The sequence below is a fragment of the Jaculus jaculus genome, chromosome 2 (genome assembly GCF_020740685.1).
Source record: "Jaculus jaculus isolate mJacJac1 chromosome 2, mJacJac1.mat.Y.cur, whole genome shotgun sequence".
Taxonomy (NCBI): Eukaryota; Metazoa; Chordata; class Mammalia; order Rodentia; family Dipodidae; genus Jaculus; species Jaculus jaculus.
This window is the reverse complement of record NC_059103.1, coordinates 65,445,700-65,517,788: the sequence shown is the minus strand read 5'-3', so window position 1 is coordinate 65,517,788 and position 72,089 is coordinate 65,445,700. Positions and strand designations below refer to the sequence as shown.

At 41.7% G+C, this 72,089-nt stretch overlaps 1 pseudogene; it reads right to left on the bottom strand.

Annotated features, from left to right (window-relative positions):
* Nucleotides 1-23,054: 23,054 nt before the first annotated feature.
* On the bottom strand, nucleotides 23,055-42,618 carry LOC101609080 (annotated as a pseudogene).
* Nucleotides 42,619-72,089: the final 29,471 nt, after the last annotated feature.

The following is a 72,089-nucleotide window of genomic DNA, read 5'->3' as shown; positions in this document are numbered from 1 at the left end:
CTACCTCTGCCTCCCAAGTGCTGGGATTAAAGGCGTGTGTCACATCTGGCTGTTTTTTCTTTTTAATTTAAAAATTTTTATTAACATTTTCCATGATTATAAAAAAAATCCCATGGTAATTCCCTCCCTCCCAACCCCCACACTTTCCCCTTTGAAATTCCATTCTCCATCATATTACCTCCCCATTACAATCATTGTACTTACATATATACAATATCAACCTATTAAGTATCCTCCTCCCTTCCTTTCTCTACCCTTTATGTCTCCTTTTTAACTTCCTGGCCTCTGCTATCAAGTATTTTCCTTCTCAGGCAGAAGCCCAATCATCTGTAGCTAGGATCCACATATGAGAGAGATGTGGTGCTTGGCTTTCTGGGCCTGGGTTACCTCACTTAGTATAATACTTTCCAGGTCCATCCATTTTTCTGCAAATTTCATAACTTCATTTTTCTTTACTGCTGAGTAGAACTCCATTGTATAAATGTGCCACACCTTCATTATCCACTCACCAGTTGAGGGACATCTAGGCTGGTTCCATTTCCCAGCTATTATAAATTGAGCAGCAATAAACATGGTTGAGCATGTACTTCTAAGGAAATGAGATGAGTCCTTTGGATATATGCCTAGGAGTGCTATAGCTGGGTCATATGGTAGATCAATCTTTAGCTGTTTTAGGAACCTCCACACTGTTTTCCATAATGGCCGGACCAGATTGCATTCCCACCAGCAGTGTAGAAGGGTTCCTCTTTTTCCACATCCCCGCCAACATTTAGGATCATTTGTTTTCATGATGGTGGCCAATCTGACAGGAGTGAGATGGAATCTCAATGTAGTTTTAATCTGCATTTCCCTGATGACTAGTGATGTAGAACATTTTTTTAGATGCTTACATGCCATTCGTATTTCTTCCTTTGAGAATGCTCTATTTAGCTCCATAGCCCATTTTTTGATTGGCTTGCTTGATTCCTTATTATTTAACTTTTTGAGTTCTTTGTATATCCTAGATATTAATCCTCTATCAGATATATAGCTGGTGAAGATTTTTTCCCATTCTGAAGGTTGCCTCTTTGCTTTTTTCACTGTGTCCTTTGCAGTGCAAAATCTTTGTAATTTCATGAGGTCCCAGTGATTAATCTGTGGTTTTATTCCCTGAGCAATTGGGGTTGTATTCAGAAAGTCTTTGCCAACACCAATATGTTGGAGGGTTTCGCCTACTTTTTCCTTTAGCAGTTTCAGAGCTTCAGGTCTGATGTTAAGGCCTTTAATCCATTTGGGAGTGATTCTCTAATTTCATCCTCTGTGTGTTTGTTGTTAGCATATACGAAGGCTACTGATTTATGTGTATTTATTTTGTATCCTGCTACATTGCTATAGGTTTTGATCAGCTCTAACAGTTTGCTAGTAGAGTCTTTAGGGTCCTTTATGTATAGAATCATGTCATCTGCAAAAAATGGTAACTTGATCTCTTCCTTTCCAATTTGTATCCCTTTTATGTGTGTCTCTTGCCTTATTGCTATGGCTAAGACATCCAAAACTATATTAAATAAAAGTGGGGACAGTGGACACCCTTGTCTTGTTCCTGATTTTAGTGGAAAAGCTTCCAGTTTTTCCCCATTTAGTAAAATGTTGGCTGTAGGCTTGTCATAAATAGCCTTTATTATATTGAGATATGTTCCTTCTATTCCCAGTCTCTGTAGGACTTTTATCAAGAAGGGATGTTGGATTTTGTGAAATGCTTTCTCTGCGTCTAAGGAGATGATCATGTGATTTTTGTCCTTCAACCCGTTTCTGTACTGTATTACATTAATAGATTTGTGTATGTTGAACCATCCCTGCCTCTCTGCGATAAAGCCTACTTGGTCAGGGTGAATGATCTTTTTCATATACTCTTGTATTCTGTTTGTCAATATTTTGTTGAACATTTTTGCATCTATGTTCATGAGGGAAATTAGTGTGTAATTTTCTTTTTCTTTTGTTTTATCTTTGCCTGGTTTTGGTGTCAGGGTGATGCTGGCCTCATAGAAGGAGTTTGGTAGAATTCCTTCTTTTTCTATTTCCTGGAAAAGCTTAAGAAGGAATTGCGTTAGCTCTTCCTTAAAGGTCTGATAAAATTCAGCAGTGAATCCATCTGGTCCTGGGCTTTTTTTTAGTTGGGAGATTATTGATAACTGCTCGGATCTCCATGTTTCTTATAGTTCTACTTAAGTGATTAATCTCATTTTGATTTAATTTAGGTAGGTCATATAAATCAAGGAAATCATCCATTTCTTTCAGATTTTCATACTTTGTGGAGTATATGCTTTTATAGTATGTCCTATGATTTTTTGAATTTCTCTGGAATCTGTTATGATGTTACCTTGTTCATCTCTGACTTTATTAATTTGTGTCTCTTCTCTCTTTCTTTTGGTCAGATTTGCTAAGGGTTTATCAATCTTGTTTATCCTTTCAAAGAACCAACTCTTTGTTTCATTAATTCTTTGGCTTGTTTTTTTTGTTTCTATTTTATTAATTTCTGCCCTAATCTTTATTATTTCTTCCCATCTACTGATTTTTGGTTTGCCTTGTTCTTCTGTTACCAAGGCTTTAAGGTGAAGCATTAGGTCGTTTACTTGCGACCTTTCTAATTTCTTAAAATAGGCACTTAGGGCTATAAATTTACCTCTTAGAACTGCCTTCATTGTGTCCCAGAGATTTTGGTATGTTGTGTTCTCATTATCGTTTGACTCAATAAATTTTTTTATTTCCTTCTTGATTTCTTCATTGACCCATTCATCATTTAGTAGTGTATTGTTTAGTTTCCATGATTCTGTGTATGCTCTATAGCCTTTCTTGCTACTGATTTGCAGTTTAATTCCATTGTGGTCAAATAGAATGCAAGGAATTATTTCAATTTTCCTGAATTTGTTAAGATTTGCTTTGTGTCCTAATATATGATCTATTTTAGAGAATGTTCCATGTGCTGCTGAAAAGAATGTATATTCTGCAGCCTTTGGATGAAATGTCCTGTATATATCTGTTAGGTCCATTCCTTCTATGACCTCATTTAGTCTAGATGCCTCTCTTTTTATTTTTCCCAGGATGACCTGTCAATTGATGAGAGTTGGGTGTTAAAGTCACCCACCACCACTGCGTTTCGTGTTATCTGTGACCTTAGTTCTAATAATGTTTGTTTGACAAATTTGGGAGCCCCCATGTTAGGTACATATATGTTTAGGATTGTAATGTCCTCCTGTTGGAGTGTGCCCTTAATCAATATAAAGTGACCTTCCTCATCTTTCTTGACTAACATTGGACTAAAGTCTACCTTGTCCGATATTAGGATAGCAACCCCTGCTTGTTTTCTAGGCCCATTTGCTTGAAACACTATCTTCCAACCTTTTTCCCTAAGATAATGTCTATCTTTTGTAGAAAGGTGAGATTTTTGGAGACAACAAATTGTAGGATCCTGCTTTTTAACCAAGTCTGCAAATCTATGTCTTTTCATTGGGGCATTGAGGCCGTTGATATTAAGAGATATTATTGAAAGGTGTGTATTTATGTTTGCCATTTTTTTTGTGTGTGTGTGTGGTTCCGGTTCTACCTGTGCTCTCTTGTGTTAACTAGTATTTGAGTATTGCTTGTTTTTTCTAGGTTCCTTATATGTATGCTTTTCCTTTTCTTCGCCATGGAGGATTCTATCAAGTATTTTCTGTAGAGCTGGTTTTGTCTTCAAATACTCCTTTAACCTGCTTTTGTCATGGAATGTCCTTATTTCTCCGTCTATTTGAATGGATAACTTTGCAGGATAAAGTAACCTTGGTTGACAGTTGTTATCTTTCAGAACTTGGAATATATCACTCCAAGCCCTTCTGGCTTTAAAAGTTTGTGTTGAATAATCTGCTGTAATCCTGATGGGCTTGCATTTGTAGGTAACTTGATTTTTCTCTCTAACTGCTTTCAATATTTTTTCTTTGGTGTGTGTGTTTGGAAGTTTGATTATAATATGGCGAGGAGAGGTTCTTTCCAGGTTTTGTCTTGCTAGGGTTCTAAAGGCTTCCTGTATCTGCATTGGAACCCCTTTCCCATTTTGTGGGAAATTTCCTTCTGTGATTTTGTTGAAGACGCCTACTGTGCCTTTGGAGTGTAATTCTTCTTCTACTATGCCCTGAATTCTTACATTTGATCTTTTCATAGTGTCCCGAATATCTTGAAATTCCCACTCATACTTTTCTATAAGTTTGTCTTTGTTTTTGTTGGCCTGAATTAGATCTGCCACCTGGTCTTTTAGCTTAGATATTCTGTCCTCTCCCTCATCCATCCTACTGGTGAGATTTTCTACAGAGTTTTTTATTTCATTAACTGTGTTCTTCATTGCTAGTAATTCTGACTGGTTTTTCTTTATTAGTTCTATTTCCTTATTTGTTTCTCGTATTGCCTTCTTTATTTCATTAAATTGGTGTCCTGCATCTTCTTTCATTCCTTTGATTTCCTCTTTGATTTCTTCTTTGATTCTTTTGATTTGTTCTTTGACCTCTTTAAACATATTTATAATCATTCTTTTGAACTCTTTCTCAGGCATTTCCTCTAACTCGTTCTCACTGGAGGTCATTTCTGATGCATTAATACTTTTAGGTGGATTTATATCATCTTGCTTTTTAGTGTTTCTTGTGTTATAATGTATATATTTTTGCATCTTGGATTAAGTTAATGTTTGGATTTTCTAGCTAGCTGGGTGTTATTAGCTGTATCAATTGATTTGATGTTATATATTTTCAGCGTAGGAGCTTAAGGTGTTAGGTGTTGCTCTTAAGACTCTCAGAGTATCTACAAAGGTGTTCCTAGGGGCTGAGTTTCCCTGCTATGGGAGTATTCAAGCAGGCTGAGTGGAATAAAATACAGGTAGATTCTAAAATTTAACTAACCACTGTACACATTCAATCAAAAACATCCCCAAGTATGTATGCAAGAGTAGTTATTATAACGACCAAATCCTCTATCAACAAACAGGTTAATATTTCTGGTCTGTTGAGGGATCCAAGTCAGCTTGCAACCAAGTGAAACCCTTCCCTGGTGCAATCCCTGTTACCTTGGATGATTTTAGTCTCAGTCAAGTTGCTGCCTGGGTCGTCGGGCTGCTGTTCTGATTTCTGGAGCTGGGCACTGGCTTTTCCTGTGGGGCAAACCAAGCCTGGCAAGTGTGACCCTGCAAACCAGCACCCCTGCTGCTGGAACAGCTGCTTCTAAAGCTGTCACTGCTAGGTCTATAGCCAGTGATGCTGAAGCTGCTGCTGCTGTGCCCACTGCTGCTGCTGTCTCTGCTGCTGCTGTAGCTGCCACTGCTGGAGCCACTGCTACTGCTGAAGCTGCTGCTGCTGTGTCCACTGCCGCTGCTGCCAGTGAAGCTGCTGCTGCGGGATGTGCTGCTGCTGCCACTCCTGGGTCTGTTGCTGCTGGGTCTGTTGCTGCTTCCGCGACTTGAGCTGCTACTGCTGGGGCCACTGTTACTGGTGCCAGAGCCACTGATGTTGCTGCCAAACTCTGCTCCTGCTTGGGTCCCGCTGTTGGCTCAAGTTGGCTTGGCTAGGTCCCGGGACTGCTGCACTGTTCGCCAGAGCTGGGTCAGGCGGTGGGGGAGGGGAGGGATCCGCAGCTGCTCTGGTTCTCTCTGTTCCATGTGTGCTTCTACCTCGTGGTCTGCTCCTCCGTTGCTCACTGCCGCTCTCCCTTCACGTTTCCTGAGTTGCGGAGAGTGTCAGTGTGAGTAGAAGCTCCCGCACCTGGCTGTTCCTGTGGCTGGAGCCGAGTCTGGCGGCTTTCTGTTGCACTGCCACCGCCGTGGTTGGCAGAGCTGCCGGGGCCGCTTTTGCCAGCCTGTGTGGACTCTGGATGCTCTGGATCTCTTCTACTTCTCTGCTGCTGCTTCAATTTCCTATGCACCTGACTTTTTAGTAAAAGTGTATTTTGCTGAGTTTTTTTGGTCTCCCCCCCCCCCCAGGCTGCTTTGGCATGGTATCTACGCCACCATCTTAACTGGAAGTGTCTAAGTCTGCTTTTGTTTTTTTGAGGTAGAGTCTCACTGTAGCCCAGGCTGACTTAGACTTCACTCTGTAGTCTCAGGGTGGCTTCAAACTCACAGCAACCCTCCTACCTCTGCCTCCCAAATGCTGCAATTAAAGGCATGTGCCATGCCTGGTTTGTGCGCCACCATGCCCAGCAAATAATTATGTTTCTTTAAAAAAAATTTTTATTAACAACTTCCATGATTATAAAAAATACCCCATGATAATACTCTCCCTCCCCCCCTTACCCCTTTGAAACTCCATTCTCCATAATACCCCCTCCCCATCTCAATCAGTCTCTCTTTTACTTTTGATATCATGATCTTTTCCTCCTCTTTTGATGGTCTTATGCAGGTAGTATCAGGCACTGTGAAGCCATGGATATCCAGGCCATTTTGTATCTGGAGGGAGCATGTTGTATGGAATCCTGCGCTTCCTTTGGCTCTTACATTCTTTCCACCACCTCTTCTGCATTAGACCCTGAGACTTGGAAGGTGTGATACAGATATTGCAGTACTGAGCACTGTGGTCATTTCTTTCCATCACCATGATACCTTCTGAGTCGTCCCAAGGTCACTACCATCTGAAAAGAGAAGATTCTTTACCAAAAGTGAGAGTAGCATTAATATAAGGGTGTGAACATTAACAGAAGTGCTTACTGGGCAGTTTGATAAGCATAGTATGTACATTTGGCCAGACAACAGCAGACGTTATACCCCTAGGGCTCATGACTATCCCTGTTTTAAGTTTTCAGTATCAGAGATGTATTTCCTTCCCATGGAGTGGGCCTCCAGTCCAATTAGAGGGCAATTGGTTTCTCCCATAACAGACATGCCACTATTGCACCTGTTGGCTCATTTGGCCTGGCTGGCCAATTATAAGGCTTGCAGTGTTCACTGATGACTATCTTCACTGGTGATTTCTCTTTCTTCCATTGAACTGCATGCAGAATGGCTTCTTTCAGCTTTCTGTTAGCTGGTCTACATGGAGAAGTTATCAGCTCAGATCCAGCAAGATTTCTCAGTGGCCTTGCAGCCTAAGTATATGGAGTTGTCAGCAATAGGGTCTTACCATCTATTCCTGGTGGGCAACCAATGGCCTTGGCAATGGCCTATAATGTTTTGGGGGCATCAGGGATCTCCCTTGCCAGGCTCCTCCCTGGGCAGGTAGTGCTGTGGGAAGGACCAGGCCTGCTGGTTCCTCCCAAGGGGTTAAGGAGGAAGATGAGTGTATGACGACTCAGAAACCTCTCCTAGCCACCGGAGAAAATACACACTGAGTCGGGAGTCTTTTTGAAGCAGGAACTCACAAAAACACTCTCCTTATTGCTATGATCAGTTGCCTATATCATATTGGGGATGAAGGCGGGGATTTTAGGATGGGGGAAGAGGTAAGGGCCAATAGTAATCTGTAACTATTAAAATGGTAATTTCAACTCCTGCATGGAAGTAGCAGGCCAGACACCATTAGGCGTCTTGCTGAGTCCTAGCTGGCCAGAGACAGGTTGCCAAACTTTATCTAGGCTCATGAAGTTCCACTAGGCCTCATGCCTGGGCCTTTCAGGACCCAACACTCCCTGGCCATCAACTTACTGGAGGATATCCCACCCCTGGCACTGAAAATTTTCTAGCAACAATCTATGACTCCTGAGTGTTCCATTGTCCAAAAAAGTAGGATTACATATGTTTTATTTATATCCTCTTAGATTTTTGATTAGCTGTCCCTCCACCTTTCCTTTACTCAGTCTCTTTCCCAGACCTCATTTTGAGCCTTTTCACCTCCATTAATCTATTCTTCTACTTACATATATACAATACCATCCTATTAAGTACCCCCCTTCCTTCCTTTCTCTTCCCTTTCCATCTCTTTTCTAGCTTACTGGCCTCTGCTACTGAGTTTTTTTCCTTCTCACACATAAGCCGAGTCACCTGTAGCTAGGATCCACATATGAGAGAACATGTGACATTTGGCTTTCTGGACCTGGGTTACCTCACATGATTATGTTTTAAAAAGGGGATTTACTGGATTATATTAGAAGATATAAGCTGGGCAGTCCAACAGTAACTGTGTGAAGACTTAAGCATTGTCGCTTCTCAGTCCGACCAGCAGAAAGGAACGACGCCACACAACATTCTTCTCAAAGCAATTTATTCAGGAACCTTAACCGCATGCAAAGAAAGAAAAAATGAACCCCGAGCCCTTCCCAGTCCATCCTTAAATCCCTAGCCTGCGCCACTCAGAGTCTGCCACGTAAGTCTCTTCAATAGGCTCACATCAGTAAAACGTCAGATGGTCTGATCTTGCATATCAACGAGTCTGCTCAGTGCGCACCGCGGACATGGCTATTCAGGGGTGTATGAGGAAGTCAGGTGCAAATCATATGACTTGGCAGCCATCCTGGGTACCATCTTGGAATGGCTGCCACACCCACTCCCTACAAGTCCCCCTTTTTTTATTGTTTAAGGCAGAGGGAATGCCTGTCTTAGGTTGCCCCCTGCGACAATGCTCCTTACCCATCATGGGGAGTCAAACAGCATTGGTTTAATCCCTGTCTTAGGTTGGTAGCACGTCCAGGGAGTGTTACCCGTCTTTGACTACTTCTCTAGCATGCCAAGCCACACTTGAGGAAATTGTCCCATCTCCATCGCTGCAAATGCTTGTATAAGAGCAGGCATAGGGCTAACCCCCACCCCCCAGTCCAGCCCATTCCTTCAGATAGACATTGCTTGAAGACTCCAATTGATTAATCCCGAAGCTAGAGAGGCATCCACTCTGGTTGAATTTATGTGGACAATGGACTGTCACAGTTCCCTCAGCTTGGTATCCAGCTCGCAAGACCAACTACCTGTAAGATAGCTAGAAAGCTCTCAGGAAAGATTACCAGCAGCATTTGCATTATGGAAAGGAAAAGAGTTTACACACAATCCTGGATAATGCCATTGGCACCCTAGCTGCGCTAACTCCATCAAAACATCCACTTGTTCCTGGACTAAACCTACTCTTTGATTAAGCAAAAGGATACCTGCTTTTAATTGGCTATTTATATTACCTTGCACATCTAAGGCCTCTGCTACTCCTGCTGACAGATCAAGGTAGCCACAGTCTGTACTGTAGTGGTTAACGCCACTGCAGCAGCCGTGGCAGCAGTAGCAGACATAGCAATGGCTGTAATGATGGCTGCAGTAATGCCAAAATCTCTTTTAGATCTAAACAAGGTCACAGCAGAAGAGGCCTCCACAGGCCAGGGAACATACCGAGGCATGCGGGCAACAACAGCCAATTGATGCTCAGAAGCATTCCAGCACATCATATAAAAACAGGTATCATTACTACAATGTAAAACACTATCATTATGACTACCATTATATACTATAAAAACAAAAGGAGGCCACACACACACACTGGCATAGGCCGAAAGGAAATATTCTGTCCAAGGCTCAGCTCTTGTATGGAGGCCTCAAAAGTTCTATTCCAACTAAAACTAGCATTTCCTATACCTCCACCCGCAATCATCGCCATGGGTGATAAATCAGTACAGCTCCCATTTACACTGCACAAAAGCCAAACATCAAAGGGATTGCTATATATGGTCTGCGTTGGGTTTTGATAGGTCCAATTATAGCCTGCAAATGTATAATTATACATTGTTCCTATGTAGGGAGAAAAGGAAAAGGCATTTTTCACTGCCCAGCAATCTTGCAAGAGTGACACCCTGTCCATGGAGGTATATCAGTTCTACTGCCTCTGCAAAAGGGAGCCCACCTGGGCTGTGCAGGAATACTCGTATTGCCTTTGGCAACAAAAGCAGGCCAAACTCCACGCATCCAAGTTGCATTTGCCTGATTGGGGTTTTTAAAGGGCGAATCAAACCAAGCTCCAGTTTGATTATACAATCGAACACATGAGCTATCATGAGAAATATTAGTCACTAATTGAAAACACAAAACCCCCTTCAATTGCAATGTCAGAGGATCTTGCACCGGAGCAACCTCTCCATCCCAAGGTAAATAAGGCAACTGTAAGGAAGTATTGCTAACAAAAAATCTAGGAAAACTTGTGCAGTATGTATCAAAGGAATAGGCTTAGGAAACACTGACAATATACCCCATCGTAATTCATCACTCTTTATCATGGGAAGCATCCACATGGCAGGAGCACTTTCATGGCTAGCATGATCACAATCTTCAGACTGCACGACTCTGGTAAGTTGCTCTGGAACCCAAATTGGCTGTCGTTGATCCTGGGGAAACACACAAACAGAACCTCTCGCCCAGACCAACACGGGATCTGGGCCATTCCAGCAGCCTGTCAACACATCTTTCCACATTACCCTGCCTTTATTGGAGGAATCGGGATCAGCATGATGATCGCAGCAGAGCGCCCCTGCTTATCTTTGGTCAAAAAATTTAGGGTAAAAAGGGCAATAGCTAATCTTTCCCTTGGCGTACAGCTCGAGACAATTCCCCCTCTTTGTTTAAAAAGACATTCTTTCAGGGTGTGATGAGCTCGCTCAATAATTCCTTGTCCTTGGGGATTGTAAGGCAATCCATGATTAAGATGAACTCCCATCATTTTACAAAAGGATATAAAAGAGGCAGAAGTATATGCAGGCCCGTTATCAGTTTTTAATTCTTTAGGCATGCCCCAAGCACTCCAAGCTTCAAAACAATGTGCAATAGCATGTCGTGCCTTCTCTCCTGAATGCAGGGAGGTGAACATAGCACCTGAAGCAGTATCTATAGAAACATGAATATATTTTAACTTCCCAAATTCAGACAAATGGGTTACATCCATTTGCCACACATGTAGAGGGCGCAAACCTCGAGGATTGACCCCTACACTTACTTGTGGTAAAAACGGAGCACATGACTGGCATGATTTAACAATGTCTCTTGCTTCCGCACGAGAAATACCAAAGTGTGAAGACAGGGTCTTAGAATTTACATGAAACTGTGTATGAAAATTTCGGGCCAAATCAATGGAATAAGAGGCTAAGAAAACCATACAGGCCTTGGAAGCTTTATCCACTGCATCATTTCCTTCAGCCAAAGGTCCTGGCAATCCAGTATGAGCACGAATATGTTGTACAAAAAAGGGTGACATCCTATTCCAAATTAGTATTTGTAGTTTGGCAAGCAACTCTCCAATAATAGATTTCAAATTAATCTTTCCTACTATTTCCAGGGATTTAAGAATATTTACAACCTATTGACTATCAGATATTAAATTGAAGGAATTATGAAATTTTTCAAAAACAGTTATTACTATTTGCAATTCAATAACTTGAGGTGAGGCTGGAGGGAACTCTACTACAACTGGCTGAGATCCATTAACCATATATGCTCCATATCCTGTTTTTGAACCATCAGTAAAAATGACAGGACACTCTGCCAATGGATCCACACGAGTAACACGAGGAAAAACCACAGGATGCATACTAACCAATTGTAAAATAGGATCTTTTGGAAAATGATTATCTATAAGACCATTAAAAGAACATCTTAAAACTGCCCAATCATCCATGGTTGCTGACAACACTTCAACCTGAGCTGAAGTATAAGGAACAAACAAAATTTCTGGTTGAGTTCCAAAATATTGGATACATTGTTGTATACCCATCATGGCCAGCTGGGCTACAGCTGTTGGGTAATGAGTAAGTGTTTTTGCTGGTGAAATCTTAGGATGCACCCAAAATAGGGGGGCCCCATGCCATAACACTCCTGTAGGCTGACATTCAGTTTGTAAAATGCACAATACTATGGCCTTAGCTTCATCTCTACACCTAAGGGCAGCCTTTGGTATACTCTTTTCCACTAACTGCAAAGCTGCTCGAGCTGCATCACTAAGTTGTCTTGGGGAATTTAAATCTGAATCACCTGGCGGCAGGATATCATATAATGGTTGCAGTTGTTTATTGGTCAGAGAAAGATAAGGCCTAACCCATTGAATATCCCCTAATAATTTTTGAAAATCATTCAAGGTGCGCAGTCCATCTGCATGAATTTGAACCTTCTGAGGAGTTACTTGTTCTGGTGTTATTCTAGTTCCTAAATAATTTACTACAGAATCCTTTTGCACCTTTTCTGGGGCTACAACCAAATGTTTCCTTTTCCATTGTAAAATAACAAAACTATAAGTTTCATCAAGCATTACTTCCATGGGGGCAGCTCTAAGAATATCATCCATGTAATGGTAACATTTAGCCTTGGGGAATTTTTCTCTAACCTCTTTTAAAGCATCATCAACATATAACTGACACATAGTCGGGCTATTTGCCATTTCCTGTGGCAAAACAACCCATTCATATCTTTTATCAGGTTCTGCATGATTCAAAGAAGGAACCATAAAGGCAAATCTTACTGTATCCCTTTGATGCAATGGAATGGAAAAGAAACAATCTTTAATATCCAAGACTATTACGGGCCATTGCTTAGGCAATGCAGAAGGTAATGGTAATCCTCTCTGCACTGGTCCCATGACTATCATTTGTTTATTAACTTCTCTTAAATCATGTAAGAGCCTCCACTTTCCTGACTTTTTCTTTATGACAAAAATTGGAGTATTCCAGGGTGATGTGGATGGCTGCAAATGTCCTAATAATAGTTGCTCTTGCACCAGGCCTTGCACTGCTTGTAATTTCTCTGAGGGGAGTGGCCACTGAGGAACCCACACGGGGTCCTCAGATCTCTACGCTATGGGCAAAGCTTCCTCAGTGGCCTCTAGGAAAAACCCACTCCAGCTTGGTTCCGTTTTTTCTGAATGGGCACGGGAGATGTTCTCCCTTGTAATCTTCATCCCATTCCCTTTCCTGGAATATAGCCCATACTAGACATGATGTTGCGTAACTGCAAGCTGTACTCTCCTTCATTGGTCAGCACAAATCCCATTTCTTGCATAAGATCTCTTCCCCACGGGGAAACAGGAACTCCTAGGACATAGGGCTGGAAAGTACCGGAATGTCCCTCAATATCTTTCCAATGCAGAAGGCGGGAACTCATCTCAGGTTCCTGAGCATATCCTAGTCCTCTTAGCAGCTGATCTGATCTCTGCCTGGGCCAGCCAGAAGGCCAATCTTTGGTACTGATAATACTGCGGTCAGCGCCAGTATCTAAAAGGCCAGAAATAGACTTGCCCTCAATAATCAGCTCCAGCAAAGGGCGTGTATCAAGATTCAAGGAGCAGAATATGGCAGAGGTTCCTGTAGAGCCAAACCCTTTTGCTCCTCGCTCAACATCCCTTGCCGGAAATTGACCATGGCAACTGGGTAAAATCAATAGCTGAGCTATTCTATCTCCAGGGGAAATGGCAGATACCCCTCTAGGGGAGGACACCATAACTTTTACCACTCTGGTATAATCCGGATCAATCAATCCAGGATGGATTATCATACCTTGCATAGTAACAGAGCTCCTCCCCAAAACCAAGCCCATTGTCTTAGGTGGTATTGGGCCATGAAAATCTGTCTCTATCAATTGAGGGCCCATTTGAGGTGTTAATATGAGTCTGGAGGTGGAACAGAGGTCAAGTCCTGCACTTCCTTTTGTTGCTCTCCGGGGCGACTCCACTGCATTGGAGGCCTCAGACTTGGCCAATTCTCGGCCACTGCCCCATATATTTGAGGGCCCTGTGGTCGGGGGCCCCATGTCAAGTTTTTTGGCCTGTCTCCACCATATCCAGCACTCAACGGCTGTCCACTAATGTCTTTCACTGACCTGCATTCATTTGCCCAATGGTTTCCTTTTCCACATCTAGGGAAAAGCCCAGGAACTTTTGGCTTAGGACTCCCTGAAATCTGTAATTTAGGACACTGTCGTTTCAAATGTCCCGGTTGCCCACATTTAAAACAATTGTTATTCTTGGGTCCACTTTTACCTTGGGTCAATTGCACGACTGCTGCAGCCAAACCAGTGTTTGAAAGGGGTCCTCCCAATTCTCTACATATTTTCATCCACACTTCTAATCCCTTACTCTTATATGGATTAATAGCCTGCCTACACTCCTCAGTACACTGCTCAAAAATTAACTGTTTCAGCAGCGGCATGGCTGTATCTGGGTTGCCAAATATCTTGCCTCCAGCCTCTACCATCCTGGCCACAAAGTCGGCAAAAGGCTCTGTTGGCCCTTGGACAATTTTAGTTAAGTTCCCACCTACTTCTCCTCTATTTGGAAGAGATTTCCAGGCTCTAGTCCCTATCTTGTTGATTTGTTCATACACCTGTAGAGGGTAATTATTCTGGAGGTTGGCAAACCGACCCTGCCCCATTAACATATCCTGGTCCCAGGCAGCTTGGCCATTCGCATTATTCACAGCCGCCTGCTCTGCTGCCAGCTCCATATAAAAGACTTTCCAATCTAAGTATTGACCAGGAGACAGACAGGCTCTAGCAAGATTTTGCCAATCACTGGGAGTCATGCAATATCGATGGAGAGATTCTAATTGGGCTACCACATAGGCAGTGGTAATGCCATAGGCTCAAACCCCTTCAGCTAACCTTTGAATAATTTTCCAATCAAGTGGCTCATGATAGCGGTTACCTTGGGCATCCTGAAATACAGGAAAACACTGAGCTTGTAGCTCCCTCCAAACCTTGGGGTGCAAACTCCATCCCGAAACTCCATTAGGAACGTACAGAGGCGGACGTGGTGATCCTGGCGCTGAAGGTTCTACTTTTAGTTTCACTCTTTCTAAACTTTCAGCTATGCTTTCAAGCTCGTCTTCAGAGACCTCCTCATCGGCAGAACTCTCAGCAGCCTCAGATCTCTGCGACCACTCCTCTCTTAACTGCTCCAATGCCTCTGTGCCCTTTTCTAGTTCCGCTCCGTAGCCCTCCTTATCCTCTATACAATTCCTAACTAGCTCCCAAACTGGCAGCACCCCAGACAGCAGTATGCCCTGCTCTTCAGCAAACTTTAAATCCTTCCCTAGCTTCTCCCAACTGGGTGCTGTAAGATGTCCTGATACTGAAAACCAGGGTGCAACTTCATCAACCGCCCATAAAAATTTCTCAACAGTAGCTTTCTTAAGGCCAACTCCTTTCGCTTTTAAAAGACTTCGGAGGGCCTGACTGACTGAACTGGCAGAAGATGTATTTCCCATAGTGCTTGTGCAACTTGTCCCTCAATCGGGAACCTTATTGTCTCTTGCCGAGAACTTGCCCTCCTCCCACTTACCTGGGAACTTACCAGCTAGATGCCCTGACTGCGATGAGTTCTGAACGGCCCCATAGGGGCCACCACTTGTCGCTTCTCAGTCCGACCAGCAGAAAGGAACGACACCACATAACGTTCTTCTCAAAGCAGTTTATTCAGGAACCTTAACCGCATGCAAAGAAATAAAAAAATGAACCCGAGCCCTTCCCAGTCCATCCTTAAATCCCTAGCCTGCACCACTCAGAGTCTGCTGCGTAAGTCTCTTCAATAGGCTCACATCAGTAAAACGTCAGATGGTCTGATCTTGCATAGCAACGAGTCTGCGCAGTGTGCACCAGGGACTTGGCTATTCAGGGGTGTATAAGGAAGTCAGGTGCAAATCATATGACTTGGCAGCCGTCCCGGGCGCCATCTTGGAATGGCTGCCACACCCGCTCCCTACAAAGCATCTGTTAGGTCAGGACAAAAAGTACTCACCAAAGACAACAGGATGGGGCAGACACAAGGAAGTGGGTCATCCACATTTCTCAAGAAACCTGCCCAGCCTAACCCTTCCTTGCCTAACAATGCTCCAGATCTTGGTTTCCTGCCCCCAAGATACCTGTTCACTGTTCTAGTCTCACACCCTAGCTATTTGAAACGGCTCATGTGAAGAACAAAGCAGTTTCCCCCCCCCCTTCCTTACCTTCTCCCAACTGAAGAGCTCTATATAGCCCACTTATCTGTAATCTCAAAGTTGATTGTGCTTTGCTCTTGAGAGTCAGTCCTGGCAGCTCGTGTTTCCCCCCAAATTAAATCTTCCATCTTTACCTCAGAGTGGACCCCATAGCTGCTCTGTTCACATGAACAGATTCAGGCTGGAGAGTTGGAGAACATGGTGGCTGAACAAGGCTGGATGCCTCAGCAGCCCAGCACTGAAGGCCTGTATGATTCCTAGAGAGCCACTGGTCTTCAATCAACACTGGAAGATTGCTGAATCTTGGTTCCTATGTCTATTAAGGATAGGTGAAACAGGGTAGATGTACACATTAGTGTACCATGGGCAGCTAAGCAAAAGTCACTGTTTTCTCAGTAGTTCCTCACATGTAGTCCACTTTCTTTTTTTTTTTTTTAAATTTTTTATTTATTTATTTGAGAGCGACAGACACAGAGAGAAAGACAGATAGAGGGAGAGAGAGAGAATGGGCATGCCAGGGCTTCCAGCCACTGCAAACGAACTCCAGACGCGTGCGCCCCCTTGTGCATCTGCCTAACGTGGGACCTGGGGAACCGAGCCTCGAACCGGGGCCCTTAGGCTTCACAGGCAAGTGCTTAACCACTAAGCCATCTCTCCAGCCCTGTAGTCCACTTTCTAAGAGGCAAGTATGAAGCTTCATTGCAAACATTTTATACCCAAACCACCACAGTAGATAAAAACAAGGGGAAAATGAAAGACTCAACGCCTGGATTGATTTGATGAGCCAGATCATTCCATGTGCCATAGTTCATAATGTCAATTTAACAGGACCAAAAACCTTGAAACCGAGCTCTTGGGCATGCCTGTGAGGGATTATGTTCCTTAGGTTGAAGTGCCAGGACCCATGTTAATATGCGTGGCAACATCCCATAGTCATGAAAGCTCCTTGAGCACCAGAATTCATTGCTCTCTGCTTCCTGATTGCAGGTGCAATGTGATTGGCTGCCTCCAGCCCCTGATGCTATGCACTCCTTGCCAAGGGACTATAACCGCAAAGAGCGGAAGTAAACCCTTCCTCCTTTGAGCTGACTTTTGTCAGTTATTTTATTACAGCAAGGTGAAAGGCTGTAACTTTTCAAGGGGGGCAGTGAGGAGACAAGAGGCCCAACCCCCTGCCTTAAGGGTCTCAGTGCTTCCCCTCACTCTCCCCCCCCCACGCCTGTTTCCGCCTCCAGCTGGGGCTCTGAACGCGCCTAGCCACCTCGGCAAACTAAAAGTTCTTGCTCTAAAGAGGGTCAGACAGGGTCAGGCCACAACTCGGTTGGAGGTTGAAAACGGAAGTGATGTGGGGGCGGGGCGCTGAGCGTGGAGGCGGGGCGTGGGGGCGGGGCGCGGAGCGAGGAGGAGGGGCGGAGGGGCGGGGGGCGTGGAGCCGCTTTGTCCTCCCACGAGGAGCCTCCTCCGCGCTGGCCTGGCCCACTGGCCTGGCGCTCGGGAGTCCCCGAGCCTCCGTCCGCGCCTGCAGCCAACCTCCGCGACTTGGTCTTGAAAGGTCCAAGAATTCAGAAGCTAAGAAATACTATCATGCTCCAAGGGGAGCTTAAGCGGGCTCCCTGCATACTTCAAACTCCAGGATGGGGAATGAGTAATGAAGTGAACCACTTATTTGATTTCTGTAAATAGCCTTACACTATAAGCCTTAATAGCCCACACTGTAAGCCTTAGTAGCTCGCACCATAAGCCGTAGCAGCCTGCCTCAGACCACCAAGGTCATAGGAGGCTGATACCACACTCTGCTACCCCCACCTAAGGACCTGCGCAAATGCTGACCTCCAAGGTCATAGTAGACTGATACCACACTCTGCTACTCCCACCCAAGAACCTGTGCAAATGCCGACCACCAAGGTCATAAGAAAATGATTGGCCCACGAGGGGCTTGAACAAATTAAACTAATTGGCTTAGAAATTATGGGGTGGCACAAACTGACTGGCCAACACCCTGCGGGCTCCTAATATTAGAAAATGATTGGTCTAATGCACAGGCTTTGTTAGAAACCCTATTAAAAACTGTCCTGTTCCTGCATTCGGGGCTCTGCAGTCCTCTACCCCTGTGCGGTGTACGACTGTGGACCCCAGCGCGCTTGGAATAAAATCCTCTTGCAGTTTGCATCAAGACCGCTTCTTGTGAGTGATTTGGGGTGTCGCCTTATCCAGGCAGAGCGTGGGGGGCCCCTGCAGGGGTTTTTTCCTACACTCTCTTCCTGGAAGGGAAAGAATTTCCACAGTCCCAGCGGCCGCCACTCCGCCTCTGCCTCCGCCTTCCCCGAACGGTGTTGGGCGTTGGCGCGCCCTAACACTATGTTTAATCCCTGTCCTTACTCTAGCTAAAACCTTAAGCATAACCCTAATTCTAATTCCAACATTAACGTTATACCTAACCCTAACCCTAGCTTCAATCTTAACCTTAACCCTAATGCTAACATTCACACAAACCAAACACTAATCCTAGGGTCCAATCCTAATCCTAACAGTAGTTTGAACCCTATCCCTAATCCTAGTTCTGACCATAACCCTAACACTAACCATAGCTCCAAACCTAACCTTACCTCCAACCGTAACCCAACCCTATGTCCAAACCTAATCCTCCCTAGCCCCAACTCTAGCCCTAACACTAGGTCTAAACTTAACCCTTTCCTAACCCTAATGCTAGCTTCAATCCTAACCCTAACTATAACCCACCCTCCAAACCTAACCCTAACCCTTGCTCCAACTCTAGCCCTAACCCTAGCTCCAACCCTAAACATAATCCTAAACCTAGCTTCAATCCTAAATCTAAACCTAATCCTAACACTAGCTCCAATCCTAACCCTAAACATAAAACTATCTCCAACCCAAACCATAACCCTAACCCTAACCCTAACCCAAACCCTAGCTCCAACCCTAACCATAAACATAGCTCCAACTCTTTTTTTTTCAGCATCTTTAAAAATGTGTTTATTTTTTTAAAAAAATCAGCTGTGTACAAAAGTGTTTTGTAGTTTATAATTCTCAAGACAAATACCCAACCCTCCACCCACAGCCCCCCTGCTTCAGTGATATTTCTGGTAGCCAGCCCATTTTCCCCTTACAGGAAGTTAATGGCTCAGAGTAGACCCTCCTACAGAAGTTGTCATCACTAACAGACTGTTCAGAGATCTAGAGGAGCGAACAAGCAGTTTCTTTCTCAGTGAGGTTAATGAGAATCCCTATAATGGCAGTAGACTTCCAGCAGACACAACAAAGCACCATCAATTGCTGAAAGCTAAAAAATAGATATTTTCAATATTATTTCATTTTCTATTGGAAAAGTCTTTAAATTACATTAAATAAGTCTCTTCCCCCAGAGAAATATCCTAGCTTTTATTATAATGCCTGTAACAAGTAGGTACCAGCGAGCAGACAAGCATGGCTAACGGCACAGTGCAACAATCTCACCTGCTCCCCTCAGAACGAAACTGACCGAGAGATGCACCCACCTATCATAGCAGCACGGTTTCAACATCAAGCCAAAGGTGACACACTCGGAACACACCTTTGGGTGACAATCACAGGGTTATGAGGTCAATCAGGCCAAAGAATAGTGACAGAACAAGCCAGGCAAGGGAGATAATGACACTTCCCAGCCCTTGGCCCCAAGACTTTTTAATCTATATTGCAACAGAGATGTGTGACATAACTGTAGACACAAAGTCACACTTGAGCAAAAGTCTATCAGGAAATACTTTAAGTTGCTTCTTCCCAGTGGCAAACAGGCAAAACAGTAAGCACTTATTTAAACTAGGACTAAAAGAATGGAAATGCACATTTCTGATCAATGGTTTGTAACCTGGAATTCAAACCTCTTGGGACTAGAAAAGTGATTAATAAAGAATCATCTTGTCAAAGTCCGTGAAATAAAGTTAACTGTAAACAGACACTGTCATTTTTCATACTGAAACATCTCTGTATGTACAAGAAACTACACCTGGCTCCAGCTCTTCTCTCCTCCCAAATTCATCCTAAATCATAACAAGAACTGATTCCCCACATTGCTATACTGGACTGTGAAAAGCATTATCCAACTTCTAGTGCAGAGTTGGAAAGCTTGTGTGAAGCACGCATGAATCAAGCTCTGCTTGTCACACTAGTAACTTGATAAGCACACACAGTTAGGTGGTACGCTGTGTCCTGTATTGTGCACAAAGAAGCCAAACTACCTGTCAAAAAGAATCATGTTGCATAGTGTTAAGTGCCACTGACAATCACATGAAATCTTCCAAAGAATCACTTGTAATTTCTTAGATTACTTCTCAAGAGTAATACTCAACATTCCAAACTTTTAGATATGCTTGAAAGTGTTATTCAGAGTAAAAGGCTAAACATCTGAGAGCCAACTCAGAGCGCCCAGTTAGTACCGAGTCCTGGAAGTACTTCTATGCGACTGTAGCTGGTTTACGAGCATGCACCTTCCTCTGGAATCTGCCAGGATACACTACAAGCTAACAATTTCTTCTTCAAAAGTCAGGCACAGGCGCAGTAAGATCTAATTGTAATCAAAGCCTACAAGGAGGATAAGTAACTTCTAGCAAGTCTGCCTGCCCTTAAGTAATTTCACTTTAAAAAAGAAAACCATGACTTGTGAGGGCTTTTTAAATTGACTGAGGCAAAACACACACACACACACACACACACACACACACACACAAACACCCTGAGAGCTATAAAAGCAATCTCCATGACCAGGGTCCTTTTCACTAGGCATGAACTATTAATGTAATTTTCCCAAACATATTTCATACCAGAGTAAAAAGCAATGGCCTTAGTTTAGTTGAGAAACTAAATCTACCAGTATAGAAGAAAAAAAAAAAAAAAAACCAAAAAAACTGGGACAGTGAGAAAATCTACCAGGAAAAAAAGGTCATTGTCACATTCAATGAAAATGAAAGTCTTTTTTTGGAGACAGATTCTTGCTTATGTAGCCCAGGACAGCCGTGATTTCATGACCCTTCTGCTTCCCAAGTGCTGCATGCTGGGGACTCTAGGCATGATCCAAACACAACAAAAGATAAAAGCTTTATAATGAATTCACTCTGTAAGACCTGTCATACCAAACATTATACTTTCAAATATCCAGGGCACCAGGGATGAAGAAGTGTAATGAGAGGAGTAGACACAATATGGGCCATGCTGAGGCTGAGGTGTGTAAAAATCAAAGACCATCACTTCCTCCAAGAACCAAGTATGTGACGCTTGACTTTTATAAGCTGAATTCTCTCTCACCTCTGTCACATATATACCCTGACAAATAGTAAACTCGACAGATGTGTCTGATGTTGTTAAATACTCAAATATTATTAATATTACCAAGTCACCTTCCACTGGGGGGGGGGGGAAGTATTCTAAACAACATTGGAGGAAAATGGTCCACAACCTCACAAAATCCCATCTTACTTCAGAATATAAAGAAAAGTACAAGATAGTAGCCACTTAAAGTAAATAAGAACTTGTTTCCTTTGGCATCTTTAGGGAATAAACTACAGCAATAAAAGGATGTGATTGTATAAAGAAATGTATGCCTAAGCAAACATGGAGGAAAAAACAGAAACTTATGTTTAGTAGATGATACCAACTGAAGAGTTTACTGTTAATTAGGAAAGCCTTACAACTTTTTGGAAGAAGCTTCACATCTTTATCATTACAATGTATTTAATAATGGTTCTTTTATTGCTTGTAGTATCAAGATTAGTGAAAAGTCAAATCAACTTAAGCTGACTTAGGTTCAAAAGGTAATTTGCAAACACTTAATGACTATAATTTAAGATAAATAACACTTGAAGAAAGCAAACTTTATGACTTTCAATATACAGTCTCACTTTAATTCAGTCTGATTCTATTACATTTCTTATACTGTAATTGGTCCTGCAAATTGATCTCTATATATCAAACTGCCTGCCTATATTCACTTCAACTTGCTTAAAGATGGTCAAATGTTTGAGTTTGCAAACTAACAACTTTAAAGTTCTTTTGAACTTAGAATGGAATGCAAGATTAATATGAATAAAAAGTATTATTTACAAGAGGAGGTAACATCTCAAGTCTCCTGCTATCTGAAACATCATAAAGAAAGTGAGGTTTTCTGCACAGCTCAACCCTCTGCACGTGAAGCCTGCACAGTAAAACCCTGGCACGGTCTCCATGTGCCACTGTGGGGTATGCATTCAAGGATGACTTTAAGTCAGGTTAAAATACTACTGGAACAGTTTACTGCAGCCTTTCATGTTCTCCAAGAAAAACTTTTCTCAATTTAAAAATGAATGTCAAATTCATTGAAAAACGAAGTAGGGTCCTTTCATGAAATTTGGGAAACATCAAATATTTGCTCTTCTTGCAAGAGAACTAAAATCAGCAGCCTCGTTTGTACATTACTACCTACATAGGCAAATGTTAAGTGTGTTAACTGTGACAGAGCATTCAAACCTACAACCTAACACTGAAGCAGGGGTCCTGCGTCAGTACATTCTCCCACCAAGTACAGAGAAAGTCACTGAAGTATTACTTGTGTGTGGTAATGGGGGAAAGATATAGTGTCCCAATCGGCCCACAGGGACAAAAAGACTCTGAATAGGTCACCATCTTCAAATCTGAATCAATCTCATTATTTAAGAATTTTCTAGTGTAAAATGGTGGTCTTTTCAGCTACCCATCCTAAGAAGTCAAGTACAAGTATGCAAGTAAATTCACAGGCACAGAGGACCCAGGTTAAAAACAGTTAAGGTAGCTGTGATGCAACACCAACAATCTGAATGGCCCTGACACACTCAAAATAGTATCTTAATTATTCAACAAAATCCTGAAGCAAACTCGCTAGTCTTGTTACACTGCTAAGCACTAAAGTAGCATGTTTCCCCCATGGTTTTAGCTAGCTTAGATCAAAGAACTTTTACACTATTAAGAAAAAAAATTAAAGTATGTCCCCTTTTTAAATTTACACAGATGTTTAATTAGATTTACAGAGCAGGGATTTTTTTTTTTCAGTCTCCAATGGTGCCTAGATAACATCATTAGGCAAGAATGCCAGTTTAAAAGAAATGTATGCAGAATCCTAAAATAACAGGTTGTGGTACTCCTCAAGGAAGAGCCAGCTTGACTATGAGCAGCGCTCTATGCATCAGTTACTCAGAAGCAGTTCTTTTGCAGGACACTATTACTGCATTCCTATCAAAGCCCATAGCACATAGGTTTTCTATTTTTTTGGTGTATTCTGGACTAGAAACTGGTGCTCCAGCATACACATGTGCCCAAAGTCGAGCTGTCTGTTTGAACATTTCAGGATTTTGTTTGTACTGATTGGCTACTACTGCATCTTGAGGGTCATCAGGTTCCGCAGCTGCCAAGAGCGCTTGCAAGGACAGCAATACTGTGCGCAGAGTCATTGCTGCCGCCCAGTGATCTTTCAGGATATCCAAACATATAGCTCCTGTGAAAGAACTAATATTAGGGTGTCACATTTTAGGGATAAACCGGACCTTAGGGGGATTAAATGGATATGTTTCTGGTATTTTTATCTCTAGTTGGTATCTTCCTCCTTCATATGGTGTGTCTGGAGGTCCTGCTATTTCTCCTCTTAATTATGTAAAATTCTCATCTACAAGATCTACTTTAATTTGATTTTTGCTCGTCTCCTCGCTCTTCAGCACCTCCTTGAACTCCCGCTTGACCCGCTGCACCCCCCCAGCTGATTCGTACCCACTGCCACCGCCTCCGCCACCTCTACGACCACTGCCACCGCCGCCACCTCTCTCTCCTCCACCGCCTCCTCTCCCCCCTCGGTGATTCAGACCAGAGCACACACGCACACACGGACGCTGCTGCCGCTTGCCACCCCCGCGGCTGCCACCGCTGCGTTCCCCCCTCACTGTGGAATCACCTCCGCGCCCAGTTCCAACTCTTATACTAACCCCAGCTAAAAACACTAACTCTAACTCTAACCCCAACCCTAAGCCTAACTCTAACCTTATCCCTAGCTTCAACTAAAACCCGAAATCTAAACCTAACTCCAACTGTAATCCTAACCTAGCTTCATACATTACCCTCACAGCAACCCTAGATTGAAATTTATACCTAACACTGACCATAACTCTAACCCTAGCTGCAACCCTAAACCTAAATCTACCTCCAACCATAACCCTAATCCAAACCCCAACCCTAACTATACCTACAACCCTAACCCTATCCCTAAGTCTAACACTAACCAGATTCCACCCTAAACCAAACCTAAACCCTAACTCCAACCCCAACTTAACCCTAACCCTAACCCTAGATCCAACTATAACTATAACACTAAGCAGAACCCTAACTCCAAATCTAACTTAACACAAACTCTAGCTTCACTCTAAACCTAACTCTAAAAGCTACCTCCTAAAGCTACCTCCAATGCTAACCCTAATCTTAACACTAGCTTCATTCCTGACTCTAACCCAAACACTAGGTCCAACTCTAACCCTAATACTAACTCTGGCTTCAATGGTAATATTAAACCTAATACTAGTTCCAAACATAACCCTAGTAAAGCCCTAACCCTAACCCTAATCCTAGCTCTAACCTTATCCCTAACCCTAATACTAACACTGGATTCAATCCTAACACTAATTCAAGCTCCTCCCCTATCCCTAACCCTAGCTCCAACACTAACCCTAACCCTAGCTCCAAAACTAATTCTAACCCTAGCATTAATCCTAACCCTAAACCTAACTGCAAACATAACCCTAGCTCCAACACTAACCCTAAACCTAGGTTGAACCCTAATCCTAACAATAGTTCACACCCTAACCCTAATCATAGCTCCAACTCTAACCCTAATCCTATCCTTAGCTTCAATCCTATCCATAATCCTAACCATAAACCTACTCTAATCCTAACCCTAGATTCAATCGTAACCTTAACCCTAACCATAATCAACCTCCAAAAAAGCAATAAACCTGACCTGAATTCTAGCTCCAAACCTAACCCTAACCTTAATCCTATCCCCAACCCTAACCCTAACCATAGCTGAAACCTAGCCCTAACTATAGCTCCAACCCTAACACTAACCCTAGTTCCAATGCTAACTCTTAAATCTACCCAATCCCAGCTCCAGCCCTAACCCTAATTCTAACCCTATCCCAATCTCCAAACCTAACTCTAACCCTACTCAAACTTTAACATTAAACCTAACTGTAGCTCCAACCCTAACTCTAACTCTATCTTTAATGCTAAACCTAACCCAAGCTATAATTCAATCTTAACCCTATTCCTAATCCTTGTACCAACCCATACCCTAATCCTTTCTCTAACCCCAGTTCCTACCATAGCCCTAAAACAAACACTAACCCTAACCCTAACCATAACCCTAGTTTCATCCTAACACTAAACATACCTCCAAACCTAACCCTAACCTTAATCTTAGAGTCAATCCTAACCTTAACCCTAGCTCCAACACTAATCCAAGTTTCAAACCCGACCACAACCCTAAACCTAAGCCAAACCAAATACTACCTACAACCCCAAACCTAACCTTAGCTCAAACCCTATACCAAAGTCTAACCCTAACCCTAGCTCCAACCTTAAGTCTAACACTAGCTTCAATCATAACCTTTCCCTAACCCTAGCTCTAAACATAACCTTAACACTAACTAGCTCCAACCCTAAACCTAACCCTAACACCAATCCCAACCCTAACAATAACAAGGACCCTTGCTGCAAACCCAACCCTAACACTAACTCTACCTTCACTCCTAAAACTAACTTAAACACTAACCCTAACCAAAATTTACCCCTAGCTACAACCCTAACCCTAATCCTACCTTCAATCATAACCGTAACCCTAACCCTAACACTAAATCTAACTCCAATCCTAATCTAATTTAAACACTAGTTTCAATCCTAACTCTAAACATAAGCCTAGCACAAACCCTAACCCTAGCTTCAAGACTAATACTAAACCAACCCTGGCACCAAACCTAACAGCACCAACTCTAACCCTAATCTTAACCCTAGCTTCAATCCTATCTGTAACCTTCACCTATCCATAATCCTACCTCCAAACAAAACCTTAAACCTAACCCTAACTCCAGGTCCAACCCTAACCCTAACCCTAGCTCCAAACCTAATCCTAACCCTAATCCTAATTCCAAACCTAGCCCTAGCTTAAACCTAACCCCAACATCATCTCCAACCCTAACCCTAGCTCCAACCCTAACCCTGACCCTGGCTCCAACCCAAACCCTAACCTTAACCCTTGCTACAATCCTAACCCTAGCCCTAGCTCCAATCCTAACCCTAGCTCTAATTCTCACCCTGACCCTAACAGCAAACCTACCTCCAAACCTAACCCTAATCTTAAACCTTACTCTACTTTCAACCCTAACCCTAGATCCAACTATAACTATAACACTGCATCCAACCCTAACCCTAGCTTCAATCATAACCATATCTCTATCCCTACCTCTAAACACAACCATAACATTAGCTCCCAACCTAACCCTAACCCTAACTTTAGCTCCAAATGAACCCTAAATCCAACCCTAACCCTAGCTCCAAACCTAACTCTAATCCAAACACTAGCTCCATCCCTAACCCTAACACTATCCCTAGCTTCAAACCTAACAATACCCTCAATCCTAAACCTAACCCTAAACCTAGCTTCTATCGTAACCTTTACCCTAAACTTAAACCTAACTCAAAACCTGACCCTAATCCTAACTAGGCCTAATGTTAAGGATAGGGTTAGGATTGGGTTAAGGGATAGGGTTAGAGTTAGGGCTAGGGCCTGGGCTAGTGTTTGGGTTTGGGTTTAGGTTGTGGTTAGGGCTAGGGCTAGGATTGAAGTTAACTGTATCCCTAACCCTAGCTATAACCCTAAGTGTAACCTAGCTTTAATCCTAACCCTAAGTCTAACACTAGCTCTATCCCTAACCATAACCCTACCCCTAGCTCCAAATCTCACCCTAACCCTAACCATGGCTATACCCCTAGCCCTCAACCTACCCCAATACTAACCCTAGCACCAAACCTCAACCTAATCCTAGCTCCAACCCTAAACCTAAGCCCAGCTCCAACCCTAACTCTAAATGTAAGGCTAACACTAACTCTAACCCTAACCCTACCTCCAAACCTAACCATAACTCTATTCTTAAACCTAGCTCCAATGCTAACCCTAACCCTAGCTTCAATCCTAACCCTTAACATTAAGCATAGCCCTACCCCTAACACTAACCTTAAACCTAAAACTAGTGCTAACACAAACCCAAAACATAACCCTATCCATAGCCCTAACACTATCTCTAACCTTAGACTTAGCTCTGACCCTAAACCTAGCTGTAACCCTAACCCTAACCTTAGCCTTAACCCTAACCCAAGCCCTAGTCTTAGGCCTAACCCTAACTCAAGAACTGGACCTAAACCTAAGCCTAACCCCAACTTTAGCCCTCACCCTAACCCTAGCCCTAACCCTAACTCAAACCCTACCCTAGCCCTAAAACTAACCCAAACCCTAACTCTAGCACTAACCCTAACACTAACCATAACACTATATCTAGCCTTAAGCCCAACCCTAAACTCATCCCTAACTTTAGACCTAGCCCTAATGCTAACCCTTAACCTACTTAACACTAACCCTAGCTCCAACTCTAGCCCTAACCCTAGCTCTAACCATAACCCTAACCCTATCCTAGCTTCAATCCTAACCTTAACCCTAGCCCTATATCCAAACCTAAACTTAACCCTAACCATAGCTCCAACTTTAACCCTACTCTACTCCAGTGATGGGCTCTAAGGAGCCTCTGGATCTCTGGTTTGGTAGATGTTGAATGTCCTCAGTGTCTATCTCCAACCTTGTGCTGATATCAGGTTCCCTGAGAAAGCAGCACTCTTGCTCATTTCCCAAATTCCTCTGTAGTTTCAGCTGGGGCCAGGCTGAAGTGCAGTGGGTAGCTTATCTCCTTTGAAAAATAGAAGCAGATTCCCCAGTGGATAGTGAAGTCAGCACAGGTTAAATAGGATAGGTATTATTAATTTAGAGGGAGTTTAATGGGTGTAGTCCTACTTATAGCCCAAGATTAGTGGGAGCTTGATATTGGAGAACAAAATAATTATCTGGATATGATTCTGACTTGTTTCTCACTTCTAGATATGGGTTCCTTTCCACTGAGCAGACCTGTTACCCACCATGGCTGTGTGCCACTATTGCACTTGTGTGAGAATCATATCAGGTTGTTTGCTTCTGAGCAGCTTAGACCTCAAATTGCTTAGACAGATGTTGGCCACTTTCCCCCTGTAGCTCATGTAGCGCCTTCCAGCCCTAGGTGAGTTGTCTGGTGTCTGACTCTCTTCTGGATTCCAGCCAGGTCTCCCCATGTTGTGTGCCGATAGCATAAGGTGTCTTCAACAGTAGGGTCTTATCATTCTGGTGGGTAAACAAGTGCTTTGACAGAAGTCTGTCTTGTTTTGGGAGACCTTATAACTCATTGTGGATTTTAACTGCATCCTAGTACTGGGAGTTACAGACCAGTGCCAAGAGGAAACTAAAAAGAAAAAGAAAAGAAAGAAACAAACAGGAGAAATCTAAGGTTAGGCTTTATCTCACCCTCTCCAGGACCCTTCTTTTCAGATGCTCCCTCTAAGGTCTTCTTGAGGATTCAACATTTTAGTCTGTCTTCTAGGATATAGGTTTCTATGGTACCAGTTCAATTTGAGTTCTGTTTTGTATCCCCCACACTCTGCCCCTCCCCTCAAGCCCTACACTCCCTATTGTTCAGGCCTTGAGATGCCTATCAGGTATGTCAGCAACTCAGGCTGATCAGGGTTAGGAACCACAGATGAGTGAGACCATGTGATGATTGTCTTTCTGTGATTGTGTGAACTCACTGAGTATGATCTGTTCCAAGTTCAACCATTTTTCTACAAATTTCACTGTGCCATTTTTTTTTTTTTTTTTTTTACTGCTGAGTAGAATTCCATCATGTCACATCTTGAATATTTGTCCAATGATGGGCACCTGGGTTGATTACAGTTTTTAGCTATTATGAATTGAGCAGCTATTAACATGGTTGATAAAATATCTCTGAACTGAGGCTTGGAGCTTTTAGGGTAAATGCCCTGTAAGGGAATAACAGGGTCTATTGGTAACTTTATATTTATTCTTTTTAGGAGTCTCCATATTGATTTCCACAGGGGTTGTAACAGCTTACATTCTCACCAACAGAGAATGAGGGCTCCTATTTCTCCATATTCTTACCAACATTTGTTTTCATGAGATTTTTGTTTTTAATGTTTGCTATCCTTACTGGGGTAAGGTGGAATGTCATAGTTGTTTTAATTTTAATTTCCCTGATGATTAAGGATATTGAACATTTTCCTGTCTTTCTTCCTTCCTTCCTTCCTTCCTTCCTTCCTTCCTTCCTTCCTTCCTTCCTTTCTTTCTTTCTTTTTTTTTTTTTTGAGGTAGGGTTTCACTCCAGTCCAGGCTGACCTGGAATTCACTATGTAGTCTCAGGGTGGCCTCAAACTCACCGCGATCCTCCTACCTCTGTCTCCCCAGTGCTGGGATTAAAGGCATGTGCCACCACGCCCGGCTGATATTGAACATTTTCTTAAGTGTGTGTTTGCCATTTGTATTTCTTACTTTGAGAACTCTCTGTTCAGTTCTCATTTTCTGAGTGGGTTGTTTGATTTATTATTGTTTATGTTTTTGAGTTCTTTGTAGATTCTAGTTATTAGGCCTCTGTCAGTTGTATAGCCTGCAATTTTTTTCTTCCATTCTGTGGGTAATTCATTGGCTCTGCTTATAATAAATGAGTATTTCTAATAAATAGGGCTTGCAGTCTTTGCTTCATACTGCAAGATGAACTACCATTTGTATGTTACAGAACCTCAAGAAAAAATAATGCAATGAAAGTTACCAACAAACTAGTCTCTCCAAAAATCAACATAGAGCTTAACAATATCATAGATCAACTAGACCTAACACACATCTACCAAACATTCCAACCCAATGCTACAGATTACATATATTCTTCTCAACAACCCATGGAACCTATGTGTGTGTGTGTATACAAACACACACACACACACACACACACACACACACACACACACATCAGGGCATATAGCAATTCTTCTTAAATTAAGAAAAATTGACATTACTTGAAGCCTTGTAATGCATTCAAACTAGAAATTACCAAAAGAAATAGCAAAAAATTATGCCAGGTCCTGAAGACTGAAAAACATACTGTTAAATTATATGAATGGGTCATGAAAGAAATCAAAAAGGAAATTATAAAATTTCTAGAACTGAATGATCATGAAAACACAACATACAAAACTTATGGGACACAATAGATGCAGTCCTAAGGGGAACCTTCATAGTGCTACATATCTTCATAACAAAAGCAGAAAAACCCAAAATAAATTTCATGATACACTCAAAGGCATTAGGAAAACAAGAACAATCCATCCCTTAGAATTTTAGGCAGAAAGAAATAATTATAATCAGAGCAGAAATTAAAGAATTGGAAATTAAGAAAACAATTAAGAAAACTGAAGAAACAGCTAATTATTTCTAAAAAATAAACAAGATTTATAAGTCCCTAGAGAATTTAGTTAAATAAAAAAAGTGAAGTCTGAACTTAATCAAATTAGAAATGAAAAGGGAGAGGTCATAATGGACATCAATAAAACTGGAAGACTCATTAGGACATATTACAAAATTGGACAACCTAGAAGAAATGGGTGAATTTATATACACATACCACCAACCAAAAGTCAATGCTGAGCATATGAATCTCCTAAACAGATTTATTACTGCCACTAAGATTAAAAATGTAATAAAAAATCTCCTCAGAATGAAAAGTCCTGATGAATTCTCAGCTGAATTCTACCAAACCATAAGATAATTTAAACCACATATTCTTAAGCATTTTTAAATAATCATAGAACAGGCAGTGCTTCCCAACTCTTTCTATGAGACTAGGATCACCCTAATATCAAAACCAGGCAGAAATAAAATAAGAAAACTATAAAACTATAAAATCTATAAAAGACATATCACTGATGACCTTAAGTGCAAAAATCCTGAACAAAATCCTTGTACGTAAAATTCAGCACATTAAAAGCATCAGACAACTTGATCAAGAAGGCTTCTTCCCAGGGATGCAAGTATGGCTCAAAATATGGATGTAGATTAACAAAATACACATAAATGATCTTAAACACAAGAGTCACATGAGCATTTCAATAGATACAAAGAAGGCTCTTGACAAAATACATCATCACTTAATGATTAAAATGCTGGAGAGACTAGGCATGCAGGGTATATGTCTCAACATAATAAATGTTACATATATAAAGCTTAAATTATATGCAATGGGGAAAGACTCAAAGAGTTCCCATTAAGGTCAGGAACAAGGCAGGGATTCCCACACTCATCACTGCTCTTCAACATAGTGCTAGTAATCCTAGTCCTGGCAAAAAGATAGGAAAAAGATATAAAAGGAATACAAATTGAGAAGAAAGAAGTCAAACAAGCCCTGTTTGTAGATGACATTATAATGTAAGTGACTGAAAGATTCTACTATAATACTTCTAAAGGTGATAAATTATTTCAGTAAAGTGGAAGGATACAAAATCAACACGCAAAAATCAGTAGCCTTCTTATATGCAAAAGACAAATATATAGAGAAAGAGATCAGGAAGCTGACTCATTTTCTTTCTGTTTAAAAATTAATTAGTCTTGTACTCAGCGAATACAGTCAATTTGGTAACATTACTAGTCTCTTCCATTACCTACCCCTCTTCTTTGCCCCTCCTTGTTGAGGTAAATGGGTCATGAATTCTGGAGTTAGCCCACAGTTATGGATAGGATAAATGTCTGCATACCATGACCCAACATGTGGCTCTGACATTCTTTCTGACCCCTCTTTATATTTATTTTTATTTTTTAAAAATTTTTTATTTATTTATTTGAGAGCGACAGACAGAGAGAGAAAGACAGATAGAGGGAGAGAGAGAGAATGGGTGCGCCAGGGCTTCCAGCCTCTGCAAATGAACTCCAGACGCGTGCGCCCCCTTGTGCATCTGGCTAACGTGGGACCTGGGGAACCAAGCCTCGAACCGGGGTCCTGAGGCTTCACAGGCAAGTGCTTAACCGCTAAGCCATCTCTCCAGCCCTCTGACCCCTCTTATGCAAAATTTCCCTAAGCCATCTTAGGTTCATTTTTGGTGTGCTTCAGTGATGAGGTGTTGTGGGCCTCTGGGTCTCTGGATCTCTGATTTGGTATGAGTTGATTTTCCTCTGTGTTGATCTCCTTCACCCTTGTGCTGGTATATAGTTCATCAAGAAAACAGCATCCTTGCCTGTATTGCCAATTGTTCTTAGTTTCAGCTGGGGCCCTTTTGAGGTATGATGGGGTGGCTCTCTCCTTAGGATCTACATCTACCTGAAAAAGAGAAGCAGATTCTCCAATGGAGAGTAAGTTAGCACCAGACAAATGAGACAACCCTTACATTTTTATAGAGAACTTAATATATGTAGGCCCTCTTATAGCCCAGGATTGGTGGTAGCTTGATAATGGAGAGTGGGCTTTTGTTTGGATATGGTTCTGACTTGTTTCCCATCTTCAGCTATGGGTCCCGTACCACTGAGGATATCAGTTAGCTGAGTCAAGAGCAGTTGGTTTCCCACCATGGCTGTGTGCCACTATTGCACTTGTGAGGGCATCACAACAGGTTATTTGCTGCTAAGTAGGTTAGACCATGAGTTGCTTGGACAGATATTGGTCATTTTCCCCCAGTCGTCCATGTCGCACCTTCTGGCACTAGATGCTCTGTCTGGGGACTGACTCTCTTCTAGCTTCCAGCCATCACATTCCATTTTACATGTCAACCACATAAGATATCTTCAACAGTAGAGTCTTACCACTAACCTTTGGTGGGTCATCAAGTACTCTGACAGAAATCTGCCTCTCTTTTAGGAAACCTTGCAGGTCTCTCTGACCAAAAGCTCATTGTGGGTGATAGCCACATACTGGTACTGGGAGTTACAGGTCAGTGCCCACTAAGAAAAGGAAGAAAAAGATAAGTAATATAATAGCTACAAAAGGAAAAAAAAATTGGAATAACACTAACCCAGGATGTGAAACTCTTATATAATGAAAACATAAGAAAGAAGAAATTGAGGAGTACATGAGAAGATGGAAGGACCCTCCATGCTTCTGGATAGGTAGAATTAATATTGTGAAAATGGTAATTCTACCAAAAGCAATGTACAGATGCAAGGTGATACCAATAAAAATCCCAGCATCATATTTCGCAAAGACAGAAAAAATAATCTCAAAATTTATATGGATTGGCATAAGGCCCTGGATACCCAAAAATATCCTCAGCAAAAGAATCTGGAGGAATCATCACACATGATCTAATGCCATATTACAAAGCCATGTTAATAAAAAGAACATGGTACAGGCATAAAAGCAAACATCTAGAACAATGGAACTTTATTATTGATGACCCAACCCTTAGTTCAATTAACTATAGCTATTTGGTACTTGACAAACATGTCAACAAGGTACACTGGAGAAAAGACAGCATTTAAAAAATATTTTATTTAATTATTTGGCAGAAAACAAGGGAGAGACAGAGAGAGAATGGGTGTTCCAGGGCCTCCAGCCACTGCAAACAAACTCCAGATGTGTGCGCTGCCTTGTGCATATGGCTAATGTGGGTCCTGGGCTATCAAACACCTGGGTCCTTTGGCTTTGCAGGCAAATGACTTAACTGCTGAGCTGTCCCTCCAGCCCAAAAGACAGTATTTTAAACAAATGGCGCTAGACAACTTGGCTAACCACATCCAGAAATAATGAAACTAGACTCATTCCTCTCACCACAAAATCAACCCTGAATGTATTAAATATCTAATATAAAACTTGAAACTCTCAAACTACTCCATGAAAAAATATGGAGAACTCCATAATACGGGAGTGGGGAAAGACTTCCTGAACAATACTGTAGTATCACAGAAAATTAAACACTCAAACAGTGGGATACCATGAAGATAAAAAGGTTTTGTACAAATATACCATAAATATATCCAACAGCCTACCCACAGTGGGAGAAAATCTTCACCAGCTATACTGGTGATAGAGGAATCCATAAAGAACTCCAACAACTAAGCACTCAAAAATGGGGCAGAGAACTGAATAGGGAATTATCAAAGTAGAAATAAAAATGGCTAATACTCATCTAAGAAATGTTCAGCATCCTTTGACATCAGAGAAATGCAAACTATAACAACTATGAGATTCTACCTTACTCCAGAAAGTGACAATTATCAAAAAGTCAAACAATAATAAATGTTGGTAAGGATGCAAGGAAAAGAGGAACCCTCCTTCACTACTGGTTGGAATGAAAACTTGCACAAACACTATGGAGATCAATATGGAAACTTCTGAAAAAGATGAAACTAGAGTTAACCACTGAGCCATCCATTCTTTCACTGGGCATCTACCCCTAAAAGTTCCATTGCTCACTGCTGAGATATTTGCCTAACCATGTTTATAGCTGCTTAATTCACAATAGCTAAGAACTGGAATCAGTCCAGATGACCATTGTTTGATGAATGGACAATGAAGATGTACACATACTCAATGGCATTATATTCAGTACTAAGGAAAACTGATATAATGATATGTGTAGGAAAATGGATGGGCTTGGAACAGATCATACTAAGTGAACACACACAAATACAGAAAGATAAACACCACATTTACTCCCTCATCTGTAGATCCTAAATTGTAACAGCTGGAGTTGCAGGCATACCTGACAAGCAACTCGAGGGACAAATAAGAGGGACAAATAAAAGGGTTTTGGAGGTGAGGAACGGAAGGGAGGTGTGAGATATACACAAAATCAAATCCAGAATGAATTGTTACTGTAGAAACCTTCCTCCTGTATAAAGGATTAAAAGATATGACCCTCAATAGAAGCATGGAGTGATCATCTGGTAAGAAGGGCCCTGGATAGGGTGGGATGTAAGCCATGGCCAAATGTTTTAAGGTTGGGCTTCATCCCACACTATCCAGGTTCTGAAATAGCAAAGGTCTCAAGTATTGAGCTGACATCTGGGTAGTGCAGGGTCTTGAAAATGTCACAGCTTGCAATCTGCATTGGTCTGTATGGTCCAATCATAGTTGATCAACTGTTGAAGTGAACATCCCAGTATATCTTCTTCACTGTTTTACATTCTTAGGATTTCTTTGTTTCCAACTCTTGGCCTTTTGATGCTATGGATGCTTTGGGGTCATCCAAAATCCTTGAAAGTAACCCTTCATAATGCTCTGTAAGGAATTCCAATAAACTCATTTGTTTACCCAGTTGAACTTTGGCGAACTCATCTTTTAGTATGTCCTCGGGGCCCTACCTGGAGACAAAGTATTTTTTACTGTCTTCCTAGAAAAAATTCATAGAGCATTTAATGCCATAAGGAGGACACAATAGAGCTTAAAATGAATTTTGGAGGAGCAATTGCATAGCCCTTGCTTTGGACATTTGGGCATTCAAAGGGAAAATTTTGATATTGACATCCTCCAAACATGCAGTATATTAATATGCCTTCTTGCTATGGCAGCAGTTGTATGAACCTTTATATGTATCATGAAACATATAACTAAGTCTGAGTCATTAAAAAGCAGAGCGTCGGAGGGAGAAATCCCAATATGGCCATTTATCCCCATGGGTGGTGTTGTAGTATGCCTTCTTGCTATGGCTGAGGTTGCATGGGACTATTTTGGTCCATAAGGCATGTAGTAAGGCTGGACAATCCAAAGATAAAACATCTCTAGAGGGTAATCACAGTGGGGAAAACTTCCCTGAGGTAAAGTGGGGTGTTATACATGCTTGAGGAGTTGGGGCCATAGTATGAATATAAGACTCCCTGAGAATGGTTGAAGGCCCACAACTCACTTGTAGTTCCTAAAAGCAACACATAAAGGATAATATTGGCTGCTATTATAGATACTAAGATATGCATCTGAGGCCTAGATGTCTTCTCAAATGTCTGCTAAGCATTAGATAAATTAGTAAATTAGGTACAAGAGAGGTTAAGATTAGGTGCAAGCTTGCTATTTATTACAGTTGGAGGGCCCAAAAGGAGACAGAATAAAAATTAGATCAGTGTTAAAACCTCTTCTTGAGATCAAAATCTTGAAATCCTTGGAAGGAGTCTGATAGTGAAGTGGGAGAAAATGAGATTAGAAAAGAAACTGAGCATGAAAGAGGTAGTTAGTGATGCTTGGTTCACTGTGCCAGATAGGACTGTTGATGCAAGATTGTAGTCCTAGGAGGGATTAGATTTCCATTAAGATACAGGAGACCCCACTTCCCAAGGCTAGTAAACTCCTACTTCAGGTCCTTGTCCAAGTAATCAAAGAATTGAAAACACAGACTCAGAGTAGGGTAAATTATGAATTATGAGATTTGTTTTAGGGAAAGTTAGAATTAAAAGGAAGGCAAGTAGGAAAATTGAAGATAAAATAAATTCCCTTTTCTTCATTCAGAGTGGGAAGGAGGGGTGGAGATCAAGAAAATCTCCCACACATGGAGAAATGTCTCTCTTCAGAAAAGAAGCCCCTGGGGAAGAGAAACACAGACATGGAAAGCAAAGCAGGAAAGTGCCCAAACCAATCAGGAAAGCACCCAGTCAAAAATAAAGTCCCCCCTCCCACTTTTGCAGTAGGCATGGGAAACCACAAAGATCTCCCTCATAAAGGGAAGGAGAAGATGGGAATGGTGAGAGGGATAAGAAGGCTCACCAGTGGCTCAAACCCTTTTATATGAATCAAATTTCCAATTAGAATGAGCCTTATCACCAGACTCATGTGTGTAAGGGAGGGACCTTGGAGGCTCAAGAGGCTGATTCAGGAAGGGCCAGCCCCTAGATAAGCTAATCCTAGAAAAAGTTGAGGAAGAATCAGGAAGCTTTTGCTGAGATAGGAAGTTGTTGCTTGCAGCCACATTGCATGAGCCTGAATCAGACAATAGTTTCTGTCCTACCAAGGCAGGCAAAGTGGCATCCATGTTTCTGTGAGCCAAATCATAGCTAACTACTTATCAGGAGAAAGCTACTTTGCTCACTATCCATATCACTATATTTATTGAAAAGTTATGAACTTAGTTCAGGAAAAACCATGGGACTGATATGGGGATTTTGTGGCTTTACTGACCCTCATGGAGAAATTTTATGAGGTGGGAGAGGCTCTGTATGAGCTCAGTGAGTTACATTGACATGACTTTTTTTTCCTTTTTGTTTTTTTGAGTTTTAGATTTTTCACTGTGGGTCTCACTCTGGCTCAGGCTGACCTGGAATTCACTATGTAATCTCAGAGTGGCCTCGAACTCTCGGCAATCCTCCTACCTCTGCCTCCTGAGTGCTGGGATTAAAGGCGTATGCCACCATGCCTGGCTTGACATGACTTTTATATACTTTCAGGATATGAGTTTAAGGTGCCAGGTGTAGCTCTTATACCCCAATCCAGCTGCAGAAGTAATCCTAGGTGTTGAATTTGCTTGCTAAGCAAGTATTCTTGTGGACTGGGTAGAAAAATTTACTGGCAAATTCTAAACTTCAACTGAGCAATATACACATTCAATAAAAACCAGCACAGAGTATGCAATTATGGAGATTAAAAAAAACAGATAGTCTTATAAAGCCAAATTACATAAGGGTGTGTATTGTTCTACACCCTTAATCTTGTCAGCTAGGAGGTAGAGATTTCTTTTCTGAATTGGGATCCAGGTCAGCCTGTATCTGAATCATACCCTGCCCCCAATAATGACAGAAGGAAAAGACAAAGGCCTTATAAATTTGAAAGCATCAAAGGCAGCAATATTCAACCCCCCAAATACAGCTTATCTAAAAATTGTAAAGACAACTAAGAATATATAACCCATAACCTGCTCTGACATGGAAAGAGAGATTAAATCTTGCAATATGCAGGCCTATGTACCTTTTTTTTTTTTTTTTTTTTGGTCCTCCTTACCTTTTGTGTTGGCTTCCAATCTCACCAACGCTGAGTGCCCACCTTGATCCCTCCATGTTGTGCTGTGTAGCTGGAGTTCTGATCAGTTGTACTGGCTGCACTGCCACTGGGAGCTGAATGCAGGAGGTTAGTGGTTCTGATGGTTGGGGCATGGGAGACTGCAGACTCCTGGAGTTGCTCACGCAGTTCCATCTGTGTCCCTTTCAGTAGTTCTTTAGTTGATCTCAGCTATCTTTTCTTCATATTTCTTAACTTTGCAAGAAGGTTGATGAAGTTGAGAAATCCCCTTGTTTGGTTTCGGTGGCTGCTGCTGCTGCTTGGCGTTTCTGGCAAGGTGGTGCTGTGCAGGTGCATGGATCATGTGGATTTGTTGGCCACAAGGACCTCTGGGATTCTGACCATTTTCCTCCTTTCTGGTGGATCTTGGTCTCCTCTGCTTCTCCGCTGTGTCTAAGAATAACCTATACTCCTTCACTTTTCAGAAGAAGAGTGTACTTTGTTGTGGTTTCGCTTAATTCCCTCCCTAGGCTGGTTTGGCATGGCTCCTATGCTGCCATCTTACCCAGATGTCCTGTTTTTGCCTTATCTCTTTTTGTGTGTATGTGACCTACTGGATTTAACCAAGTTTGCTTGCATTACCATGGGTGTGGGGCAATTTACTGAAGCATGGATAACCTACAAGTAGCTAGACCCCTAAAGAAAGTTATTCTCCTTCCCCCAGTGACTATTAATTGTCAATAGCTCCTCAGGGAGGGATGGGGCTTAGTGAGCTTATTTCCCAACCATGATAGAATATTAATGGGCTCAGTCTTGTGCATTAAATCACAGCTTCTGTGAGTTCATGAGTGTTAAGACCATGTTGTGTCCAGAAGACATAATAACTGCCAACTTTTAAATTCCTTCCATTAACTAATAAACTTCATAAGCTACATAGATGATACATTAAGCTTTGAGGCCATTCCTTATAATAGGTTCTATGAGTTTGCCAATTCCAAAACTATGTATTCTTTCCCCATTGAATGCTGCTGGGGTGGGCTTCCATGATAATAGGAGAGTCCATTTTTCTTTCATTGTTAGTGAGAAGTGAAGGCTGAGCTTATGGGCTCAGGAACAAGATCATACAGGAACTTCCCAATACAGATACTTCTAGGAGGAGGAAACACAGTTATTATGCAACAAGTATTCTGGAATAATGATATTCATTCTTAACTCATCTGGAGAATTCTGTATATGAGTGTTTTTGATATTGTTCTGTAAGCATCACAGTGTTATGGATATGGGTGCACAGGTCATAGACCAAAAAAGAATATTATGTGCCCTCCTGTATTGCTCTTCTGCTTTATTTCCTTGAGATAGAATATCTCAATGGTTCTGGAGTTCATCATTGACTAGCATTACAGGAATGTGAAGCAATAATTGCTGTTTTTTTAAATTTTTGTTGACAATTTTCAAAAATGCATTCTGATCATAATCCCCTCCCATTGCTTTACCAATTGCTCACTTACTATCTGCTCTTGATGGATTCTTCCCTTTTCCCAATCACTCCCTCTCCTGCTTTGATGTCCTTTATTCATGTGTGTGTACCACTGAGTCTAACCAGTGCTACTTTCATGATCATTCCCCAGAGCACATGCAACCCACCAGTGGATACATCACTATATAAAATATTTTTCCCTTCCCCAGCAACCATTACCCACTAATAACTCTTCTGGTAGAAGCAGGGCCTCACACTCCACTGCACCATCCATGATGAAATACTGATGGGCCCAACTGTGTCCATGTCTTGTGCAGATAATGATAATCATTGTGAGCTCACAAGTTCAATGGCTCCACATCACTCTTCATCCTCTGGCTTTTACACAATGTTCCCTAAGCTTTGTAAGGAGTGAGATCTGTCTCTTTTAGTGCTAAGCACTTCCACAGTCACTTATTCTCAGCCCTTTGACAAGTTTTTGGTTGACTCAGTAGTCCCACCATCCTCAAAATGAAGCTTCTCTAACCAAAGTGGAGAGCAGCACTAATCTGTGGGCATGATGCTGCTTATATGAGGGCTAGGAATTGAACTCAGGTCCTCATGCATATGTACCAAGCACTCTTATTCAGTGTGCCATCTTTTCATTGCCACTCTGGCCAAGAAAGATATTTTCCTTAGATGTTTTAATGCGTGCTGTCAGATAATATATTATTTAATGTAACAGACTTCATTGCTCCACAGAGACACTGACTTAACATCATATGTGGCCCAATTTGCTTTGTAAGAACACCATGAACTGGCGAAAAAATACCCACTATGGGAAGAACAAAACCAATACGAGCTGCATCAAAGTTAATGAGAAACCTTGTTTCACTTACCCACCAGAAGTATGGGATAGAATCAGAAGAAAGTCCCCAACTCCCATATGCTATCTTGAAAGAGGTTAAGTATGTGTGGTGATTTGATTCAGGTGTCCCCCATAAACTTAGGTGTTATGGATGCTAGTTTCCCCAGCTGATGGCAATTGGAAATTGAAGCCTCTGGGAGGCAGTGTATTATTGGTGGCAGGCTTGTGGGTGTTATAGCCAGTTTCCCTGTGCCAGTGTTTGGCACACACACCTGTTGCTATTGTCCACATTATGTTGGCCATGGGGCGGGGGGATGTCTACCCACTGCTCATGCCATCGTTTTCCCCTGCCATCATGGAGCTTCCCTGCCTGTAAGCCAAAATAAACCTCTTTGTCCTGCAATCTGCTCTTAGTTGGCTCATTTCTATCAGCAATGCAAACCTGATTGCAACAGTAAAGTAGTACCAAGGAGTGGGGTTGCTACTAGACACCTGACTGTATGACTTTGGCCTTATGTGGAAGGACTTAAAACCTTGGCCTAAAATCTTGCAGTGCCGTAAGTACAGCTTGATGGACTATTTTGGACAGAGTTAAAAGACCTGAATGCAGTAAGAACTAAGCAGTAAGAACTATGGACTGTGAGGTTTGGCTTATGAAGGTGAGAAAGAGCTTTGCTTGAACTGGGCTAGCAGTTTGTGTGAGAAGCTTCTGTTATGCCCAGGTCCTGAGAAGTTGTGCAGGGTTTTTTACTGTGTAGAAATGGACTGGTTTGAGCAGAGGGATATGGCACAGAAAAAAATGAAATTTTGGGGCCTAAACTGCTGTCACCTGCAAATTGTTTGAGAGATTACAACCACTGATACTGGGCCAGCTGACCTGCACTGTGACTACAGGAAGAATGTAGACTCTTTTGCAGGAGCCTGAGTGCCCAAGGAATGTCCTGTTCTTTAAAGTCTGCTTTATTCACCTCTGGATTAACAAATTGGCACCCTACCTGGTATTGTGGAGTACAAAAATGCAGGAAAGAGAAGGTCATTGAGTTTGCAACATGGTCTTGTGTTTTGGAAATGGCCATGTGTGATGTGAAGCAGATTTGCTAGATGCCTGTATGGAGATCCCATGGGGCCAGAAGGATGAACCGTGGGTTGCAATGGAGATGCCAGGACCATGAAATGGCTGCCATGGCGAGCTGCCAGCCCCAGCAAGTTTGGCAGAACTGTGAGCAGCCTAACAGAATGGTGGAATTGAAATGCCAGAGCCTTGTTGCTGGTTAGAATTATCAGACTTTGAGATTTGTCACTTGTGGAGAGCTGCGATGTGCTGTGCCCTAAAGATGGCATTGGCTTCCGCCTTTCGCTAGACCGATAGCGAGCGCTCTCTGGGATAAACAAGTCCTTATTTGGCTGAGGCTGCTTAACTAATTCTGCTTCCTTAATCGTGGACCTATCTGCATGGGCCACGTGGCTCACTAGGGTTGGCTAGTGTAGGACTACTTAGCTTGTGGGTCGGCTCTCCCCGGGGTCAGAAGATTGTTCAAGGTTCCTGAATAAACTGCTTAAAGAAGAGCTCTCAGGTCATGTCATTCTTGCTGGTCGAGGTGGTCGCGACAAGTGGTGGCCCGTACAGGGAACCTCTTTCTTGAAGGAGGCTCAGAACTTTTTGCAGTCAGGGCAGCGCTGGTAAGTTCCCTAAGGTAAGGTGGGACAATAAAGATCGCGGGGAAGCGACAACTTGTGCTCTACTCTGTAGATAAAAAGAGAGCGAAGAAGAGTTCGCGGTGATAGCGAACTGAAAGTAAAGTCACTGCGGACCAGTGAGCAGAGTTAAAGGTAAAAGTAACTATGGGCGCTTCTAATTCGCACACAATTTTTTTTGGCTCTTCAGGAGCTGCTTTTGTCAAAGAATTTAAAAGTTAAGAAAAGTACCCTAGAGAGATTTTTGAATGAGTGTGATACTGTCGCCCCCTGGTTTGCGATGTCGGGTAACCTAACGGTCGCGTGCTGGGATAAGTTAGGGAAGGATCTGGACTTCGCTTGGGATCAGGGAACTTTAAAGGCAGGAGTTAGACCAATCTGGAAGCTGATTAGGTGCTGTCTCAAGGACCAGAGGTACTGCAGAGCAGTGGAGGAAGGACAAACAGCTTTAGAAATGTTAAAGGAAGAAAGATCAGAGAAGTCAGGAGAAAGGGAAACAACAGACATGGACTGCTCTGATACAGATGAGGAGCTGCAAGCTTTGAGAGAGAGGATGGAAAAACATTCCTTGAAGGATAAGAAGAAGGAAAAAGAAAAGTCAGGGCCCGATAGTACGGCGGGACAGCTGAACAAGATCCCTTCTGCTCCGCCATTGTACGATGAGTCGGGCAACCCAGCTTCCTTGGGAGGTTCAGGATGTTCCTTTTGCCCGGAAGTGTGGCGAGCTGTAAGATCAGAGCTACAACTTGCTTGTCCAGTTTTTCAAGATGCTCAGGGTAACCACTATGAGGAGCCTCTTGATTTTAAGGTCATCAAGTCCCTAGCTGAGTCAGTAAGAACAAATGGCATAACTGCTGCATTCACCATAGCCCAAGTAGAGTCATTGAACAGGCACTGCATGACCCCAAATGATTCAGGTGGACTAGCCCGAGCCTGCTTGAGTCCAGGACAATATTTAGATTGGAGAGCCTTTACAATTGAATTTGCTACAGAGCAGGCTGCTGTCAATGCTAGGGATGGAAATCCCGTCTGGGACAGAGATATGTTGCTAGGACAGGGAAGGTTTGCCAACCAGCAGACAGGATATCCTGTACAGTTTTATGGAAAGGTCAATCAGATTGCCATTAAGGCATGGAAATCCTTGCAGAACAAAGGAGAAGTCAGTGGTAATCTTACTAAGATTTTACAAGGACCCATAGAGCCATTCTCTGACTTTGTGGCGAGAATGGTAGAAGCAGCAGGAAGGGTTTTTGGGGATCCTGATGCTGCTATGCCCCTTATAAAACAGTTAGTTTATGAGCAATGTACAAAAGAATGTAGAGCTGCTATTACCCCATATAAGAACAAGGGACTGGAGGCTTGGATGAAAGTTTGTAGAGAACTAGGAGGACCCCTGACAAATGCTGGTCTTGCAGCAGCTGTGGTACAGCTGTCTCAAAACAAGAGAGGACGTTCAAAGGCTTGCTTTAGATGTGGCAAGATGGGACACCTTAAAAGGCAATGCCCTGAGAGGGAAAATACACCAAATACAGGAAACAGCCTACGCCCCAGGCAGCCTGGGCTACGTCTGAAATGTAAAAAGGGGAACCACTGGGCTAATGAATGCCGATCTGTGCAGGATATTAATGGGCAACTTCTTAGTCCAGGTTATGGTGGAGCCCATCCAAAAAACGGACAGCGGGGCCCACGCCACCAGGGCCCGCAAATATATGGGGCAGTAGAGAGTCAGAACAACAACCAGGAAGTGGAGAGATGGCCCACCCTCCGTCATCCGAGGGACCGCGGAGAGCCACTGTGGGCTCAGCAGGATTGGACCTCTGTGCCACCATCAGACTCGTATTAACTCCTCGCATGGGGGTCCAGGTGGTGGATACTGATTTTAAAGGACCCCTAGCACCAGGTACAGTTGGTTTGTTGCTAGGAAGATCATCATCAGCCCTACGAGGCCTGATAGTTCATCCAGGAGTGATTGATCCAGATTTTACCGGTGTAGTTAAGATCATGGTGTCTTCCCCTCGAGGGATTGTGGCCATTTCCCCCAGAGATCGTATAGCCCAGTTACTCATTTTACCCAGCCTTCATGAAAGATTTACCGCTAATTTATAAGAGAGAGGAGATAAAGGATTTGTGTCCACAGGGAATGATTTAACATTTTTATCCCTGGATCTTGAGCAGAGACCTACATTAAAATTAAGGGTTGAAGGCAAAGAAATTCTTGGGCTTCTGGATACCAGGACAGATAAAAGTATTATTTCAAAAAGAGACTGGCCATCCAATTGGCCAATACAGGCTTCTTCTCAAACTCTTCATGGCCTAGGTTTTGCAAAAACTCCAGATATGAGTGCAAGCCAGTTAAAATGGCAAGATCAGGAGGGACATTCTGGGGTCATGCAACCATATGTGCTAGAACTTCCTATTTCCCTTTGGGGAAGAGACCTATTAAAAGACATGGGTTTTAAGTTAAGTAATGAATACTCAGAAATTTCCCAAAAGATTATGCCGGATATGGGGTACCATCCAGGGTATGGGATAGGGAAGTACCTGCAAGGACGTAAAAGTCCAATTACCACTCAACAGAGAAACCCCAGGCAAGGTCTGGGTTTTTCATAGGGGCCACTGAGGAAGGGATTCCCATCACTTGGAAGACAGAGGGGCCAGTGTGGGTTCTTCAGTGGCCACTCTCCTCTGAAAAATTAAGTGCTGCTAAGGAATTAGTGGCAGAGCAGTTAATTTTAAAACATATAAAACCTTCATTGTCACCATGGAATACACCCATATTTGTGATTAAAAAGAAATCTGGTAAATGGTGTTTGCTGCATGATTTGAGAGCTATTAATCAGCAAATGCAGATTATGGGCCCAGTACAACGAGGGTTGCCGTTGTTATCATCATTGCCGGCTTCCTGGCCTATAATCGTTATTGATATTAAAGATTGTTTTTTTCTCCATTCCTCTGTGTCAACAAGATAGTGAAAGGTTTGCATTTACCATGCCATCCTGCAATGATGAAGAACCAGATCAAAGATATGAATGGGTTGTTTTACCACAGGGCATGGCTAATAGTCCTACCATGTGTCAATTGTATGTAGGTTCCGCCATCCAACCTTTAAGGCAGGAGTTTCCCGCAATTAAATGTGTCCATTATATGGATGACATTTTGCTTGCTGCAAAAGATGAAAAGGTTTTAGATAATACGTATATAAAATTAATCGAATTGTTAAAGAAGAAAGGCCTATATATTGCTCCTGAGAAGGTACAAAAGGATGAGGTTGTGAATTACTTAGGAGCCCAAATTAATAAAAATCAAATAGTCCCACAAAAGGTTGATTTGAGAAAAGATAATTTAAAAACCTTAAATGATTTTCAAAAATTATTGGGAGACATTAATTGGGTCCAAAGTTATTTAAAGTTGCCAAATTTTGAATTAAGGCCACTTTATAATATAATGGTGGGTGATTCGGCACTGGATTCCCCTAGACAATTAACAGAAGAAGCTAGACAAGCCTTACAGAAGGTTGAAGAAAGGTTACAAAGTGCCTTTTTACAAAGATGGCAAGAAGGTAAGCCCATTGCATTATGTATATTTTCCACCTATAGTCAACCTACAGGTTTATTATGGCAGGATGGACCATTATTATGGACATATCCAAAAGTTTCCCCAGTTAAATCCATAGAACATTATCCCACTGTGGTTGCTGCTCTAGCTTTAAATGGTATACAACAATGTTTGCAGTTTTTTGGAGTTGCGCCTGCCATGATTATAGTGCCCTATTCTAGTCATCAAATTAAGATCTTAGGTGGCACTGTAGATGATTGGGCAATTTTACAGTGTAGTTTTGATGGAGTGATAGATAATCATTATCCAAAACATCCTTTATTATCATTTTTCAAGGAACATCCTGTAATCTTTCCTAAAATCACCTCCATATCTCCCCTTAAGGGAGCACCAAATGTATTTACTGATGGTTCAAAGACAGGTTGTGGGGCTTATATGGTAGAGAAGCAGGAACCTGTGTTATGCCAGTTTCAACCAGGCTCTCCTCAAATTGTAGAATTGAAAATTGTGTTAGAAGTGTTTAAAAATTGTCAATTTGCATTTAATTTGATTTCAGATTCGGCATATATAGTTAATGCAGTAAAAATTTTAGAAATAGCAGGCCCTATAAAGAATAACAGTACTGTATATGCCTTATTACAAGAGTTACAAAATTTGATCTGGCATAGAAAGCATTGCTTTTATATTCAACATATTAGAGCACATACAGGATTGCCTGGACCATTAAGTAAAGGAAATGATGTTGTTGACCAATGGACCAGGATGGAATGTATTTTTTTGAGTTCGTCTTTAGATCAAGCCAAACAATTTCATCAGACTTTCCATGTCAATGCTAAGACCTTACAAATGAAATTTCATCTGCCTCGAGCGATGCCAGACAGGTAGTTCTAGATTGCCCTCAATGTGTGATTCACCATCATCCTCCCAGTGTAGGGGTAAATCCTAGAGAGTTGATGCTGCTTAAGATCTGGCAGATGGATGTAACACATATTTCAGAATTTGGAACTTTAAGATATGTTCATGTTTCTGTGGACACCTGTTCAGGTGTCATTTATGCTACCCCCTTGAGTGGAGAAAAAGCTCACAATGTCATAGAACATTGCTTGGGAGCCTGGGTGGCATGGGGGAAGCTGCAACAACTAAAAACAGATAATGGACCAGCCTACATGGCTCAGACTTTTACCTCCTTCTGCAAACAGATGGAGGTACAGCTTAATCATGGATTACCCTATAATCCTCAAGGACAAGGAATTGTGGAACGTGCTCATCGCACCTTAAAAGAATTCTTACAAAAACAAAAAGGGGGAATAGGCCAAGGCTGCACCCCCAAGGAAAGAATATCTCTAGCACTTTTTACTCTTAATTTTTTTAACTTGGACGTGGATGGTTTTTCCACGGCAGATCATCATCAACGTCAAGGTGGATCCCTGAAAGGATATGTTAAATGGAAAGATGTGCTCACGGGAACGTGGCATGGCCCTGATCCTGTATTGACGTGGACGAGAGGGTCTGTTTGTGTTTTTCTGCAGGATTGTCAGGATCCAGTGTGGGTGCCCAAGAGACTGACCAGAAAAGTCCAACATGAAGATCCTTCCGCTATGGATGCTGATAGGCCTGAGGTGGAGTCTGACTCAGGCGGAACCTCGATGGGGGATCTTGTCGGTGTTTCCAAAGCCTCTTCCAGTTCAATATAATGCCCAAGTTTTCCCTCGCTTTTTTGCTAGCAATAAAGGTTTAGGTCTCTCCTATTTGCCCTTGAATGGAGAAATTAGTCCCGTTGAAGGCAATGTTAGTGTACCACTAGTGGGAAGTTTGTGCTTTTTGCTGGTAAGTAATATTAGTCAAATAAGCCCATGTGTGATGCTTTATAATCAGTCTGCTGCCTGGATGGAAGCCCCTTGGAGCCCAGGCCAATTTTCAGTTAATGCCTCCTGGATTAGTGGTCGATGGCCTCGGAGTTATGGAGATGGCATGGATGTTCCCCCTCAGCCTAGGTGGGCTCCCTTTTGTCATGGTGCTATTGGGAGCGATGGCTGGTCTCCTGGTGCTGGCCTTGGTGGGCCTGTGGTGCCTATGCAAGATGAGGGTCACACAGCAAAGGAATGCACCTATGATTATTCAGGCCTTTACAGCCATTGAGGCAGGACAGTCCCCTTATGCATGGCTTGCTGTCATGAAGAGCTAGAATACTCAGCACGTTCAGGTTGCGAGGCAAAGCACTGCACTCTAGGTATGCCGCCTGCAGTTAGCAGCCTAGAGGAGAGCATGTCTGAGAGAAAGCGGGTTAGTACCGTCCTTTCCCCATAATATCCATCCTTACTCCAGCCTCTGGAAAAATCGGTACTGGATTTCAGTACAGAGCTCAGACCTCTACTCTCACCTGTTTCGTTTAAAACAAAAAGGGGGAACTGTGGAGAGCTGCAATGTGCCGCGCCCTAAAGATGGCGTCAGCTTCCGCCTTCCGCTAGCCTGATAGCGAGCGCTCTCTGGGATAAACAAGTCCTTATGTGGCTGAGGCTGCTTAACTAATTCTGCTTCCTTAATCATGGACCTATCTGCATGGGCCACGTGGCTTACTAGGGTTGGCTAGCACAGGACTACTTAGCTTGTGGGTTGGCTCTCCCCGGGGTCAGAAGATTGTTCAAGGTTCCTGAATAAACTGCTTAAAGAAGAGCTCTCAGGTCGCGTCATTCTTGCTGGTCGAGGTGGTTGCGACAGTCACTGGCTAGAATTGTTGGACTTGAAGCTACAGAATTTGATGATTGCCCTGTTTGTCTTAAATCTTGTATTAGGTAAATATTTCCTTGCTATGCCTAATGTCATTTTTTGCAGTGTGAATGTTTATTATGTGCCATTATGGGATTTGGGGGAATTTTTGGTATTATTGCTCAGTTAAAAGATCTTGGATTATGGGGATGTTTAAACATCATTAAGATTGATAAAGACTATGGCGACTTTTAAAGATGGACTGAATGAATTGCATTTTATTTATTTTTTTCTGCTATATTTTTTATTTATTTATTTATTTTAATTTTTATTAGCATTTTCCACGATTATAAAAAAAATCCCATGGTAATTCCCTCCTTCCCCCCCCCCCCACTTTTCCCTTTGAAATTCCATTCTCCATTATATTACCTCCCCATCTCAATCATTGTACTTAAAAATATACAATATCAACCTATTAAGTACCCTCCTCTCTTCCTTTCTCTTCCCTTTATGACTCCTTTTTAACTTACTGGCCTCTGCTACTAAGTATTTTCATTCTCACGCAGAAGCGCAATCATCTGTAGCTAAGATCCACATATGAGAGACAACATATTGCGCTTGGCTTTCTGGTATAATCCTTTCCAGGTCCATCCATTTTTCTGCAAATTTCATAACTTCATTTTTCTCTACTGCCAAGTAGAACTCCATTGTATAAATGTGCCACATCTTCATTATCCACTCATCAGTTGAGGGACATCTAGGCTGGTTCCATTTCCCAGCTATTATAAATTGAGCAGCAATAAACGTGGTTGAGCACGTACTTCTAAGGAAATGAGATGATTACTTTGGATATATGCCTAGGAGTGCTATAGCTGGGTCATATGGTAGATCAATCTTTAGTTGTTTTAGGAACCTCCACAATGATTTCCATAATGGCTGGACCAGATTGCATTCCCACCAACAGTGTAGAAGGGTTCCTCTTTTTCCACATCCCTGCCAACATTGATGATCATTTGTTTTCATGATGGTAGCCAATCTGACAGGAATGAGATGGAATCTCAATGTAGTTTTAATCTGCATTTCCCTAATGACTAGGGACGTAGAACATCTTTTTAGATGCTTATATGCCATCTGTTCAATTAAGTTTGCATTTTATACTACTTTCCGATGTATCACTTCCATTGTTCTGTCCAGCTCTCTTTTCACCTCATTTTCTGATTTTCTTGATGATTCTTGGAAATCACCCTTGCATTTCTTATTCAGTTTTTTTTTTTGTTTTGTTTTTGTTTTTTCAAGGTAGGGTCTCACTCTAGCCCAGGATGACCTGGAATTCACTATTGAGTCCCAGGTTAGCCTCAAACTCATAGCAATCCTCCTACCTCTGCCTCCCAAGTGCTGGGATTAAAGGCGTGCACCACCATGCCCGGATCTCATCCTTGCATTTCTTTATGTTTTAATTTAGTGTGGCCAGCTGATTTTTAAGGTCCTCTTTTTTTTTTTTTCACTCTCCCTCAACTCTCTTAGCTCTCTTTGAATTCCTTCCAGTGTCTTATCATATTGCTGTAGCTTAGTGATGGTAGCATCCACACAATTAGGAAAGTAGTAGAAAATGCAAACTTAATTGAACAAGTCCAAAACTCTCTAGAGGCTCTCAAGAATAGAGTCAGTGAAGTGGAGGTTAGAAACTCTGATCTGGAAGACAGGATGGAAGAAACAGTTCAAGAGTTCAAAAACTTCAGTAAGTTCAAAAGTTCCTGTGAACAGAACATGATGGAATTGTGGGATACAGTTAAACATCCTAGTATCAGAATTATTTAGATACCAGAAGGAGAAGAATTTCAGACCAAAGGCATGGAGAACTTATTTAACAAAATAATTGAAGAAAACTTCCCTCGTTACTTAAAAGAAAGGCCCATCAAGATACAAGAAGCGAACAGAACTCATAACTGACTGTACCAAAGGAGAAACTGCCCAAGACATATTATCATTAAGACTCTAAACATTGACAGGAAAGACAAAATCCTAAAAGCAGCTAGGGAAAAACAGCACACCACTTTCAAAGGAAACCCCATCAGAATTATTTCAGACTTCTCAATGGAAACCTTGAGAGCTAGAAGGGCCTGGAATGAAACTCTCCAAACGCTAAGAAACTATGGCTTCCAACCCAAACTACTCTACCCAGCAAAAGTCTCCCTTATAATAGAGGATGAAAGAAAAACTTTCCATGACAAAACTCAGCTTTACAATTACAGGAACACAAAACCAAACCTACAGAAAATATTCCAGGAAATTCTCCACAGAGAAGAAACAAATAACCAAACACAAATGCCTACAAGAAGCATATCACAACAAGCACACCCAGAGTAGACACAAAAAGTTTCACATTCCATGAAAACACCAACACACCTCTACCACCACAACATGGCAGGGATCAAATCAAATCTCACAGTCATCACCCTAAATATTAATGGCCTTAATTTACCCATCAAGAGACACAAGCTAACAGGATGGACCAAAAAATTCGGCCCCTCAGTCTGCTCCCTTCAAGAAACCCACCTTACAACTAAAGACAGAAACCTCCTCAGGGTGAAAGGGTGGAAAACAATATTCCAAGCAAATGGGAATAAGAAACAATCAGGTGTAGCTATATTAATATTGGATAAAATTGGCTTCAAACCAAAAATAATCAAAAAAGACAAATAAGGCTACTTCCTACTTGTCAAGGGAACAATCCACCAAGAGGATATTACAATCTTAAATCAGTATGCACCAAACACAGGGGCACAACAATTCATAAAACAAAACCTACTTGACAATAAAACAGAAATAACCACCAACACCATCATAGCTGGGGACTTCAACACACCATTATCAGTAATAGACAGATCATCCAAACAGAAACTCAATAGGGAAGTAAGAGAGCTCAACAAAACCATAGAACACTTAGACCTAACGGACATCTACAGAACTTTCCATCCCAAATCCACAGACTACACATTCTTCTCAGCACCCCATGGAACATTCTCTAAAATAGACCATATACTGGGTCACAAAGACTGCCTCCACATATTTTGGAAAATCGACATAATTCCCTGCATGATATCAGATCACAATGCTATATTGCTAGAAATCAACAACAAAAACCCACCAAGAATCCTAATGGCATCTGGAAACTGAACAGCACACTCTTAAACAATAAATGGATAGTGGATGAAATAAAAAATGAAATTGCAAAATTCCTGGCATTGAATGAAAATGAGAACACTTATGGGAAACAATGTAGACAGTCCTCAGGGGAAAATTCATAGCACTCAATGCCTTCATAAAAAAGACAGAAAGATCCCAAATCAATAGCCCAACCATCCACGTAAAGGCACTGGAAAAACAAGAAAAATCCAACCCAAAGAGCTCCAGAAGGAAGGAAATAATTAAAATCTGAGCAGAAATTAATGAATTGGAAACCAAGGAAACAATTAAGGAAATTGACAAAACAAAGAGCTGGTTCTTTGAAAAAATAAACAAGATTGACAAACCTCTGGCCAATTTGATCAAGCAAAAAAAGGAGAGACTCCAAATTAACAAAACTCAAAATGAAAAAGGAGAGATGACAACAGACATAAGTGAAATTGGGAGAATCATCAGGACTTATTTCAAAAAGCTCTACTCCACAAAACTGGAAAATGTGGAGGAGATGAATAAATTCCTGGACGCATATCATCTACCAAAGCTAAACTCAGAGCAGATTAATCACCTCAATGAACCCATCACACCCATGGAGATTGAAAAAGTAATAAAAACCTCCCAAAAAAGAAGAGTCCAGGACCAGATGGCTTCTCAGCTGAATTCTATCAAACCTTCATGGAAGAACTCAAACCAATCTTCCTCAAACAGTGCCACACAATTGAAGAATAGGGAAAGCTAGCCAACTCCTTCTATGAAGCTAGTGTCACCCTAATCCCAAAACCAGGCAGAGATGCCACAAGAAAAAAAACTACCAGTCTATTTCCCTAATGCACATAGATGCATAGATCCTGAACAAAATCCTCACAAACCGAATCCAACAACACATCCAAAGCATTATCCACCTTGAGCAAGTGGGATTTATCCCAGGAACACAAGGGTGGATCAACATACGAAAATCTGTCAGTGTAATACACCACATAAACAAGCTTAAACATAAAAAACACATGATCATTTTGATAGATGCTGAAAAGGCCTTTGACAAGATACAACATCACTTCATGATCAAAATATTGGAGAGAATCGGCATGGCTGGTTCACATCTTAACATAAAAAAGGCAATATACAAATCTCCAAAGGCCCAAATAATACTTAATGGAGAGAGACTGGAGGAACTCTCATTAAGATCAGGAACAAGACAGGGATGTCCTCTCTCACCTCTGCTTTTCAACATAGTTCTGGAAGTCCTAGCTCAAGCAATAAGACAGGAGAAGGAAATAAAATGAATACAATTTGGAAAGGAAGAAGTTAAGTTAGCTCTATTCGCTGATGACATGATTCTATATGTAAGAGACCCGAGAGACTCCATCCCAAAACTCCTGAAGGTGATTAACTCCTATAGCAAACTAGCAGGATACAAAATCAATGCATAAAAATCGGTAGCATTTCTGTATGCAAATGACAAAGATAGAGAAAAAGGATTAAGGGACATAGTCCCATTTTCAATAGAAAAAAAAAAAACAAAACAAACCTCAGAATAACATTCCACAAGGAACTAAAAGATCTATACAACAAAAATATAAAAACTCTGAAAACAGAAATTGAGGAGGACATGAGAAGATGGAAAGACCTCCCATGCTCCTGGATAGGCAGAATTAACATTGTGAAGATGACAATCCTACCAAAGGCAATATATAGATTTAATGCAATTCCAATTAAAATTCCTACAGTGTTCTTCACAGCGATAGAAAAAATGATCTCAAATTTCATATGGAAAAACAGAAGACCTCACATATCCAAACATATCCTCAGCAAAAGAAATACCTCTGATGGCATCACCATACCTGAACTAAAGCTATACTACAAAGCCATAGTAATAAAAACAGCATGGTACTGGCATAAAAACAGGAGTATAGATCAATGGAACAGACTTGAGGACCCAGATTTTGGGTCAATCAACTATAGCTACTTGATATTCGACAAAGGCCTGAACAATATAGGCTGCAAAAAAGATAGCATCTTCAACAAATGGTGCTGGACAAACTGGATAACCACATGCAGGAAACTAAAACTTGATCCACACATTTCACCATGCACTACACTCAAGTCCAAATGGATCAAAGACCTCAACATAAGACCAGAATCTCAAATACTACTGGAAGATATTTAGGAAGTACTTTCCATGATATAGGAATGGAAAAAGACTTCCTGAACAAAACCCCAGTGGCTCAAGTTCTTAAACAGTCACTCAACCAATGGCATCATATGAAGCTGAAGCGTTTCTTTACAGACAAGCATATAATAAGCAAAGCCAATAGAATACCCACAGAATGGGAGAAAATATTTCTGGGTTATCCAACTGATAGAGGCCTAATCTCTAGAATCTACAAAGAACTCAAAATTCTGAACAATAAGAAGACAAATACCCCACTGACAAAATGGTGCACAGAGTTGAACCAGGCAGTTCACAGAGGAAGATATACAAATGGCAAACACACACTTAAGAAAATGTTCATCATCCCTAGTCATCAGAGAAATGAAAATTAAAACAGCTATGAGATGCCACCTTACCCCAATAAGGATAGCCAACATCAAAAAATCAAATGAAAATAAATGCTGGCAAGGATGTGAAGAAGCAGGAACACTCATTCACTGTTGGTGGGAATGTAGGATGTTACAACCACTTTGGAAAGCAATATGGAGACTCCTGAAAAAGCTGACTACAGAAATACCAACAGACCCAGTTATACCTTACTGGGCATCTACCCTAAAACCTTCAAACCACAGGCCAGAGAGATATGCTCAACCATGTTTGTAGTGGCTCAATTCGTAATAGCTAAAAGCTGGAATCAACCCAGATGTCCATCATTAGAAGAATGGATAACAAAGATGTGGTATATCTACACAATGGAATTCTATACAGCAGTAAGAAAAAAATGACACAAAGAAATTTGAGGAAAAATGGTTGAAGCTGGAACAGATCATTCTCAGTGAACTTACCCAATTACAGAAAAAAAAAAAATCGACACATAGTCTCACTCTACAACACCTAACCTGAATCTACCCAAGTTACCTTACATACCCAGCAAGCACCTCATGGACTAGATAATAGGGATGGGGAGGGGGGAGAGGGAATTGAAGGGGTGGAAACACTAATTTGGACCCAAACAGCAATGGTAACATAAAATTCTACTTCCTAAAAGGCAGACCAAATGGCTGAACCTTCACTAGACCCTTACAGGAAACTCCTGAACCACAAGACACTGGAGAGGGTAGGATCAAGACTAACCTAAATCTTCTACATCTTCCCTCCCTCCCTCTCCCCCTCTCCCCTCTATCTCTCTCCTCTCTAACTCTTGTATATTAGTTATGTTTTTCTCAATTTCTTAGTGGGCACTGACCTGTAACCCCCACTACCAGCTTGGGGCTACTGTCCACAATGATTTTTTGATCAGAGAATCCTACAAGGTTTCCCAAAACAATGACAGACTTCTGTCAGAGTACTTGATGACCCACCAAAGGTCAGTGGTAAGCCCCTATTGCTGAAGACTCCATACATAGCTGACACGTTAAATGGAACGGCATGGCTGGAAGCCAGGAGAGAGTCAGTCCCCAGACAGTCAGTGTGTCTAGTGCCAGAAGGTGCTACATGGGAAACTGGAGGAAATGACCAATATCTGTCCAAGCAACTCATGGTCTAACCTAATTAGCAACAAATAACCTGATGTGATGCCCACACAAGTGCAATAGTGGCACACAGCCATGGTGGGGAACCAACTGCTCTTGATTTGGCTAACGGATCCCCTCAGTGGTATGAGACTCATAGCTGGATCTGGAAAACAAGTCAGAACCATACCCAAACATGAGCCCACTCTCCAATATCAAGCTACCATCAATCATGGGGTACATGAGGGCCTACACCTATTAAAGTCTCTATCAAATAAGTAAGTGTTATCTCAATTTTCCAGGTGCTAACTTACTCTCCGTTGGAGAATCTGCTTCTCTTTTTCAGATAGATGCAGATCCTAAGGTGAGAGCTGCCCCAACATACCTCAAAAGGGGCCCAACTGAAACTAAGGATAATTGGCAAAACAAGGAAGGGTGCTGTTTTCCTGATGAACTGGATACCAGCACAAAGGGGAAGGAGACCAACACAGAGAAAAATCAAGTCCTACCTAATCAGAGAGCCAGAGCCTCAGAGACCAAAAATGAACCCAACATGGCTCAGGGAAATTTTGCGGAAGAGGCGTTGGAAAGAATGTCAGAGTCACATGTTGGGACATGATATGCAGGGACATTTATCGTACCAATAACTGTGGGCTAACTCCACAATGCACGACCCATTTACATCAACAATGATGGTCCATTGGGAGGGGGTAGGTCATGGATGAGCCTAAACAATGGTACCAAACTGCCTGTATTTGCTGAAAAGAAAACTAATAAATTAAAAAAAAAAGGAGACTTATTGAAAGTGGAGAGGATAAGATGGATAGTGGAGTTTCAAAGGGAAGGTGGGAGGTGGGAGGGAATTACCATTAGATATTGTTTATAATCATGGAAGTTGTCAATAAAGTTTTTTAATTAAAAAAAAATTTAAAAAAATGCTCCTCACTTCACAAATCCCTGGTTGAAACTGATTCAATAGAAAGAGGCTTTAAAAGCTTATGTAATTATAATCTTTGTTTTCTTTACTGTTTTATTATTTTATTTATTTATTTACTTGAGGTTGAGAAATAGGGGGAGAAAAAGAGACAGAGAATGGGTGGCCTCCAGCCACTGCAAAGGAAACTCAGACACATGTCTGCACCTTGTGCATCTGGCTTACGTGGGTCCTGTTGAATTGAACCAGAGTCCTTTGGCTTTTCAGGCAAGTCTCTTAACTGCTAAGCCAGCCCTGCAGCCCAAGTCTTACATAATCTTAAACCCTTTCCTGCCTAGGAAGAAAATGCTGCCCTTGGGCTAGATAGCTGCTCAGAAGATCCAGTTTAAACTGAGGTATGTAAAATCAGTTTTCAAAACGTCTACTTTAAGTCAGCTTTGAAATACAGTTCTCTCTGGTTATGTAGTTTGCATACCTACCACTTTACCAAAGAAGCATCTAAAATAGTTGCTACAAAAGCTTTGGGAAAATGAGCAGCAAATTGTTGCCTTAGCTGTGTAAGGTCTTGGGTCTCCTAGCCCCCACACCATGCTGTGGGGATAAAGCTTCCCAAAGACTTTCTGGAACACAAAGTAGAATTTTTTTTGGTGGGGGGGGCAAGCCCAACAGATTGGTCTTTTTTTTTTTTTTTTTTTTTTTTCATGTGAGAGAGTGAGAGTGAGCAAGAGGGAAAGAGAGAATTGGGGCACTAGGACCTCCCTGAACTACAGACGCTTTGTCCCTTGTGTGTATGTGTGATCTTGCATGCTTGTATCACTTTGTGTGTCTGGATTATGTGGGACCTGGGGAGTTGAACACTTAGGCTTTGGAGGTAAGCTCCTTACCTGCTAAGCCATCTCTTCAGCCCCAGAAATGTTTTTTTTTTTTTTTAATTTTTTATTTATTTATTTGAGAGCAATAGACACAGAGAGAAAGACAGATAGCGGGAGAGAGACAGAATGGGCGCGCCAGGGCTTTCAAGCCTCTGCAAACGAACTTCAGATGCGTGCGCCCCCTTGTGCATCTGGCTAACGTGGGACCTGGGGAACCGAGCCTCGAACCGGGGTCCTTAGGCTTCACAGGCAAGCGCTTAACCGCTAAGCCATCTCTCCAGCCCCCAGAAATGTTTTTGAGTGGAGCCTTGGTGGCTGCAGGATGAGCACTGTTATGACTTCTCAGTTCTACTTATTTTGGAAAATAAAGAATTTGTAAGACTACAGGGACTGATCAAGAAGGAAAAGTAATTATTAATGCTCCTTGACTCTGGATAGGATTGTATCCTAATAACCCCATCAAAAAAGGAAAATCTAGCTGGAGTATACATTGACTGTTCCTACCCCACACCACAGCACAGCTGAACAGCACACTATTGAGTGTCTCAGTGATTCCCCTCCTCCCCAATCGCTGCCACTTCTAGCGTCACAAAGTGTTGGACCACTATTGCTAGCTCTGGAAAGGGTCAGCATTCAGATGTTGAAGCATGGTTTCTAATGAGTGCTTAGAGCTCTCATACTGTCTGAAAGCTGAAAAATAATGAGTGAGGGACCCTCTGTGTTTCAGGAACCACTAGTAGGATGGTTATTAAGAACCAGTGAAATTCTAAGTGAAGACCAATGTACACCAGCAAATTGTACTAATTGCATAGTGTAATACACAGGCAATGCTAGTGCTTCACAGCCTATATTATTCTCATTTGCCAGAGGTATGGTTGTTTACTCATTGATTTGCCCCACTGCTCTTCAGCAAAATATGTTCTTTGTGGTGCTATTATTCTAGAGCGTATATTAGCAGTTCTTTCTTAATTTAGTAGTTGTATTATTTATAATAAGACATGGACTAACATATCAAAGTAAATTAATAAAATATTTTTCTCAATTTTTATTTTTTTTAAAATTTTTATTAGCATTTTCCATGATTATAAAAAAATCCCGTGTTAATTCCCTCCCTCCCCCCCTCAATTTTTATTAACATTTTCCATGATTATAAAAGATATCCCATGGTAATACCCTCCCTCCCCCCACTTTCCCCTTTGAAATTCCACTCTCCATCATATCCCCTCCCCATCTTAATCAGTCTCTCTTTTATTTTGATCTCATGATCTTTTCCTCCTCTTATGATGGTCTTGTGTAGGTAGTGACAGGCACTGTGAGGCCATGGATATCCAGGCCATTTTGTGTCTGGAGGAGCACAAGGAGAAACTGGCTATAACACCCATACGCCCACCCCCAACAATACACTGCCTCCAGGAGGCGTTAATCCCCAAATCTCCTTCAGCTGGGAATCTAGTATTTAGAACACCTAAGTTTATGGGGGACACCTGAATCAAACCACCACACTCCCTTTGTCAGTTCTTTGTTTTTCTCCTTTTTTTTAACCTGAGATTTTTTCAGTCTTTTTGTTTCCTCAGTTTTCCTGAGGTTGCTATACTCATCCTGTTTTACCAGAAAACATGCCATAGTACAGGAGAATGAGAAGAAACCTTAACACAGATTTTTAGGACAAACTTGATTTTAGCTATTCTGAGATAGTCAACAAGTACGTAGGTATGTGAATATCTAACCACTGTAAACCTTCACCATAGGATCATACATGTTCACCCTTCCTTCCCATTTTATACCAACTTGTTACCTGTCTGGCCCTGGTAAGATTTTCTGTTTGTGTTCCTAGCCATCTTTCGAGAATGGCACCATACCTCCCAAGGATGGCCACCCCCAACCCTTATTGTTGAGATAATTTTAAAGTGTTCGGCAATGTTTTGCACAGATGTATCTTAAAATTCTCTTATATTATAAGTTTAATGGAAACATCATCAATATTCTGGTACCAAACTAAATTAGTTCAATTTTGTACTTTACAAAGAATATTGGAAGCAGAATAAGTAAGCATGACTAAGTTGTGATGATCCCAAGTTGGGTTATGTAATTATGCAATTATAGTGAAGGCATTTAACATCAGGACTATCAAGCACTGTGTCTGGGGGTGAAGGTTTACTAGTTCAGACCTTCAAACTTGTCTTTCAGTAGGGTTGGTTGTTATTTTCAGTGGTCACTTCCATTCATTGCTTCATTCCCCATCTCAGTCCACATTGGCTGATAGCTCTAGGAAAAAATGTGCTGTAGTAGGATTCTAGCTAGAATAGTTACATGCAAGTGGGCTATTGTGTTGTTTGACATTTATGGTGGTGAGGCAGGAAACCACTGTAACAACAATCCCTCAGTCTCATTGATTTAATGGATTTGAATTTTATTTATTTTTTTATGTAACAGTTCAGTGTTACCTAAGTTTGCACAAAGACTTGGAGGCCAGACTCCTTCATCTTGTGACTCGACCAACCCTCCAAGGATACAAAGGCTTCTGACTCACTTTATACATTCAGTCAACACAAGAGGAACAAGAGAGGTGAGGGATCAATAAGGAACTGTACTGCCCAGTTATGAAAGGGTGTGCGTGCTGCTTTTTTTTTCTTGTGCTTTTATACATATAGGGTTTCTAAGACAGGGGCTTAGTTAAGCTGTAAGGAAGGCTAGGGGGTGGGTGTGGCTGTATGGAGGAAGAGGGTGGTGAGAGGAGCATATGAATATTTACATGAGTTATCCAGAGATGACTAAACATGGTGCCTTCTCATATTAAACTTTAACAGTAGTTAATCCTGTTTGTTTTACTGTGGAGAAGGTTTTTTTTTTTTTTGATAGGGAAGTCTACTAAATTTCTAGCACCTAATAGGAAAGAGAGTATCAGGGAGTTTTCCGTTGCTTCTGAGAAGCTGAAAAGCAAACTGTACTGCATGGAACAGGGAGACTCCAGCAACATTAGGAATGTTTGCTATCCCCACTGCTCTGATGTTTCTGTGGCTGTAACTTCTGCTGACAGGCACTCATTGATGTTTTTATTGGACAGTAAAATAAACAGTCATACATGAAGACTTGGTATTACATGGGAAAAGAAGGACAAATGGTTCTTTAAACAGTCTCTTTAGGGATATGACTATGCTGATCCAGAACACATATGCATCCATCCATCCATCTATCCATCCATACATACATACATACACACAGTCCTAGTTCCCCCTCTTTACAAGTTCACACTAAGCTCACCTGTTGTTTCCAATAGTTCTGTAGCAGTCTTATGATCAGTTTGCTATCTTTAACATGCATTGTCTTTAACGTGGCAGTATATTTCATTTATGTGTATACTGTTCTGGGTCAAGAGTACAACCAGGTCACTAAGGAGGAAGGACAAAAAGTTTATCCTAAGATCAGTTAGCTTGACTAATCGTTCTTGTCAATATTGGTTATCTGTGCTGTTCAGGCTGAATGTACACCAAGACAAAGGAAACCTCCTCACATTGCTTTAAGAAGGTGAGTTACATTTTGATCACACCTTCCAAGGCTCAGGGTTTAATGCGGAAGAGGTGGTAGAAAGAATGTAAGAGCCTAAGGAAGGGTAGGACTCCTTACACCGTACTACCTCCAGACATAAAATGGCCTGGATATCCATGACCTCATAGTGCCTGACACTACCTACACAAGACCATCATGAGAGGAGGAAAAGATCATGACATCAAAATAAAAGAGAGACTGATTGAGATGGGGAGGGGATATGATGGAGAATAGAATTTCAAAGGGGAAAGTGGAGAGGAGAAGGGTATTACCATGGGATATTTTTTATAATCATGGAAAATGTTAATAAAAATTGAGAAAAAATATAAGGAAATAAAAATAAAATAAAGAAAGTGGGTTACATGGTTGTAAGATCAACTTCAGGGAAAGTTACAACTCAGGAACTTGGCAGAAAAAGCATCTTGCAGCAATATTCTGAAAGGTTATTTGTAAGATCCACACAAAGTATCCCTACAGTTCTTTCCCATAGTTCTTTCCTATAGTTCACTTCCACAATAAACAAATAAAGAAAATACTGCATATATACATGCATACATAATGGAATATTATTCAGACATATAGAACAAAATTTTATTTGCAAAAAATGTATGGAGCTATAGGACATTATGTTGAGTAAATAAAAGCCACACACACACTCTCCATATATATTTGAAGGGCAGCCATTCCCAAGCACATGGGGACAAGCAGTCCCAGAAGGCTCACCCCAGGACTCATCATAATGGGATGAGAGGAACATAAAGAAACAGAAGCCTAATGAACCATATATGAACTCCTCCAGCTAAAAAGCCATCAACAGTCAAACAATTCACTGTAGGTTAAGTCCGCCTCCTTCAGTGTTCCCTTTTGTGGTTTCTGTTGCCCTCGATCAACTGTGATCTGAAAGAATAAATGGAAACTTCAAGAAATATATTTTGGGGATGTATTCATATTCATATGTGTGAGTACAGGTGTGCATATGCCATAGCACATGTGGATGTCAGAGAATAACTTTCAGGAAATGGCCCTAGCCTTCTGCTTCATTTGAGGTAGGGTTTCTTGTTCACCATTTTATTTATTAGGCCAATTGGGCCAAAAGCATTAGAAAATTCTCCTAAGTCCACCTCCCATCTTGCCATAGGTATCCTGGGATTACAAAAGCCCACCACAGCTTCCAGCTTTCACAGGTGGTTTGAGAATCTGAGCTTCATATGCTGGTCCTCTCCCCAGCTCAAGTCATAGTTTTAAGTAGTCTTTACTATAGTATGTTATGATTGTTCTGTGCTAATTAGTAGTTACCAGGCACTTATTGTGTATGCCTAACTTAAACTTTATCATAGGTGTGTCTGCAGAGAAAAACACAAAGTACACCTAGGGCTTTGTACTTGTCCAGTTTGTGGCATACACCTAGGATCCTGGCCACATCCAGAGAGGACAAGGAGGGAGATGCAGCAGACTCTTGCCACTACTTATGTTCATTAGGATCCTGTCATTCATAGGAACAAAACATCTGCTCCAGCTGATCAAAATCAGGCTCAGCCCTCTGAGCACTTTCTGCTCTGCCAGGTGCTACTTTTATTGACTGATCCTTTAGTTAACAGCCACCCGTAAGCCCCTGGCTGTTCTGTAGGTGCTGCTGACAGCTGGGGAACCAGGCTTTCTGTCTTGTGAGGTTGGCATTCCAGGAGTGTGGAAGGCAGCCATGGCAGTTGTTGGGATGGTAAGTGCTATAAGGACTAGTGAAACAGGGATAAAGGGAACTGAGATACTGTCCTTCAGCTTCAAACTCACCTATGTTTGGATCTTTGAGTTGGCAGGCCTCAGCCAGTAGGGAACACAAGGAAGCACATTGCTCCCCCTAATCCCACCAAAAAGAAATCCCAAGAGGATGAGGACCCTGATCATCCTCTGCTTCCTATTCTTCCAGATTTTCCCACTCCAGACAGTAGTTTTTCCAAGACTGGAAGAACCAATCTAGTGGCTGCCCTCCCCAAGGTTCAGAGATAACCCACATGAACCATTCCTCATTAGCTTGCTAGTCTGAGGGGTAGAAATTCTTCCTGCAGTCTATCTCAGTTGTACTTCAAGTTGTTTTTTTCTTGCTCGTTCAGCTACAATACCGACTTAAAAATTTTATTCTCAGTTAAAGTTCAAGATAGTTCAAGTCTACTGCTGGACTCGACCTGGTAAGCCATAGTTCACTAAAGCGGACTTGAACAAGATGGGGCCAAACTATGTGGTGCTGTTAGGAGGAGAAATTAAGAGAAAGGGTTCAACAAGTGCACGGGCCCTGAGGTGGTACTACACCTGAGAAGCTGAACACAGAAAGGAGGCAGACTGGCCATGAGGCAGCAATATGTTGGGCAAGTTGCTAGAGAGGAGATCAGGGAACAAGCTGGCTCTGCAGACATTCTTGTACATTTTCCTGCTTTAGTACCACTTGAGAGTTGAGCAGAGAGGTGACAGAATCAAGCTTTAGCAGCCAAATTTCTCTGTGCACTTCTTAGTCATAATTCACATACCTGTTAATATTACTGGTTCAACAACAGAATAATAAAGCCATCAAAATTGCAACACACTTCTCATTATAAATTCTGTTCCTGACACTGATATTGAATTCCAAATACTTCCGCCACCTAGTGGGAATGTGCAACCTTGCATGTATCTCACCTTCTGGCTAATGTGGAATCTGGAGAGTAGAACATGGGTCCTTAGGCTTCACAGGCAAGTGCCTTAGTGGCTAAGCTAGCTCTCCAGCCCAGGTTCTCCAGAAGCCCCATGCTTGCATAGCAAATGATCTTACAAGGCCACCTCCCCAGCCAAGGAGCTGCCTTTTTAAAAAAGGCTAACTTTCCACTGAAGATACCACATGAGATGCTCTGCAGAAACATTTGGTGGAAATGGCAGGGATAAATTTGGTCATGCCCATGGTTTCACAAGTCTTCTTTAGGGTCAAGACATTTCAAGCTTAGTTACTGACTTAGTTAATAAACTAAGCACACATCATAGAATATCATACCTCATTAGATCATTTTAACTTTTCCAAAATATTACTGATTGTTACAGTCAGGTTTACATTGATGGTAGAAATCGCCCAACCAAGAATAGCTTGTGGTAAAATGAGGTTTATTTTAGCTTATAGGCTCAAGGGGAAGCTCCACAATGGCAGGGGAAAATGATGGCATGAGTAGAAGGTGGACATCATATCCTAGCCCACATAAGGTGGACAACAGGAATAGGAGAGTGTGCCAAACACTAGCAAGGGGGTTTTATATATATATATGGCTATAACACCCACAAGCTCACCCCCAACAATATACCACCTTCAGGAGACATTATTTGTCACTTGCCATCAGCTGGGGAGACTAGCATTCAGAATACCTAAGTTTATGGGGGACACCTGAATCAAACCACCACATTCCTCCCCTGTCCCCCATAAACTGATAATCATCCATGATTTAAAATGCAATGCATTCATCCAAATTTAAAAGTCCCTATAGTTTTTAATCAATTCCAATGATGCATACATCCCTATAGTCTGAGGTTTTTTAACTGAGCCATAATACTCAAAACTCCCCCCCAAACCCATAATGGTACAGAATAAACATTAATACTGCAAAAGATAGCATTGGGCATAGCAAAGAATATTCCATCAATACAAGATTTAAAACAACTAGGGCAAACATCAAACTCTGTAGATTCAAGTCCCACAACTCTATCTAGTGACAAATCTCTAAGTCTAATAATCCTACCAGCAACAAGTCTCTGGAGTTCTAATTCTGCCCCTCCAGCTTGGCTACTTACAGTCCTGGAAAACTTCATCTGGGACTGGCAGCTCTCCTTGGCAGCCATCTGGTGATTCTGGCCTCTCCACTGGGTTTCCACTGCAACCCATTGTTCATGCTCATGGCCCCAGGGGTCTCCATGCAGGCATCCAGCAAACCTGCTTCACACTGCCCATGGCCATTTCCAAAACACAAGACCATGTTGCAAACTCCATGACCCTCTCTTTCCTGTATTTCTTGTACTCCACAATACTAGGTAGGATGCCAATTTGTTAATCCAGGGAGAAATAAAGCAGACTTTGAAGAACAGGACTCTCCTTGAGCACTCAGACTCCTTCAAAAGAGTACATTCTTCTTGTTGCCCCATTGCAGTTCAGCTAGCCCAATCTCAATAGTTGTTATCTCTCAAACAATTTGTGGATGAATGGGCAGCAGTTTAGACCCAGAGACTTTTTTTTTCTATGCCATATTCATCTGGTCATACCAGTTTATTTCTACACAAAGCAACCTTGCACAACTTCTCAGGACATGGACATAACAGCAACCTTTCCACACAAACTGCCTCTAGCCCAGTCTAAGCAAAGCTCTTTCTCATCTTTACAAGCCAAACCTCACATTCCATAGTTCTTACTGCATTCAGGTTCTTCAACTCGGACCAGAATAGTCCATCAAGCTGTACTTAAGAGCACTGCAAGGCATCTCTTAGGCCAAGGTTTCAATTTCTTCCACATTCCTCTTGAAAATCAGCTCCAAAAGGCCAAAGCCAAACAGTCAGGTGCCTAACAGCAATCCCACTCCTTGGAACCACTTTATTGTTATAGTCAGGTTCACATTAATGGTAGAAATCACCCAACCAAGAGCAGCTTGTGGGAAAAAGAGGTTTATTTTGGCTTATAGGCTGAGGGGAAGCTCCACAAAGGCAGGGAGAAATGATGGCATGATCAGAGGATGGACATCATGCCCTGGCCCACATAAGGTGGACAACAGGAACAGGAGGAGACTGTGCCAAACACTAGCAAGAGAGAGTTGGCTTTTACATCCATAAGCCCACCCCCAGCAACAGACCACCTCCAGGAGTTGTTAATTTCCTCTTTCCATCAGCATTCAAAACACCTAAGTTTATGGGGGCCACCTGAATCAAACTACCACACTGATTTAATACCTGAGACTTAGCAGAACTTTGAGCTGAAGTAGATGATAAAATAGGGTGTTTCCACTTCTATAGTGTCATTATAACTTTGTCATGCTGGAAGATACAATATGTGTTATGTTTCATCAATTATATGATATAGTTATATAAAAATATGTATTCTTCAGAAATGCCAAAACTATCCTTGTGAAAAGATAGGCTGTATATACATATAAAAGCATATATATATTCCCATTATTAAATGTGTTGTACTTGAAATGACCATTTTAACAACAAAGCAAATGTAGCCTCAGGATGAAATTGGTTTTCAAAAATTACAGACAGGGATAGAGTATAGGTAGTTCCTTCTGCCCCACTCCTAGCATAAATCCAGAGCACCTGTGAGGGAATTCTGTCATTCTTGAAGCATATCCACCATCAGTGATGTTCTTTAGGCTCATTCCTGGGGGTTCTAGTTCCTGGATGAAATAGACAAAAGGGCCACAGTTCTGAGAATGCTGAACATGCCCCTGGGTCATTTCCATGCATTGGAAAGTGTAATAGATAAGAAGGTGGTTAGCTGTCCTGTAACTAGATAAGGACAAGAGGCTTGAATTTTATGTTGATATGCAATCCAAAAATAGTACTGAAATAGTGCTGAAGACATTTATATACTTCAACATTTTCTCTGTAAGGCCATTATATTCTTAGTTATAGGCAATATCTCAACTTTACTGAGATCCCATAGCCAAATCAGCAGTGAAATGGAGGAAATTTTTTTTTACTGGAAGCCATATGTAAGAGTGACAGTGTCTGAAAAGAAAGCCATTTCTATTTTTTACAACTCTCACCATACTGTGGATGTGAATTTTAACTGACATTTTCCAACCAAAATCACTGGTGGGGGAGAAGACAACCAGAAACCCCCCACTCTGTATCTGCCAGGTGTAGGTCCTGATTGGCCCCCAGTCTCACTAGAAATCCTTCCAGTCCTAGGATATGTTCTGCCCCCGAAGATTCTTAAAACTGAGAATGGGATGCATCCAACATGGTACAGAGGTATTTTTCCATTCATTTTCTACCATGATGAAAGCAACTCCTAGGATAATGTAATCTGGCAGTTTGAACTTTTCAAAAAAATAACCACAGGAACTGGAGAAGTGGCTTGATGGATAAAATGCTTGTTGGTCAAGTATGAATACCTGAGTTTGAATAAAGACTAGAAGCTGTGACCAATTTCTGTAATCCTAGCATTCTGTTAGCAAGAAGAAAAGAGGAGATAGGAGAATATTGAGACAGTTTAGGGTGACTGGGCCCTGAAAGTAAAAAGCAGCAATGTCCTTGAAACCTTACAATCTACATTTTGCTAGAGATAGAAAAAGATCTCTCTTCTCCTTATCTGATGCCTAAAGTAGTACCTAATTCTGTATTTCCCACTAACACCCTGAGATACCTCCTGTGAAGGAGTTCCGCTTTCTTAGAATGAAGTTTTAAATTGGATCCTGGCATTGTGGTTTGGTAAACTCAATCCCCTCAGTCCAGACCAATCAGCTCTCTCTCTCAGCTTTACCTAAGCCTGAGGGTAAGGCCAACCACAATAAAATTGTAAATAGAGGCTTACCAGATGGGCACAACCACTTTTTGGCTGTTCATCTCTCCTAAACTTCCAAGTCCCTGCTTTGGTAAGCTCTCTCATCTCAGCCTGGCTAAGCTGAGATTGGGGGACCCCCTCCATTCTCACATGGCTTTACCCCCAATGGCTCCCTCACAGCAGGAACTCTCTATACTTTACTCTTCATCTAGTAAAGTCTCTAAATCTTGCCATATAGTCTATGGATGTTAATTCTTTAAATTCATAAGACAAGAACCTGGAGTACACAAACTTACTGGTGCAATGGTACATTGGTGAAGACCCCAAAATTCCTGTTTCAATACCCTAAGAAAGATCATGGACCAACTAGCCTGGCAAATGCAGCCAATGAACAATGAGAATGAGAGACACAACCTCAGTGGAGATGGAAGGCAAAGACTGACACCAAAAGTTGTGTTTTGGCCTGCATCTATACACCATGGCATATGCACATCCACAGTAACATATGCTGAGAATAGTTACAAAAGTATTTCTGGGGGGCAGGCTGGAGAGATAGCTCAGTGATTAAAGGTGCTTGCTTGCAGAGCTTGATTGTTGGGAGCTATGAACCAAACCTTGGCCATGTTAACAGAGACTGCCATATAGCAAGTTAAGTTTTTACTTCCTCACCTAATACTCAACTACCACAAAAAAAGACTGCCATGTAGCAAGTTAAGCTTCTACTTCCTCACCTAATATTCAACTACCAGAAACAGTGGGATTGTACACCCGGCCAAACATTCCCCCATCCTGCCGGTAGCTAATGAAGAAACAAAGGCATTGCAGTTAAACCAGTAACTCTGTGATCTTTGCCCTATGTCCCCTTCCCCCTACAACTCCTTGCCCTGACCACGTCCCCTTCCCCCTACTACCCTATATAAGCCTACATGTAAGATTAAACTCTTGAGGCCGTGACAAACACCTAGCATGGTCTCCTTCTTGTGTCTGTTTGCCTTCTTTCACCCATGTCAGCTTCTCCTTGAGTCCTTGTTCAACTCCCCAGTACCCACATAAAGCCAGATGCACAAAGTGGTGCATGCATCTAGAGCTTGTTCATAGTGGCAGGATTTCCTGGCACACTGTACTCTGTTTTTCCCTCTTAAATAAATGAATAAATAATAAATAAGTTTGGGAAGGGAGGGTTTGAGGTAGGGTCTCACTCTAGTCAGGCTGACCTGTAATTCACTATGTAGTCTCTGTGTGGCCTCTGCCTCCTGAGTGCTGGGATTAAAGGCATGTGCCACCACACCCAGCCAATAAATTTTGTTTTAAAGTATTTCTGGCTTTTGGAGCAGTTGTGTCTCAGGCACCAACCCAGGATAAATTGCTTAATGCTCCCTCTCCATTTACTATTGCAACCAATAAAGGATGTTTGCATCTTAAGTAAAAACAAAAGAATATATGTTTCTTGTCACATATGTAACTTTGCCATTGCTACAAGGAGTGGGTGGTGCCTATGACTCGTACCCTTAAACCTGAGCAAACTTTGTGATTCAATCCAGTAAACTTAAAGGAAAGTGATGATTTGTGACTTTCATTTTGTGAGGAAGTCCAAGCCACAGAGAGCTCATGTGTAGGGGTTGCCAGTGACCCCTACATCAGTATCAACCATCAGACTTGTGAAAAGACAGCTTTGAGATGCTCCAGCCACCACTGACCACAGAAGCATAAAAGACCCTGAGCAAGGACACCTAGGCCAGTGTAAAGGATATAGCTCTGTGAGTGAAGTGCTAGCCTTGCATGCATGAGGACCTCAAATTGACACCCCAGTACCCACATAAAAAACTGGGCCATGGTGGCATGCCTAGCACTGAGTAAGCAGAGACAGGGGATTGCTGGAGCTTTCTGGATAGCCAACGTAGCCTATTTGGTAAGCTCCAAATAGACACTGTCTCAAAATTCAGGTAGACAGCATACATGAGGAATAACACCCAAAGTTGTCCTCTTACTTACACACACACACACACACACACACACACACACACACACGTTGAAAAAATAACACCTGTGCTGGAGAGAGAGATTGTTTAGTGGTTAAGGCACTTGCCTGCAAAGGCTAATGACTCTCAAACCATGATCCCAAAAATCCTTCCTTCCATAAGTTGCTTTCATCAGGAATATTGTCATAGTAATAAAAGAAATTAACTTGCATTGGAAAATTATTTAGTGATTATTCTACCATACCTTTCCACAAGTGTATATGTTTACTGAAGTTACCAATGTTTTACCTTAAATGAGTATAATACATTCTTCAATATTTTTATGAACAATAAGATAATGTTTTTCTAGGAGTAAATCTTCTAATGAGATGTATAAGTCTGCTCTTCAATAATTTTCATTTTCTGTGGATGAATGAATCAGCATAAAATTTACTTTTACTTTTTAAGAAAGCTTTGTACAGTTATGAGTTACAGGAAACACTGCCCAAATAAACATATGGAAGTGGAAGCAGGGTTAATGGGAAGGTGTCTTCGGACCTTCCAGCTCCCTAAAAGTATGCCAGAAGGTGGGGTGGGACTCATCATCAACCAATGCCTTTAGGATTGTGTCTTGTGGTAGCTCAATGACTTCTGCCTTCAGTTTGATTGACAATAAGGAATTTGAAAGCTCTTGGTTTAAATATTTCCCCAATCCTTTGAGTCACAACTCCTTCTCTGAGAGTTATAGCAAAAAGACTTTACCAAGATTAATCAAGTAACTACTAGTTTTTTTTCTTTCATGCTCACTTAGAGGCACTGTTTAAATGATTATCTTGAGAAAGGATTGAGAAAAGAGAAATATCAGTATCACACGCCCCACTACCATTTTTTTTTTTTTTTTCAAAGTAAGGTCTCACTCTAGCCCAAACTAATCTGAAACTCACTCTGTAGCACCAGGCTGGCCTCAAACTCACAGTGATCCTCCTACCTCAACCTTTCAAGGGCTGGGATTAAAGGCATGTGCCACCATACCTGGCCTTAATTTTTTCTCTCCTTCCTTCCTCCCTCCCTCCCTCCCTCCCTTCCTTCCTTCCTTCCTTCCTCTCTGTCTTTCTGTCTTTCTTTTTTCTCTGAGGCATGGTCTTGCTCTAACCCAGGTTGACCTGTAACTCACTTTATAGTTCCAGGCTGGCCTTGAATTCATGACACTGCCCATCTCAGCCTTCCAAATGCTGGGATTAAAAGCAAGAGTCACCACACCCAGCTTTTATTCCCCCCTTTAAATTTATTTTTATTTTTATTTTTGGGAAAGAGAGAGAAAGAGAGTGGGCATGCCAGGGCATTAGCCACTGAAATTGAACTCCAGATGCCACCTAGTGGGCATGTGCGACCTTGCATTTGTCTCACCTTGTGTTTCTGGCTTATGTGGAATTTGGAGAGTTGAACATGGGCCCTTAGGCTTTGCAGGCAAGTGCTTTAACCACTAATCAATCTCTTCAGCCCTTTTTTCCCTTTTGCTAACCATGTTCCCACATAATATTTATGATATAATGCATTTTATATTGTGTGATTTAAATATATTTTGTCACAACGTTGGCCACAGAAATAGCAAATACTAGTATGAATAATGCACCCTACAGATAAATACTCGTTGGTAAAGTCATCATCATGAAAGAGATCAAGCTTAATTAAGTTCTGACTTAATTTTTGTCATTAATTATTTTTCAATTCAAAATCCAAACAAACATGTTGTAGCCCTGTGGATAGGCTATGTATAGAGGTGGTGTATGGCCAAACTATTCAATTTAACACTTGGTTGGAAATAAGAGAAATAACTTTCTTGAATGTTAGCCCTTAATTTACTAACAATGGCAAACAGAAACTGCAGAAAGACAGGAGTGGCATGTTGGAAAACTCAGGGTGTAGTAGCTTAAATGTAAAGTGTCCCTTCAAGTGTTTGTGTTTGAGCCTCATACTCAGCCCCCCGCTAGTGGCAATTTGGGAAGTGTAGCTTTGTTGTGTCACTGGGAATAGACCTTGGGGTTTATTAGCCCAGTTTATCAGAGCTAGCCAGAGCACTTAGATTACTTCTACCCAGATGTCTGACAGCTTCCTGCTCTGCCATGCTTTTTTCTTCCATGATGGTTTATGTAAGCTGTATAAACCTTTTCCTCTCATAAGCTGCTTCTGATCAGGGGTTTTGTACCAGCAATAAAAGAATAACTGCAGCAGAAAACTGGTACCAAGAAGTGGGGTTGTTGCTGCAGTAACCTGACCATGTGGTTTTCGAGTGCTTTGAAACTGATCTGTGGGAAAAATATGGAAGGATTTGGATCTTTGGACTAGAGATCCTTACAGTACTATGGGAAGAGCTTGACAGGCCATTCTGGTGAGAGTTTGAAAGACTCTGCTTATCATACAGGAAAGAAAATGTTGTCAGAACTGGTCTAGAGACCATTTGTTTGATATTATGACTGCTCTGCCCATGTCCTGAGAACTCAAGAAAAGTTAAATTTAAAAGTAATATCCTTGTGTCTGGAGAGATGACTTAGTGGATAAGGGACTTGCCTGCAAAGTCTATGGACTCAAGTTCAATTCCCCAGTACACATGTAAAGCAGATGCACATGGCAGTGCATGTGTCTAGGTTTCATTTGCAGTGGCTAGAGGCCTTGGAGTGCTAATAAACTCTATCAAATAAATACAAAAATTAATAAATAAATAAATAAATAACATATTTTTTTAAAGAAGTAATGCAGCTGGGCATGTTGCACATGCCTTTAATGTCAGCATTTTGGAGGCAGAGTTAGGAGGGTTATTGTGAGTCTGAGACCATCTTGAGACTACATAGTGCCTTTCAGGTCAGCCTGGGCTAGAGAGAGATCCTGCCTCAAGAATCCAAAAATAAAAAAGGAATGAAAATTTTTTTAAAAATATTTTTTATTTATTTTAGAGACAGAGCAGGAGAGAGAGAGAGAAGAGAAAGAGGGAGAGAATTGGTACACCAGGGCTTTTAGCAACTGCTGTGTTTGGACTGTTTTTGGTTGAGAAATATCAGCAGGTTCAGATCCCAAGCACAAAGACTGCAGCCTTCAGCTTCAGGGTAGAAATGAAAGTTTCAGGCTGGAGACTAGCACAATTCAACTGCAGTTGTTTGAGAGACTACCACCATAGAGATTTGGCCAGCTCTTCTGCATTGGGACAGTT